This window comes from Castor canadensis, chromosome 7 (assembly GCF_047511655.1).
Source record: "Castor canadensis chromosome 7, mCasCan1.hap1v2, whole genome shotgun sequence".
NCBI lineage: Eukaryota > Metazoa > Chordata > Mammalia > Rodentia > Castoridae > Castor > Castor canadensis.
Window position 1 is genome coordinate 81744563 of NC_133392.1, and position 72089 is coordinate 81816651.

General features: G+C 37.3%; 1 long non-coding RNA gene and 1 pseudogene across 2 annotated transcripts; both read left to right on the top strand.

The window, feature by feature from the left end:
- Positions 1 to 722: 722 nt before the first annotated feature.
- LOC141424646 (uncharacterized) lies at positions 723 to 59221 on the top strand. Of its 2 annotated transcripts, none has more exons than XR_012449517.1 (3): positions 723 to 839; positions 1931 to 2108; positions 59183 to 59221. It is a non-coding gene; the product is annotated as an uncharacterized lncRNA (long non-coding RNA). The 2 variants fall into 2 exon arrangements; XR_012449518.1 differs by lacking the exon at positions 723 to 839 and adding an exon at positions 1332 to 1704.
- Positions 43484 to 43834, top strand: LOC141424645 (small ribosomal subunit protein uS10 pseudogene; annotated as a pseudogene).
- Positions 59222 to 72089: the final 12868 nt, after the last annotated feature.

Here is a 72089-nt window from a genome sequence, read left to right on the forward strand (position 1 = left end):
ATGAGGTCTAGGGTTAAAGAGAGTCAGACTTGAGAGGGGATTCAGCTGTACTTGCAATGTGTGAATTTGCTAATGACACATTACTTGATAATTTCAAATAAATGAACTGAATATATAAAATGGTTAACAATATAAAGAAATAGCGATTAAATCCATACAGGTCAAAAATTACCTGTGCAAAAAATTCTCTTTTGCTAGTTGAATTTGTAGTATTCCACCCTTCCATTTCATTTAAAAATATTAAATAAAAATATTAGAAAATATTTTTGCAGCACACACGTTTTCTAAATATTTAGTAGCTGTAATCACAGCTACTAAGAAAGGGACAGCAAGAATTACTGTGGCTTATTGCTCAAGCAGGAAATCACGTTGCTTTGGAGAAGGATGATGACTTTGGAGGACTTGCAGACAGACCAGTGAGGTGGAATCCTCAAGGGTTTAGCTCCTGGGTTCCTGGAGATGTGGCCATGGTGCAAGGCTTGGGCCAGCTGAGGGTCCACGCTCTCCTCCTCCTGCATGCGCGATACTGGGCGCTGGGGGTGAGCAGGCCCCCAGTCCTGGAGTCTCAAGCTGCTACCAGCATCCTGGGCTCCCGATAGGGGCATAAAGTGCACTAGAGAACCGAATGAGTACACTCAACTTTGTTCACTCCAAAGCAACTGCAGCATGTCTGCTGGCAGGGTGCAGGCAGGGGGCGCCCTGGAGCAGCGCTTATGCCAGAAGCTCCAGAAGAGCGGGGGTCTCAGCATGGACTCCATGCCCATTGTCAGGACTTGGTAGTGCTGTGTAGCTCCACCGCCACACAGCGCTCGCCCCAAAAGCCGGTGCTGACTGAGAAGGTGGGGAAGGTGGTCAGCGTTGGGCGGCGGTCTTCCGAAGCGGGGCTTGGCAGCATTAGATCCCTCCTCCTATCGGAGGCGCGTCCTCCTGGCCGGGGCTTTGAGGGAGGGGGGGCGGCAGGACATTGAGTCAGGTCGCGGGGGTCACGGGAGAGGTGCATTGGCTGCGGGCAGCTGCTGTTAGGCATGCGGTGTGGCGGGTTGGGGGGGCGGGGTCAGTGGATGGCGGGTTGGGCGGCGGGGGTCAGGCATGCGGTGCGTTGGGTTTAGGGCTGTGGGGGTCAGTGGATGGTGCTTGGGATTGCTGAGGTTAGCGGGCGATGCTTCGGGAGGCGGGGAGTCAGGCGTGCGGTGCGTCAGGCTGCCAGCGGCGGGGATCAGTGGGCGGTGCGTCTGGCAGCGGTGGTCAGGCTGTGGTGTGTCCAGTTGCGGGGTCAGGCGTGTGGTGCGTTGGGTTGTGGGCGGCGGGGGTCAGTCGTGCAGTGAGTGGGGTCACAGGGTCGGGGTAGCTGTGGTCAGGCCCCAGGCCCTGGAGGAAGCACAGCATGGATGACGTTGCAGCATTACACTCAGAGAGCTGGTGTTCCTGGTGCAGAGGAAGCTGCAGAGCTCCGCCTTGAAGCTTATGAACTCTGTGCTACTGGGCAGGAACAGGTGAAAGGCGTCGCCCCAGGCCTTGGTGCCCTTGGCGGGTGACATGGGGACAGTGAGGCACATGTTCTTCTCCTGAAGCTGCTGCCTCTTTCCACTGAGCTGGTCTGAGGCTCCATGTGCCCTGGCTTGGCTCCCAGTGCACTGCTGTCCTGGAGAGCAGCTCTGCAACCAGGGCTACTGTGGGCGCCTCTAGATGATGTTTTGAGACCAGGTTTGTCGCTGTGTTGCCCAGGGCTACAAATACAGTACTGTGATTTGGGTGGTTTTGATTGAAAGTCGAAATTGTGGTGTAAGTCACATTGGTTTTCAGAAAATTCTTAGGTTGAATGTGAAGAGATCATGAGGAACAAAATGAGAATGTTTTCAGAAAAATTGTTTATTATCTTAAATAATTGTTAGTAGTTGGAATAACTGTTTCTAATACTTGCTTTTTTAAGGACTCATTTCAGAAAATCTGCAGATAATATTCTGTGGGATGGATTCTTCTGAAGAACTGAGAAGTCAGCGTGGACATTTAAAACCAGAACTGTCATTTCTAAGTATGCTGACTGCCTTCAATGCGAGAAATTCCTTCAGGAAGACAAGGACTACCGAGCTCTGAGAGGACAGAGAAGGGTGAGCATTATTTCAGTCTAGAAGAAGTTTTGAAGCTCACCTTATTATGCACAGGAACTAGGTTGTCAAATGTTGATTTAGGATTCTGCAAGTTCACTGTCATGGTGTACTTGTAAACAAAGGCATCTTTTGCACATCACATTTGCTCAATACTTTTTTTATGGCACGAGGGTGTGAATTCGGACTTTTCGTCTGCTAGGGAGGCTCTCTAACTCTGAAGCCACATTCCAGCTTCAACACTTTTAAAAGTTGCCTAAGGTTAATATTAACAACACAGTGTCCTTAAGAACCTTTCTAGTCAAGTAAGTGATATGGGATTTTTGTTTTTTAACACACCTTTATTTATTCTTTTAAGTATTGGGAATTGAATCTAGGGCTTCATGCATGCTAGGCAAGTGGTCTACTTCAGCCACACAACCAGCTTATTTTTGGTTTTTTGAGACATGATCTTGCTATGTAGCCCAGGCTGGCCTCCTACCTCAGCTGCCCAATTATAGTGCTGACATTATAGGTATGCACCATTAAATCAGGTTTTAATTAATAAATCTTGCAATTTGTTGCTCACTCACATGAAAGCTGCCTCACTGTAATGCACTACTTCTAACTATCATTGCCTACAGTCAATAAATGTTCAGCCACTGAAGCTTTTACCAGAAGGAAGATATCTGGTCTTAAAGAGTAAGTTTTATTGCCAAAGATCTATGGTGCTCTGACAGATAAGAGGAAGCTAATTTAACCTTGCAACTGGATAGCTGAATATAAGGAACTTTGGTTGGACAAGAATTACAATCTTTGAGCAGAAATCATTTTTGGAAGTGGTTTCTGGTTTTTCTACTGAAATAACTCTTAGGAGAGGGAGAGACAGCTCAGAGGGTCTTAGGCAGCTCGCTGCAGGGGTATTTTGAATTATTTATAGAAATGGAGTGATGGAATTTAGAGAGCTTAATTACTTGAAAGGAAGAGATGGGTACTGAAAGGACAGAGAGTATATGCTTGTGGAGTTGCTAAAGCAGTTAGAGTGTCTGACTACCATGCATGAGGCCCTGAGTTCAAATTTCATTACCACTGCAAAAAGAAATAGAGTAAGGCTAGCCAGATGTAAAACTTCAGGGTCTTAAAAAAACTCCTGTAGCTAGAAAGGAGATTTTAGACAAAGATAGTAAAAGAGATGAAATACTTTTCTTGTCTCTGAATAATTTGTACTTATTTTAGCAAACTTGGAAAAGAATAAAAATTATAATAAAGAATATATATACACACTCACATACATTTTCCCCTCTGCTCTGAGGCTTAAACCCAGGACCTTTGCACATACTGGTCCATTGCTTTACAACTGAGCTACATCTCTGACCCAAGAAGTAATATTTTAAAGCCATCCATCAAAGTACTTGTGGGAGTGATTAGTGATATAATTTGGCAAGAGGAATGGTAGTGGAAGATAAGCATTTTTGAACAGTAAACGAATACAGTCTGATGCAAGTACACAAGTGGAATCTATATGTGAATAAACAATGTGATTATACAGTGATTTGTATTACTGCTTTTCAGATTTTCTTTTCTTTTTTCACAAAAAAGAGCCTGCACTTTAAAAATACTTAGATGATATTACAAAAAGCAGAACAGCTGATGAGCTTCACAGCATAAAAATGCCTGAGAACCCTGACATTGAAGATTATATTTACATGGGTTATGCTTTGTTACAAAACAGAAACAAAGATTGACAGGTAAAAGTGACTGTTCCTGAAGGCCAAGTGATACAGCATTGTTCAAAATGGTATTTATAATTCTTTTTTTTGACAGCTTTTTGATATACTGAGTAAATTGACAGCCTAAAAGCTTGATCTGGATTTGAGGTCATCACATGTTTACTTACTCAACAAATTTGTACTGTGTCTGCCTGAGTCACTGGGTCAGGTGCTCTTGGAAAAACAAGAAGTCATGTCTTTGAATTGACATAATTGTGCTGTTACTGTTCCTCTGGATTATTAATGAATATATTAGAAGCCAGTCAATCAATTAGTGGTATTTGAAGAATGTATCATTTGAGGCAGTTATGTTTTTATTTCTCCAAACATTGTTAGAATTCTTTTGGAATTTCCTTTACTGCAAATGATGATCGTTTTGAATATCCTCAGTTTTGTTTCCTTATGAGGTGGTTTACAAAATAATGAATTTGAAGTTCAAAATTAAGTGTGCCTGCAAGTATTAAGAATGTAAGAATAGTTTTTCATTTAATTTTTTTTTCCAGTGCTGGGAATTGAACCCAGTTTCTTGACTATGCTAGGCAAACAATGCATTCTCGGATTCTGTTCTTACCTTTTTTAAAACATTTGATAATAGTGGGGATTGAAGTCAGGGTCTCTTACTTGCTTGGTAGGTGCTCTACCACTTGAGCCACACTCCTTTTCCTTTTTTCTTTTAGTTATTTTTCAGATATGGTCTTTTGAATTTTTTACCCAGGGTGGGCCCTTAGACCTTGGTGCTCCTCCCTATGCCACATCACACAGATGGGATTATTTTTGGGATGGTGGGACTGGGGACACAGATAAGAATACAGGCACAGAATAACATGCTTAGCTTACTGGTTGAGATGGGATCTTGCTAACTTTTGGGATTTTATTTTTTGGTAATGGAGTTTGGATCTCAGGGCCTCGTAATTGTTAGGCAGGCAGTCTACCATTTGAGCCATATCACCAGGCCCCAGGTCTCACTAACTTTTTGCCTTCACTGGGTTAGAACTGTGATCCTCCTGATTTCTGCCTACCAAGTAGCTGGTATTGCTACAAGCATGAACCACTCTGCCCATCCTCTGTTCTTAACTTTTTTTTTCATGATTTCTCAGCACTGTACTAATGAGGATTGTTCTTAACCATTTTATGAGTTCTAAAATTTTGTTGTGAAGCATGAATATGTGGGCTTCATATTTGATTATATTGAAGGATTAATCTGGTGTTCATTAATTTTCTTAAAAATATACTCAAGGCTTAAATTCTTTTTCTAAATTTCCTTAAGACTATCGATTTTTGTAGCCTTTTTGCTTTTGGTGGGACTGTTGGGACTGGTCAGACTGGTGTTTTAACTCAGGGCTTTTCACTTGCAAAGCAGTTGCTCTACCCCTTTAGCAACACCTTCAGTCCAAGTCTATAGATCTTTAGGATAAAGAAGTACAGTGAACCCCTAAAAGAATAAACAGAGCAAAACCATCCAAAACCAATCACTATACTGTTTAGGAATAGACACATATGTGATAAAAACCAATAGTAATATATTGAAATTTGGGCTGTTTGCCTGTGTATACCTGCATTTCTCTCTACTCAGCAGGTAGAAACAGGAGGATCACAGTTCAAAGCCAGCTCTGGCAAATAATTTCCACAACCCTATATTGAAAATATTCAATGCACAATGGGTCTGGTGGAGTGGTACTTGTTTTTCTTTTTTTAAAATATTTTTTCTTGAGTACTGTTGTACAGGGTATATGTTGTTACATTTACAAAAGTCTTTTACAATATATCATAGTTAAATTCATCCTTTTCATCATTCTCCTTTATTTCCTCTCTCCCTATTCCTGGAATACAGGAGTACATAATATTTCCATCTTATTCACACTCACAACCCTTTACTTATAATCCTCCCTGCTCCCACTGTAACTAACCCCCAGATAGGAACAGTTTTACTTTCTTGTTTTGTGTTTTTTGTTGGTTTATTTCTTTGCTTTAGGTGGGACTGAATCTTTTCTCTTTTTTTGAAAAAAAAAAGATATTTTTTGGTTAAGATAGCTCTATAGGGAGTTTCACCATCACATTTCCATGTACATATGTATTATAACCCAAATTGTTTGATCCCTTCCTTTTGTCCTTTCTACTTTATTCCCCTTCTATATTCATTATTGTATAGAAAATACACCAACCATATTCATATTCTTAACTTCATTCTTTAAATGTTCTCTCTCCCATTAGTGACTTCCCCTTAGTTTGAATTGTTTTTCATAATATTCTTTGTATTTTCATTGGGCCTATATTCTATATCTGAGAGAAAACATGCAGTGTTTGGCTTTTAGAACCTGGCTGATTTCACTTGATATAATCTCCAGTTCCATCCACTTCCCTGCAAAGGATAAAATCTCATTCTTTCTTTTTTTTTTGGATGAATAAAATTTCATTGGAAATTCTTGTTTTTCTAATTTACAGATATAAAGAAAATTGTACAGTGACAGAGATTGTCAGGAAATTACCACATGGTTACTTTTAAACTTGAATTTCAGATTCTATAAATTCAGATGAGTTAAGGAGCATGTTGTGATAAGAGATCTTTCTTCTATGAGATAAACAATTCTTATGCCCCAGCCTGTAGCAGTGACTGAGTTGAGGATGAGTTCATGAGCCCTGGTTCCTTAGAATGTATGTATCATTTAAGAATTTTTTTGTCAGCACCCCACCAAATGCACTGGTAGAATTTTTGCAGAGGCCATAGATGCTTTATTGCAGGGCAGGTATCAAGATGCTCCTGAGCTCTCAGTGCAAGCCCCTGAGGTTGTGGAGCAGTCTTGGATGCCACCAGTAGTTAGCAGATGTGCCTGTCATCTTCCATCTATTAGTTACCTATATCTGTGTAACAGATTTCTCCAACATTTAGCAAAGTAAACAAGAAAAAAATAATTCACTCATTTTCTTTGGGTCAGGAATTTGAGAATTGCCCAGTTGAGCAAAAGTGACCTAAAATGTTAATAGACTGTTAGGACCCAAACTGACCTTATATGTCATTTAGACCAACCTTCTTATTTTATAGGGAAATCTATGCAGAGAGGTTGAATGATTACCTGTGTTGGTGCAGAAGTTGTCAGAGGTGTTCAGAGCATAGAGCTCTGTTCTTCACTTCTGCTGTTAGGTGAGCTCAGTGCTATAATATTTGTGAGGAGGTACAAGGTCCTCAGAACTAACATTCATAGTAAGTCACATGGGTGTTAGTATGTAAGAAAACTGGCCAATTAAGTATGGTTCTATAATTTCTCTCTCTGAAGCTCAGTGAAATGAACACAATGATTAAAAAAACTTTTTTACATTACTGAGTTTAAAAAAGTTATTGTAAGGGTATACATTGTGACATTTACAAAAGAATGGAATTGGAGGGGCCAGGATCCTGGAGAGGGTCCCTACAGGGTCTACCTGAGAGTACAGGAGCCGGGTAAGGACATGGAAAGGAAAAGACATATTGTGGTTATGATTGAAAGGTTGCAGACAGCAGACAGGAATAAAGATGATTCTTTTTCTTCTTCTCTTTTTGGCAGTACTTGTGTTTGAACTCAAGTATACACCTTGAGCCCCTTCATCACTCCTTTTTTGTATTGGGTTTTTTTGAGATAGGTTCTCACCAGCTGTTTGCCCAGGCTGGCTTTGAACCGTGATCCTCCTGATCACTGCCTCCTGAGTAGCTATGATTACAGGCCTGAGTTACCAGCACTCAGCTGTTTTTCTTTTTGTTTTGAAGGTCTGGGGTTGGAGCACAGGGCCTTGCACATGCTAGACAAGAACCTACCATTGAGCTGTACACCTGCCCTTTGATTGAGGTCTTTTTTTTATTTTTTATTTTTTTTCCTTTTTTTTATTATTCATATCTGCATACAAGGCTTGGGTCATTTCTCCCCCCTGCCCCACCCCCTCCCTTACCACCCACTCCGCCCCCACCCCTCAATACCCAGCAGAAACTATTTTGCCCTTATTTGTAATTTTGTTGAAGAGAGAGTATAAGCAATAATAGGAAGGAACAAGGGTTTTTGCTGGTTGAGATAAGGATAGCTACACAGGGCATTGACTCACATTGATTTCCTGTGTGTGTGTGTTACCTTCTAGGTTAATTCCTTTTGATCTACCCTTTTCTCTAGTTCCTGGTCCCCTTTTCCTATTGGCCTCAGTTGCTTTTAAGGTATCTGCTTTAGTTTCTCTGCATTAAGAGCAACAAATGCTACCTAGTTTATTAGGTGTCTTACCTATCCTCACCCCTCCCTTGTGTGCTCTCGCTTTTATCATGTGCTCAAAGTCCAATCCCATTTTTGTGTTTGCCCTTGATCTAATGTCCACATATGAGGGAGAACATACGATTTTTGGTCTTTTGGGCCAGGCTAACCTCACTCAGAAAGATGTCCTCCAATTCCATCCACTTACCAGCGAATGATAACATTTCATTCTTCTTCATGGCTGCATAAAATTCCATTGTGTATAGATACCACATTTTCAGTGCTGGGGCATCTTGGCTGTTTGCATAACTTGGCTATTGTGAATAGTGCCACAATAAACATGGGTGTGCAGGTGCCTCTGGAGTAACCTGTGTCACGGTCTTTTGGGTATATCCCCAAGAGTGGTATTGCTGGATCAAATGGTAGATCAATGTTTAGCTTTTTAAGTAGCCTCCAAATTTTTTTCCAGAGTGGTTGTACTAGTTTACATTCCCACCAACAGTGTATGAGGGTTCCTTTTTCCCCACATCCTTGCCAACACCTGTCTTTGGTGGTGTTGCTGATGATGGCTATTCTAAAAGGGGTGAGGAGGAATCTTAGGGTGGTTTTAATTTGCATTTCCTTTATTGCTAGAGATGGTGAGCATTTTTTCATGTGGTTTTTGGCCATTTGAATTTCTTCTTTTCAGAAAGTTCTGTTTAGTTCACTTGCCCATTTCTTTATTGGTTCATTAGTTTTGGGAGAATTTAGTTTTTTAAGTTCCCTATATATTCTGGCTATCAGTCCTTTGTCTGATGTATAGTTGGCAAATATTTTCTCCCACTCTGTGGGTATTCTCTTCAGTGTAGAGACTATTTCTTTTGATGAACAGAAGCTTTTTAGCTTTATGAGGTCCCATTTATCTATGATATCTCTTAGTTGCTGTGCTGCTGGGGTTTCATTGAGAAAGTGCTTACCTATACCTACTAACTCCAGAGTATTTCCTACTCTTTCCTGTATCAACTTAAGAGTTTGGGGTCTGATATTAAGATCCTTGATCGATTTTGAGTTAATCTTGGTATAGGGTGATATACATGGATCTAGTTTCAGTTTTTTGCATACTGCTAACCAGTTTTCCCAGCTTTTGTTGAAGAGGCTGCTATTTCTCCATCATATATTTTTAGCTCTTTTGTCAAAGACAAGTTGATTATATTTGTGTGGCTTCATATCTGCGTCCTCTGTTCTGTTCCACTGTTCTTCATGTCTGTTTTTGTGCCAGTACCATGCTGTTTTTATTGTTATTGCTTTGTAATATAGTTTGAAGTCAGGTATTGTGATACCTCCTGCATTGTTCTTTTGACTGAGTATTGCCATGGCTATTCATGGCCTCTTGGGTTTCCATATAAATTTAACAGTATATTTTTCAATCTCTTTAATGAATGTCCTTGGAATTTTGAAGGGAATTGCATTAAACATGAAGATTACTTTTGGGAGTATCGACATTTTTACTATGTTGATTCTACCAATCCATGAGCATGGGAGATCTCTCCACTTTTTACAGTTTTCCTTAATCTCTTTCTTCAGAAGTGTATAGTTTTCCTTGTAGAGGTCTTTCACATCTTTTGTTAGGTTTACACCTAGGTATTTGATTTTGTTTGAGGCTATTGTAAATGGAATTGTTCTCATACATTCTTTTTCAGTTTGCTCATTGTTAGTGTATAGAAATGCTAATGATTTTTCTATGTTGATTTTATATCCTGCTACCTTGCTATAGGTATTGATTATGTTTAGAAGCTTCTGATAGAGTTTTTTTGGTCTTTAAGGTATAGGATCATGTCGTCTGCAAATAGGGATATTTTGACAGTTTCTTTACCTATTTGTATTCCTTTTATTCCTTCTTCTTGCCTAATTGCTCAGGCTAGGAATTCCAGTACTATGTTGAATAGGAGTGGAGATAGTGGGCATCCTTGTCTGGTTCCTGATTTTAGAGGGAATGATTTCAGTTTTTCTCTGTTAAGTATAATGCTGGCTGTAGGTTTGTCATATATAGCTTTTATAATGTTGAGGTACTTTCCTTCTATTCCTAGTTTTCTTAGATCTTTTATCATGAAATGATGTTGGATCTTTTCAAAGGCTTTTTCTGCATCTAGTGAGATGATCAAGTGGTTTTTGTCTTTGCTTCTGTTAATGTGGTTTATTACATTTATTGATTTTCGTATGTTGAACCACCCCTGCATACCTGGGATGAAGCCTACTTGGTCTTGGTGAATAATCTTTTTGATGTGTTGTTGAATCGGTTTGCCATTATTTTGTTGAGGATTTTTGCGTCAATGTTCATTAAGGAGATTGGCCTCTAGTTCTCCTTTTTGGAGGTGTCTTTGCCTGGTTTTGGGATAAGTGTAATACTGGCTTCATAAAATGTGTTTGGCAGTTTTCCTTCCCTTTCTATTTCATGGAACAGTTTAAGGAGGGTTGGTATCAGTTCTTCTTTAAAGGTCTGATAGAATTCAGCAGAGAATCCATCAGGTCCTGGACTTTTCTTTTTGGGGAGACTCTTGATTGCTGCTTTAATTTCATTTTGTGTTATAGGTCTATTCAGGTGATTAATTTCCTCTTGGTTCAGTTTTGGATGATCTTATGTATCTAGAAATCTGTCCATTTCTTTAAAATTTTCAAATTTATTTGAATATAGGTTCTCAAAGTAGTCTCTGATGATTTCCTGAACTTCCATGGCGTTTGTTGTTATCTCCCCTTTTGCATTCCTAATTCTACTAATTTGGGTTTTTTCTCTCCTCATTTTAGTCAGGTTTGCCAGGGGTCTATCGATCTTGTTTATTTTTTCAGAGAACCAACTTTTTGTTTCATTAATTGTTCGTATGGTTTTTTTGGTTTCTATTTCATTGATTTCAGCTTTTATTTTTATTATTTCTCTCCTATTTTAGGATTTGCTTGTTCTTGTTTTCCTAGTAGTTTGAGGTGTATCATTAGATCATTGATTTTGGATCTTTCAGTCTTTTTAATATATGCACTCATGGCTATAAACTTTCCTCTCAGGACTGCCTTAGCTGTGTCCCATAGGTTCCGGTAGGTTGTGAATTCATTTTCATTGACTTCCAGGAACTTTTAAATTTCCTCTTTTATTTCATCAATGATCCATTGTTCATTAAGTAATGAGTTATTTAGTTTCCAGCTGTTTGCATGGTTTTTGTCTTTACTTTTGTTGTTGAGTTCTACTTTTAGTGAATTGTGATCAGATAGTATGCACAGTCTAATTTCTATTTTCTTATATTTGCTGAGGCTTGCTTTGTGCCCTAGGATATGATCTATTTTGGAGAAGGTTCCATGGTCTGCTGAGATGAATGTATATTGTGTAGTGGTTGGATGAAATGTTCTGTAGACTTTAACTAGGTCCATTTGATCTATTGCGTATTTTATATCTTGAATTTCTTTATTGATTTTTTGTTTGGATGACCTATCTATTGATGATAATGGAGTGTTAAAGTCTCCCATAACCACTGTGTTGGTGTTTATATATGCTTTTAGGTCTTTCAGGGTATGTTTGATGAAATTGTGTGCGTTGACATTGGGTGCATACAGATTGATGATTATTATTTCCTTTTGGTCTATTTCCCTTTTTATTAGTATGGAATGTCCTTCTTTATCTCATTTGATCAATGTAGGTTTGAAGTCTACTTTGTCAGAGATAAGTATTGCTACTCCTGCCTGTTTTCGGGGACCATTGGCTTGATAAATCTTCTTCCAGCCTTCATCCTAAGCCTATCCTTATTTCCGTCGCTGAGATGGGCCTCCTGTAAGCAACAAATTGTTGGATCTTCCTTTTTAATCCATTTCATGAAACGGTGTCTTTTGATGGGTGAATTAAGTCCATTAACATTAAGCATTAGTACTGATAGGTATGTGGTGATTCCTGTCATTTGGTTGTCTTAGTTGTTTGAAGGCTTGATTGTGTGTACCTAAGTTGTGGTTACTCTCTACTGTCTTGCTTTTTCTTTTCCTGTGGTTTGGTGCTGCCTGTCTTTTCATGGTTAAGTTGGGTTTCACTTCCTGTGTTCAGAATCCCTTGAAGAATCTTTTGTAGTGGTGGCTTTGTGGTCACATATTGTTTTAGTTTCTGCTTATCATGGAAGACTTTTATTGCTCCATCTATTTTGAATGATACTTTTGCTGGGTAGAGTATCCTGGGGTTAAAGTTATTTTCATTCAGTGCCTGGAAGATCTCACCCCACGCTCTTCTGGCTTTTAATGTTTCTGTTGAGAAGTCTGCTGTGGTTTTGATGGGTTTACCTTTGTATGTTACTTGTTCTTTCTCTTGCAGCCTTCAATATTCTTTCCTTAGTTTCTGAACTTGTTGTTTTAATGATAATATGTCATGTAGTAGTTCTATTTTGATCTGGTCTGTTTAGTGTCCTGGAGGCCTCTTGCATCTGAATGGGAATATCTCTCTCTAGATTTGGGAAATTTTCCGTTATTATTTTGTTGAATAGATTACACATTCCCTTCACTTGCACCTCTTCTCCTTCTTCGATGCCCATGATTCTCAAGTTTGGTCTTTTGATGGAGTCAGTGAGTTCTTGCATTTTCTTTTCACAGTTCTTGAGTTGTTTAATTAATAGTTCTTCAGTTTTTCCTTTAATTACCATTTCATCTTCAAGTTCTGAGATTCTGTCTTCTGTTTGTTCTATTCTGCTGTATTGGCCTTCTGTTTTGTTTTGCAGTTCTGTTTGTTATTTTTTCTGAGATTTTCCATATCCTTGCTGTTTTCCTCTTTAATGTTGTCTATTTTTGTCCTGAGTTCATTTATCCGTTTATTCATCGTGTTCTCTCTTTCACTGTGGTGTTTATACAGTGCTTCTATGGTTTCCTTTATTTCTTCTTTTGCTTTTTCAAATTTTCTATTTTTGTTGTCTTGGAATTTCTTGAGTGTCTCCTGTACATTTTGGTTGACCCTATCCAGTATCATCTCTATAAAATTCTTACTGAGTACTTGTAGTATGTCTTCTTTTAAATTATTCTTGTGGGCTTTATTGGGTCCTTTGGCATAGTTTATCTTCATTTTGTTGGAGTCTGGATCTGAGTTTCTGTTTTCTTCATTCCCCTCTGGTTCCTGTACTAATTTTTTGCTGTGGGGAAACTGGTTTCCCTGTTTTTTCTGTCTTCCCATCATTGTCTTTAGTGTTGTTACTGTCCCTGTATTGTGTGCAATTAAGTATTTTCTAGCTTGTAATAATAACAATGGTAATATTTAGAGTGGAAGGGTGAGCTGAGATGGAAAGCAAGAAGTTATAAAAAAGGGGAAAACAAATACATAGACAAGAGGGAGAAAGCAGAATAAGGTTTCAGACAAGAAAGTTTCAATGGTATAAACATGGAGCTTTACTATACTAATTGACAGTAAGCTGAACAGACATTAGAGGGACAGAGGTAGGATTAAAAATCAATAATAAAAAAATTAATATAGGAATAAAAATAAAAATAAGTAAATGAAAGAAATATCTATATATTAAAAATGAATTAAAGTAAAATGGAAAATAGAAAATTAAAAAAAAAACCAAAAAACCCTCTAAGTTCAAATGCAATGAAGTTTCTGTCTTAATAATTTGGTTGTCCGTCTCAGTCTCCAGTCCTGGAGATGGTGCCTCAGATGTTGTTCTGTAGTTGTTTCATCAAAGTGGATGCATAAAGTAGAACAAAACTGCACACACACACACACAAAAAAAACAAAAACAAAACAAAACAAACAAACAATAAAACCCACCAAGTGTCCCAAGTTCAAATGCAATACAGTTTCAGTATGTTTTTCCGATTGCAGCTGTTATTTTTTGTTTTCTCATCAAAGGTAGGGAGAAAAAAAAAAAAGAGTCTGGAGACAGTTCTGAGAATGGTATCTGCAACTGTGGCTTGCCTGCCCGCTGCTGTCAGCCTGCTGTTTCTGGAGGCGTTGTTTATGCAGACCTCTGTGGTGAGCTTAGCACTCACCTGGCCCCGCAATCTTTGTTTGTTCAGAGTTCTCCTGTGCGGGAGCCTCTGCTACAGGCTTTCCCTTTTCCAAGCACTGGGAAAGGTGACACTGCACCCGCGTTGTCAGGCCTGCGTGTTTCTTTACAGTTCATGTGGGAGGTGGGTCTTCCCCCCCCTCCTGTGAAGTTTTCCTCTCACTGCCACTTTCACAAGCTTTCCTGCTCCTGATTACTGGGTGGTGCTGCTGCTCCTGCCAGCCGCCATGTTTGCTTACAGTTCACGTGGGAAGTGAGTCTTCCATCCTCTCCTGTGGAGTTTTCCTCCCTCCACCACTCTCACAAGGTTCCCCGTTCTTGGTTGCTGGGCGCGCGCCCCGCTCCCGCTCCCGCCAGAGGCTCTTTGGCCTGCCCAGCTTATTTACAGTCCCGGGAAGGGTTCTCTTCTCCCAATCTTCAGTGCTCAGGGCGCCCCACCCTCTTTCCTGCATGTCTTTATTGCTCTCATTGCTTATTAATCAGTTTCTCTTTTTTCCCTGGGTGGAGGTCAGTCTGTCCAGGGGGCTATGCTGCTCTGGCCCAGGCTTGTCTGTGGGAGAACCGCGTTACCACAAAGCTCACCTGGTCTGCATCTTCCCAAGCTGTCTGGGCACCGGTGACTGGCGGCCCAGGGGCCCTCCTTGTTTCTCCATTTAACATGAAGTGGAGATTCTCTGCGCTGGCTGGAGGTGTGGAGGGGTCAAAGTTATGCCTTTTCTCAGTGATTATGCCTGCAAAGTGTGTCTCTGGCATCTCTCCAAGATTTCACTATAGGAGGCTCGCTTTCTGCTTCCTCCCTCTAGCCGCCATCTTAGAATCCTCTGATTAAGGTCTTAATCTGCATTTCCTCAATGGATAATGGTGATAAACATGTTTTCAGGTGCATACTCCTTATCTATGAATCTTCTTCAGGGAAATGGCTCCTCATAACTTTTGCTTGTGTGTGCTTTTTTACTCTTGAGTTTTGAGTGGACTTTATATATTCATGTAATAGTTCTTTATTGATTATATGACTTGCATATAGGTTCTCCCTCTCCTAACATACAGTCTTGGTTTTAAGTTATGACAAATTCCAATTGCATTTACTTTTCCCTATATGGATTTTTGGTTTTGGTATCAAGTCTTAATCACTCTAAGGCTGGAGAGAAGATCAGTCCTAGACCACTTGCTTGTTTAGCATGCGCAATGTCCTTGTTTCAATCAGCAACACAGAAAAACAAAAACTGTATCTAGCTAGTCCCAGATTATGAAGATATTTTCTTAATAGTGAAAGAAGACTTTTCAGAAGTTTTTATTTGTTTCTTTTGGATTTTGTTGTTTCTTTTGTTTTGCAGTACTAGGATTAAATGCAGTACTTAGTCTGGGAGGAAAGGGAGCAGGGCTACAGTGAGTGCCACATAAAAGGATGAGGTACCAGTAGGCTCCTTTGTCTTTATCTTCAGTGGTCATGTGTTCAACATACATATGTAACAGGGGCTTAAAATCACCCTTAGTGGGTGGGGTCATGAATTAACTAAAGGCAGAAATAGTTAGATGATCCCAAAGGCTCTCTTCCATAGAAATGAAAGGAATAAATTGACAGTGGTGAAAATGTCACTGGACTCCAAAAGGGAAAAACAAATTTTTTGGTGGCACTGGGATCTCAGACTTGCTAGACAGACTTTCTAGCACTTAAGACACTTCACCAGCCCTGTTTTCTGTTGAGATCTGTTGAGAACTATTTACCTGGAATGGTTTCAAACTGTGATCCTCCTGATCTCTGCCTCCTGAGTAGCTAGGATTACAGACATGAGCAACCATTGCCCAGCTCAAGGGAAAGTCAGAACTTTGAGACACAACATTTAGAGGGTGACTCTCCCTGTCCTCCTCTTTCTCTGATGAATAATAAACCTCATATCCTGGTCACCTTATTTTTGAATTGGCATTGAGGCCAGGGAACCAGCTTTCTGGAAACACATCCATTAATTCACTACATCCATCCCTATCTACATACTTCTGTATATGGGTGCTCAAGCTCTGATTCCCCGATGGGCCCCTGTACCTTCACCTAGATTCTCTGGCTAACGCTTCCAGCAGGCCATATCCACTCTACAAATTTCCAGTCCTGTACAGTTCAACAAGGCAAAGATTCTTTTCAAAATAAATAAAATATAAATACTGCCACCTTCTTGTGGGCCACAAGAGGGTACTATTCCTCCACTCTAGTCTCTGGTTTCCTACAGAATCCCAGCTGGGACTACAAACTGGAATTCTCCAACTTCAGTCTGAGAAAGGGAAAAGGAAACAAGTGCCCAGATTGTCTAAACTCAGTTAATCTGATTTTTATGACAGTGTTCTCACCTTCAGCTCACACTTTCTCCCTTAGAGCCCTGGTTCTGGGGCTATCTTCAGTGAAGTGACCCCAAAATTAGCCCCACTACTCAGTACACTTATACCCCTTTGTGTCCAGCCCCAAGAAAACGGGACAAGAGAGGTTAGTGGCGTCCTCTTTCTGGCCTACTGCTGGGAAGAGTGTCTTCTCTTACTAGAAGATGCTGGCTCACTGTCAATAACCCTAGCAGCAGCTGCTCTTCCTAATGATCAGCCCTGCAGAGAATGGCCTCACTCCTCTGTGTGTGGTCTCCAAATTTCCAGAATATTTGCAGAAGCAGGTCTGCTGTCAGCACATATAACTAAGCAAGGGGCATCTCTCATGTACTGTTCCTGATGATGAACAACACAGCCAATTCTCATTTTCCCATCTCTCTCTCTCTCTCTTTCTCTTGCTCTCTCCTTCCTTCTTCTCCTTCTCACTATTCTCGATTTATGAGTATTATACCCTTGTGATCAAATACTCCTGCAATCCATAGAATACAGAGGAAAACACCAGAGCCCTCTCAACCCCATCTATCTCTCACCAGGTGTAATCATAGTTAACAAGTATATTTGCTTCTGGTTTTTGTCCATACATCCATCTCTCTATATCTGTATGTATGTGTACATATAAGTTCCCTTTATTTTATTTAACTTGAATTGTATTGTATGCATGGTTCCCATTCTTGTTCTTTTACTAAGTGGAGGTGGAGGTCTTTTCAGGCCAATACATATAAACCTACCTCATTCACTCTATGAAGTATAATGCATCTGTCTTAACTTATGTGAGGACTTTTGTGTAAATGGATACTCAGTGATGATTGAGTTATGTGTCAACTTGAGTTATGTTCTCCATTTTTTAAAATCTGAACTGGTGTTTACAAAAGAATAGCTGTTGCTGTTAAGATATTTTTTAGAAATGATGAACACTCAGTGATGGCTAAAAAGTTAACCTGGAGTCTCATCCTGGAAGTGACCCAACTACAACACAAATGTGGCAACACAGGTCAGGGCCTTGGACGGAACCTAATTAGGAAACTGATGACAATGACATCAAGGGATGAAGTAAGTGTACCCACTTCATGGAATGGATAAAAAGCATAAAAGAATTTGTATCCCATACAAATGTCCACAAAAGTGTGTCCATCCCAGTGTGAAGGATTTTAACAATCAAGTAGATGTGATGATCATTTGTGGGAATACCAATCAGTCTCTTTTACCAGGACCATGGTGGCAGGGATGGATCAGCAGCATGGACTTTCATTCACCAAGGTCAACATGCCTATAGTCACTGTCTGAGTGTCCAAATTGACAGGATGGGAGACCAGCATTGAACCCTTGATAAAGCACCATTCCTTAGACTGATCTGAGAGCTGCTTGGTGGCAAGTTGTCAATGAAGTGACAGTGATTAGTTCTTACTGAAATAGACACTTCCTATGCATACAAATTTGCCTTCCCTATAGACACTGTGTAATTCCTGTCATCTGTGGAATTACACAGTCCCTTATCTATCCTCCTGGCAAAGCTTCTGGTTGAGGACCTCCCTTCCCTGTTAATGAATGTGGCAATGGCCCATGCTCATGGATTCACCATCTTACATACCATCTCTCTTTTTGAACTAGTTTTTATTTTTTTAACTGTCATCTTATTTATTTGTTTTAATTTTATTTTATCATTTTTAAATTTACTTACATGTGTATACTTTCTTTGGGCAACCACCCTCCACCCCACTCCTCACCATCTTCAATACTGGAATTGTCTTTTGAAAATTTAGAGACAGCTGGGCACCAGTAGCTCATGCCTGTAATCCTAGCTACTCAGGAGGCAGAGATCAGGAGGTTCACATTTCAAAGAATGCCTAGATTCAAGGGAGTGAAATGGAAACTCTACCACTTGCTATTACCCTTGGTGATCCATGGGCAAAATTTGTGCTTCTTATTCCCTTAGCCTTGTGCACTGCTGGTCTAGAGGTCTTAGGGTTTTTTGTTTGTTTGTTTTAATGCTCTTTGCTTTTTTGGCCATATTAGAGATTAAACTTCAGATCTCTACAACTTGAGCCAGGTTCTGGGTTCTTTTTTGGATTCGTTTCTCAGAGAAGGTCTCATGTTTTTGGTCTGGCCAGATGTTATCTTCTGCCTCCTGAGTAGCTGGGACCACAGGCATGTGCCACCCACATTCAGCTTGTTGATTTTGAACTTTAGTTTGGGGTTCTTGCTTGCTAAGCAGGTGCTCTACCTCCAGCCTTTTTTGCTCTGGTTATTTTTGAGATATGGTCACATATTTTTCCTCAGGCCAGCCTGAACCAACATCCTTCTCTTTGAAGGTTCCTTCCATTCCTGGGGTGACAAGCACATGTTACCATGTCCTGCTTTTTTCATTGAGTTAAGGACTAGCAAACTTTTATGTCCAGGCTGGCCTGGGACTGCAGTTCTCCTAATCTCAACCTCTCAAGTAGTTAGGATTACAGGTATAAGTCACTAGCACCTGGCTTCCAGCTTGGATTAAGAAATAGTCTCACTAATATTGCCCAGGCAGACCTCAAATCACAATCCTCCTATTTCCACCTCCTGAAGCTGCCCCAAAAGGTCTTATTTTATGGGTTTTTGATGCTAGTGGAGGTTGAATTCAGGTCTTGCACTTGCTTTGCAGGTATTCTACTATGTGAGACACACCAGTTCTTTATGCTTAGTTAGGTATTTGTTAGTTTGTTTTTTTTTTTAGTTTTGATTGGTGGTACCATAATTTGAACCTGATTGGTGCTGTGGCACTTTCTAGGCAGGTGCTCTATGATTTCAGCCAAGCCTCCAGCTTGAACTCAGGGACTACACCTTGAGCCAGTCCACCAATATTTTTCTGATGTTTTTTTTTCACAATAGCATCTCAAGAACTATTTGCCTGGGCTGACTTTGAACTGTGATTGTACTGATCTCTGCCTTTTGAGTAGCTAGGATTATAGATGTGAGCCACTAGTGCCAGGCTTCAGCCTTCTTTAGTATTTGAGATAGGTTCTCACTTTTTCCTTTTTGCCCAGGTCAGTCTGGAGCTCTGTCCTCCTATTTGTGTTCCCAGTGTAGCTGGAGAGGACAGATGCATGCCACTGTGCCCAGCCATTGGTTGAAATGGGGTCTTAGTGAATTAACCTCTTGGGAGATACACTACTTCTTTTAGAAAAACCATGTCTCAATCATGACAGTAGCAGAGAGGCTAACGTTGTGGTTTCAGAACATTATGAAATATGAAAGTATGAAGTATGGCAGGCTGCAGATCTCTGTGAGCTCTATGGGTGATGTTGGTATGCCAGAGACATAGTGGCTGGGAAAGAAAGAAAAAATGAAGGGCAGAGAAAAGGGGAGAGAAAGACAGAAGGAGAAGTACAAGAGAAACACTTAAAAGCAAAAAGAATTTCATTCATTCATGAACGTTCATCAGCACTATGTAACAGGCTCTGGTACATTGTGGAGATATGAAGAACAAGGGGGACAATGACCTTTGCAGTGCATACCTGTCTCATACCTGTAATCCTAGCTACCTGGAGCCTTGTGGAGTGGCTCAAGCATAAGAATACCTGCCTGAAAAGCATGAGGCCATGAGTTTGAACCTCAGCACCATCAGAAAACAAACAAACAAACAAACAAACAAACAAAAAACACACTCAGACATAGCTACTTGGGAAGCAGAGATCAGGAGGATCATGACTGTAGCTCACCCTAGGAAAATAGTTTTTGAGACCCACCCCCACCTACAAAATAACCAGAGCAAATAGACTAGAGGTGTGACTCAAGCAGTAAAGCACCTGCTTTTCAAGTGCAAAGCCCTAAATTAAAACCCCAGAAATGCCAAAAGCAAACAAACAAACAAAAAAGACAGCTAATTTTGTTTTTATTATTACAAGTGCTCCAAAAAATGAAGTGTACAGCATACTGATATCCAAAGTCAGGATGTCAGGGCTCTCAAATGGGACTGGGCATTTGATGAACTAATAACAGATGTGCTCTGTCTATGCAAGGACTCTGAGGTTTCTACCCTTGTTGGAGAACTTGAGTGCTGTATAAGAAGACCCATCTGTTTTCCCTGGTCATTCTGTCCAGACTTTGAGAGGAGTATGTAAGAGGAGGGGACAGCCTGGTTGCCTCCAGCCTCAAGCAGGAGCTTTGGAGAACTTTGACCAGCTGTTGGGAGGTCAGTGTGAGACTGTGGTTAGAGACAATGGCTAGCAGAAAAGCCAAAGAAATCTAGACAGTCACAGTTGGTGAGATTCATCTCTGCAGCAACCAAATATAAATGGAGCTGGATGAATGTTAGCTTATCACAGATGGTTTTCTGGGGGCCTTGGACCAGCCAAATTCTCTCTCTCTTCTCATTTGTAGTTGTGAAAATATAGCTGTGAAATCTACTGAGAATGCAATATCCTGAGATAGGGAGGGACTGGCCTAATTCCCAGGCTCTGATCTAGTCCCTATAGAGGAGATGTCCTTGGATGCTTTGGCTCAGTGTGTTATGCCCCAGAGGAGTGAGGTTGAGTGTAAAACCCAGGGCAGTTTGCTTTCCAGACTCCCTCAGCTGGCAAGTAGGTGGGCAGTGCACAGCTGAAACTCCATCTGTCCTGGGCATTTTTCTGAGCTCTGAGATACTGGGTCATGATGAATTCTAGGATTCTGATATTATAAGGCTTCAGAAGGCAAGAAGTTTACCCTCTGAAAAATTAAGATAGGTTCCCAAACTTCCCTGGTTTGTGGTGTCTCCACTGTCTCAACACACGTAAGCTAAAGATGTTAAGAAGTTAGGTGCGACCAGGTGCAGGTGGCCCACACCTATACACCTAGCTTTTTCAGAGACTTAGATGGAGAAGGGATTTGAGGTCAGCCCCAAAAGTTTGAGAGACCCCATCTCCAAAATAACCAGAGCAAAATGGATTGGAGGTGTGGCTCAAGTGGCAAGCCCTGAGTTCAAATCCCTAACATGTGCAAGACCCTGAGTTCCATAGCCATCACCAGCAGGACAATCCATCCAACCAAACAATCCCCCCAAAGGAAATCTGACACTTTTCTAAGGTGAAAAAAATATTTTGCATTTTCCTAATGTGATAAACAATGGCAGAACCTTGTGAAAAATAAAGGAGTGCCACTCACTGTAATTTCTCTTCAACTTTTTATTCATGTTTTTTTCATGATAAAATGTTGGAATTTTAATTGAACTCTATATATAAGATCTGTGTTGTGTTCTGCTAATGATATCTAAGAGAGAGAGAGACAGAGAGAAAACTTGGGCCTAGTTTGGGGGTGGGCAAAAAGGTAGCAAAAGGAAAAGCATCCTATGGGATCATAGGTATGGTTGTCCTGAGTAGGAAATCTGTTTTTATATGGTCTGTGCCTGGGTATTAGGAGTAGGACTAATGATGGTGCAAGCAGCTGTGGAGGACAGCACTGACTTCTTCAACAAGGCCTTAGGATGGCCTCCCTCTCCCTACCCTGAGAAGCTGAGTCCCCAAACCCACCAATATCCCACACTGACAGCACTACAGTGCAAGCAGAAGACTTGAAATAAGGACTCACCTGACTTCAGCCTCTGCATCCCCTATGGCACCCCTCCACCCACCCCCTCAGTGTAGCACCAATCCCATTTTCTCTGCTCCTTGCCCACCCACCTGTCTCGCCCTGCCCTGTTTTAAGAAAATTAGCCATTTCATCCTTATAAAAATGAATGGCTAATATTTCTCCAATCTCACCAAATGGAAAAGAGAACATTTTATATCAATGACATAGTTTGCTTGTTGAAAACCTAGATCACTGTTTGTTTTTGTGTATCAAGAATATGTCTGCCGTCACTTTTAAATTTCAAAGTTCACTTATTCCCTAACATTGAAGTACATATTTCAAATTATAGGCACAGACTATTTTTCTTCTGTGGATTTTTGGATTTTTATACATATATCAAATATAGTTCTGGACAGACATCCCAGTAGAAGCACTTCTGTGACTGCACTGTTTTTAGGTTTTCATTTACACTTAGCTTCACTGTTGCAACAAATAGCCCCAAATCTCATAACATCACAATACTAAGTATTTGCTTGTGTTACTGGAGGGACGTGGGTGCTGGAGTATGTGGACTGTGCATAGCTAAGCTGACTTCTGATAAGCTCCAAATAATCTAATGCTGATCTAATGTCAAAGATAAGAAGGGGAAATGTAAGAATATGTCTGGAGGGTGGGTACCAGTGGGAAAGAGGAGGACAGAATGAGAGGGGTCCAGAGAGTGAATATGGTGGGAATATTCTGTACACATGTATGTAAGTAGAAAAATGATACCTGTTGAAACTGTTCCAAGGGGGGTGGGATAAAGGAGAAAGATGGAGGGGGCTAATTAAACTATGAAATATTGTATGAAATTTTGTTAATGTCACAATGGATGCCCAGTACAATAATAACAAAAATAATGTATAAAAAAGAATATTTCAGACATCTATATTATTAGAAGATTTGTTGAAAATATGCAATGCATGCAGGATGGTAGGTAGACCCAAATTTTACCTAATCACAAATGATAGTATGATCTGAGTCCATATACAAGTTTTATATTCATTAAAAAACTAAGCAGCACCACAACAAAATCCTTCAGAATCCTAGCAACAATATAGGATGGAGGAAGTTAAATTGTGGAAATGAATCTGGAAGAGGAAAAATTAGTAATGTCATTAGATTAACATATCGTTAATCATTAGTATTCACTTGCTCTCTCTTATCTTTTTTTCCCCTATATTCTGATTTAAACTACTTACTAGTTAAAGCCTATGTTAACTTTCAGGTACTATTTACAAATTAAGTATTATTATTTCTGCAATTTTTATTTGCCACAGGCAATGGAGTCCTCAAAGACCTTAAGTGAGTTCTGAAATGATGTGTATGTACTTTAAATCATGTATTCAAATGAATAATTTGTTGGTTCAACTAGTGAATATTTTGTTTTACTAAATAGTCACATTGAAGAACTAGCATTCTTTGGATAATCTCACAATTTAGTACAAAATTTAAAATTAGCAAAAAGGGCATGAGTAGTTTAAATAGACATTCCACTTAATATTAAATGATAATCTGATGGAACAGTGTTGCTTCTCAATATCTTCTGTCTAGTGCCCTCAGCAAAACGTCCCCTAAGATGCATCTAGTTACATGTAATCAGCTTCAAAATCACAACCTCAGAGTTTATTTTATTTATTTAATATACATCAGAATATCTCAGGACATACATCCTCTCCTACTTCTTCACCTAATTATCTGAGCAAAAAATCTTGATGTCTTAGATGGGCTACTTCATAATGATTTTGTAAATAAGACCCTACCTGGATTGGAAGAAGTCAAAAATCAAAATGAAACAAAACAAAAAACAAATAAACAGTAGCAAACTGAAAGAATATGCTTTGCATACAGAACATGGATTTATGCTTGTGACTGAATATTGTTGAGGAAATTACTTACCTTTGTGTTTAAAATTTTACTCATAAAAATCATAATATTTGTATAAGGCTGGCTGTTTCAGAAAGGGATAAGGGACTAAATATCCACTGAATTTTATACATGTAACTTTTGATTCCTTAATAAAAAGTACTTCTAAAAGGCTGTAAGAATTCACCAAGCTTCAAATTTACTAGGATTATTAACTATTCATGGAAAAATAACACTTGACCTCACTTTGCATATGTCACTTTTGTTTAATTTTCTTTTATCACTTAAATGTCAATTAAAAATTAAGATTTTGTATTAAATAAATATTTATACTGATTCTTAGAGGCCTTAGTAACACAAAATTTGGAAAATTTGTTGTTGTTCAGGTCTCCACTCTGACACATTACTGCATGTCAAAGCAACCACTACAATATGAAAGCTGTGGTTTTGGTTTTTATGATATTTGGAGTTTGCTCATCTATTGCATGTTGCTTAAACATAACCTACCAGTAGTTATTTCTTTAGGATTCACTGTGAAGTAAACAAAACAGGGTCAACCAACACTAAATTTCTTTCAGCACATTTCCTCATGTGTAAGCAAATCAATTTGAAAAATGTTAGTGACAGAATCAGGATAACATTAACAGAAAGTGTTTAACAAAGAAATGAGTGCTTACTCTTCATGGTAGCAGTGCTTCAAGACTCTTAATGATGGTGCCTTTAAACTGTGAGATCTTTTAAAACAAGACCAGTGTGATTTTGTGTGCTAACAATTATATACATATATACTGATACATTACCTTCTTATAAGACTGTTTATAAGTTGTACATATGATTTAATAACCTCTAGCAACTCTTCTATTAATAAATTTAAGGCTACAGAAACACATGTATATACACATACATATATATGTGCAAATGTATGCAAGTTTGTAGCACATTGATTAGATCCTCAACATATCATTGACATTGAATATATTATTTTGTGATATCAAGAAAATAAAAATAATTTTGAACAATTGAATACAAACTGAAATGCTTCAGCTTTTTAGCAATAAATGAGAGATATTTCTTAAATATAATTTTAGAAATGTTATTTGCATTAATTATGGGAGCCTAGATAGCATCGTAATGATTGAGGACATTTAACTCATATAATTTATGTGGAAAATGCAGATTTTTTCTATAAATGATACATATTTCATGTTGTATGTTATTGAAATATATGACATATGTATCATTTAATATTAATATAACAATATATGCCATATTGGTTTAATATAGTAACAACACATTAACATGTTAAACATTTGTATATTGTTTACTATAAATTATTATACATTTGAGAATAATATATTTCACTAAATTCATCTTGTGGTTTCATGGTGTTCTTCCATTTTTACTTTCTTCAAAATTTGCCTCCTGATTTTAAGGAAAGACAACTAGGGGTGTCTCTAACTCATGCTCATATGATTCCCTAATCTCTGCAATTTCTTTAATGATCAATTGCCATACCAGTCTAATGATTCACGGTTGTGGGGCAAGTGCTGCTAGTCACTGTTGGTTTCTGTTTTTATGGAGCTCTGCTATGACCAGTGTCACCATTTACATTGAATAAGCTCTGGCTCTATTCACTGAGCTGACATTAAATCTTCCTAGGTATTGTGATACCCACTACAGCTATCATATTCATCACTATCACTAACAGTCTTGATGCTCTACTTGTATCACAACCTAGGGGTGCAACTTTGGCCCAATTATTTCTGTTGAATTACAAACTAATTGGGTTACTATCTTGACTCTGCTATCACCAGTCTTGTACCATCTACTTGCTTATTGACAGCAAATTTTCTGCTACTTAGAAAAATTATTTTTAATTGACACATATTAGTTGTAACATCCTTAGTTGGTACAGTAAGATGATTTGATACATGTACACAATATATTATGATCAAATCAGAATCATTAGCATTTACTACTCTTCAAACATTTATCATTACTATTTGTTTGAAAAACTTGTATATTTTCTTCCAATGATTTTGAAATATACTATAAATTGTTATAGACTATATTAATTTTACTGTTTTGAAGCATTAGAACTAATTCCTCCTACCTGACCATATTTTTGGACTCATTATTTAACCTCTTTCTATCACCTCATCTTGTCTTTCCTAGTCTATAGTCGACACTGTTCTACTCTTTTTTTTCCATGAGTTTGACTTTTTTGTAGTACTGGTGATTTAACTTAGGGTCTCACACTTGGTAAGCAAACACTTTACCACTAGAGCACTCCCCTACCACATATGAGTTTAACACTTTAAACTTCTGTATTAGTGAGAACATTCATGATTCATCTTTCTGTGCCTGGTGTGGGTCATTTAATATGATTTCCTACAGTTCTATTCACATTGCCAATAGTATAAGATTTCATTTTTCTTATGGTTGAAAATATTATAGGTATATATCTGTATCCCATTTTCCTTATCTTCTTATCCATTTATAGACACATTGGTTGATTCCTTGTATTGGCTTTTTTCAACAGTGCTCCAATAACAATGCTAGTGCACATATCTCTTTAACATAGTGAATTTCATTGGGATTGCTGTATTTTATGATAGTTCTAGTGATAGATTTTTGATAAAGGCACATACATTTTTTTCTATAGTGGTTGTATTAATTAATACTCTGGTAAATAGTGCATGTTAATTTCCCTTCCTCCATATCCTCAACAGCTCTTTCTAGTTTTGTTTTTGATAATAGATATTCTAATGTGGTAAGACAATATCTCTTCGTAGTTTTAGGTTGTTTTTCCTTGATGATTAAGGGATGTTCAACATATTTTCACATACTTATTGGTCATTTGTATGGTTTCTCCTAGGATATGTCTATTTACATGATTTGCCTATTTCTAATTGATAGTTTTCGTACCTTTTTTTCTTTTTGTTATTTTTGGCTGTCTATTTGGTTGATTATATAGTTTGAATATTAACCCTTTGATGGATGAATCAATTGCAAAGAACTTGCCCCATTTTGTATGGTGTGTCTTAAGTGTTGTGTTCCTTACTGTGCAGATTATTATTAGGCATAATCTTATTTGCCCCATTTTGCTTTTTTTGCCTGTACTTTGGGGTTTTATGTAAAATCATTCCCCACATCAATATATTGAAATGTTTCCCCTATGTTTACTTCAAGTAGTTTTATGGCTTCAGTTCTCACTTTTAAGTGTTTGACCCATTTTGCATTGATATTTTGTATTTTGGGAAAAGTAGGAATCTGGTTTTATTCTCTCACCTATTATATATCCAGCTTTTCCATCAGAGTTTATTGAAGAGATGGATCCTTCCCAAGTGTGTTTTCTTGATGGCCTTTTGAAAATTTGTTGTATTTTTTCAGACTAATTTCTGGGTTTTTCCTAAACCTTCCCATCTGTCACTTGAGCTCTTTTCTCAGCACATAGGTTTTTAATCTTCTTTTTGTCATAATAAACTTTCAAATCCAGATCAATCTTTATTACTTATTTTATTTATTTTTTCCTTTATTGTGCTGGGTGAGAATACATTGTAGCATTTACAAGGGTTCTTACAATTTATCAAATATATCCACTTGAATTTATTTCTTTTTATATCTTTCATTTGTCAATAAGCTCTGTGGGAGGAAAATATATATGTAGATGTTTTCCAGTTGCTATTCTATTCTTTCGTGTCATTTGAACTCTCATTTGCATCACAAGGAGTAAACAACTTTTATTTTTCTTGGAATACCTCATCATGATACTTTATCCTTTGATTTCATTTTGTTTTCCCTAGCTTCCTTTCTTCAATGACTTTGTTAACTTCATCTCTTCTTGTTGTTTCCTAAAACTTGGAAGCACCAGATTTCACTATCTGCTAGTGACTTGAGCTATTTCTTCACCCTCTTCTATTGTTCTCCTCCACTATAGGTATGGGTTCCTGCCCTAATTTTCAACTGTTCTTTTGAAAATGACATGCTCAGTTATACTTTAAGGGTTTTGTAGTGTATTTTCTCTAACTGGTTGATGTGTTCCCTTTCTCTTTGAATGTGTACTCTTTTTTGATCTTCTAGGATTTTGCTTAAATGCTCTCATCTCATTATGGCATTTTCTCCCCACCTGCAAATAGAGTAGGAACTTATGTTACTTACTGCTGTATGTTCTTATGATGATTTTTGTATATTTTTACAACAGTTTGGTTTGATGTGTTACTCATTTTCTTTCTGTTTGTGGTCTGCCTTACTACAGTAAAAGTACTAGACAACCAGTGCTTTCTAGAAGCAGGGATCTTTTCTATTATACTTACTCCTTTTTATCTGGAGTATAAAGGGAAAAGCATTTCAGCTTTCCTGTACATTTGTGTTGAATGAATTGATGAATAAAGAAACAAGTGAATAGAAATGTATTTTTCATTTTAGTTGAACTATCAATATTATTTCTACTCTTTCACAATGTCATAATTTCTTCAGGAAAAATAACTAATGTTTTTGTAAAGTTATGGGTTTAGAGTACAATTCAGGTGTTCATGAATAACTATTTAAGAATTACTGTTGAACTAAATTTAAATTATGTCTTTTGAATTCTCATTTCAATATGGAGTAGAACTAAATATCTGTTTCTCTCTCCCTTCAAGTTTCCATGTTGTCTTTAAGTTGTAGGCAATTTTATGCAAGGCAATGGAAAGATATGGTATTTTCTTTTACTATTCAATTCTCTATTCATAGCCTATCCTTTTCAACACCTGCTGGGAAATCTGTGTTTCTATCTCAATGAAGGTCATGAGTGCAAATACTGACCTGGTATGTAAACCATGTACTGGATGCTTAAAAAATTGACTATAGATATTTGCAAGTGATACTGTTTTGCAATTTTTCTAAGGAATTCAGAAAATACTCAGACACAGATTAAATCCCAAATAATTAGCATAGGCAATATCAGTATTCTTCATTTTGATCTATTAGTTTACTGTTGAAGCACTAACTGCCCAGCATATTAGTCTGTTCTCTTATACTGGATCAGTGTCACTGTAGTCACTTTCTTTAATCAGTTAGACTAATTGTTCTTTTCATTGCTAAATGATAAATATTTTTTTAAAAAGTTTGTGTGGTTTATGGACAACATATATCATATGTTTGCATATTCTCCTCAAAAAGAAAATTTTACTTCATTTAATTCATATTCAATTCATTACACATGGAATTTTATTATTATTAGAATTGCTTCTGATAATTATTTTCATAGCTTTATGACTATGGAGAATGGCTATTTATTTGCTTGGTTTATCTGTGTTTATGGTCTGACTTACCCCTGTAAATGTACTATAAGTATAGGGAGATTTTCTATTTTGTTCACCAACTTTTACACAGAATATGAGACAAGCTGCTAATTAACTCACATGAATTAGAAATTCTGTATACTCAAAGTGTTCATAGACAAATTGCATTAAATGTTACTTTTCTGAAGAGTTTTACATGCATTGAGATGTACAGAAAAAATTCAAAAACAGATACTTGCAAAAAAAATGTAAATTTTTTGCCATACTGGGACCTGAATTCAGGGTCTACAACTTGAGCCATAACACCAGCCCTTTTTAATGTAGGTTGGGTTTTTTTTGAGATAGGGTCTCACGAGCTACTTGTCCTGGGCTGGCATCATGCTATGATTCTCCTGATCTCTGCTACTTGAGTCGCTAGAATTACACATGTAAGCCACCGATGCCTGGCTTGGAGAGTATAATTTTTTTGCAATAATGAACACAAAACTACTACTGATTGACTCCTATCTTATGGCTAGCAATAATCCAACTTTAGAAAAGTGTCTTTGTGTAAACAGTGTGAGATAACAAATAACCTAAGCTTTTTCACTAATTTACTAGCTTAATATATTGTTTTAATTAAAAGAAAATAAGAATTTAGGTAAATTAAGGAGCCATACATGGGAATGCATATTGTAATCCTAGCATGAATGCTGGAGTCCTAGGCCAACTTGGGCAATAAAGAGACTCTGTCTCACTCTCTTCCCTTCCCCCCAAAAATTAACAATGCTTTTATATAATAATTACTACCTAAAATTTTACTTAAAAATAATTTTTTTCTTAAGTATATTTATTTAAGAATCAAATAAATTGGGTTGTTAAATGAACTCATATTTCCTTCTGCTGAACATGGAAAAACAATTTTTATGTACTTCATAATTATTCACCTCTGGAAGTCAATGTGATCAATAATTAACAGTAGGTAGAAAGAGAGAAGACTTTGCCAGACCAGATATGGCAATACTGCAAAAGCTTTCCCAGAAATAAACATTCCTTTCCTGATGAAGAAGTAACTCAGTATTAAATATGCTTGAAATCTGGGGGAAATTTAAAAGAGTTATTTGTCACTGTTGGCCATAGGACCAAAGTAAAACAATATGCTAGAATTCCCAAAGGAATGTGAAAAGCAAAATGAATAGAGATGTACACATAATTTAATTTTCAAAATTAGATATTAAATAATCTCATAGTATTGGGCACTGTGTACTTTGATTTGTCAATGAATAATAAAAGTCATGCCTCATGAGGTATTTTATTCCTCAAATAAACATGATGAAGTTATTAAACATATTATAAAGAATAAAATAGTTAGAAAGTGAAATATTGCAAAGTGAAAAACACATAGGAAAAAGATTTTCAAAAGGAAAGAAAAGCTAAGGAAAATTAGGAATGCCAACATCTGTGACACATTCTCCATTCCCATTTGGCCTCTTGGCCTGTTTAGAAGGACGAGGAATAAATTTGAAACACCTCACTGTCCAAAGTGAGTTTGGGGAATTAAAAATGTAAAATAATCCAGGTGTCAGTGGGTCATGTATAAAATCCTATCTACTTGGGAAGCTGAGATCAGGAGGATCACAATTGAGATTATCACCAGCAAAATTTACCAAGACTCCATCTCAATCAACAACTGAGCACAGTGGCACATGCCTGTCACCCCAAGTTCCACAGGTGTCTCACATTGGGAAGATTACACTTCCTTGCCAATCTGGGATAGGGATACCATGACAATCCATCTCAGTGGAGAAAAGTTGAGCATCATGGGATGTGCCTGTAATCCCAGATATGGTGAGAAGCATAAATAGAAGGATTGCAGTCCCGGATGGCCCCATTAAAAAGCGAGATCCTATATCCATACTGTCTAAGAAGTGTGAAGACCTGAGTTCAAATACCACTGCTGCCTCCCAAAAGAGTACAAAATAATTTTCAATAAGAAGCAACAAAACAATTGTATCAATCAAAAGAACATCAAGGAGGTAAGGAACATTCAAAGATTGATGTAACCTATGTATTAAGTTTAATGTTTATTCTGGGTCAGAATAGTTGTAACCAAGGAGTTAGAAACATAAAATAGATTCTAGACTTGTGCACTTATACTGATCTGATAGAAAGTCCTATCAATGAAATTGAAATCATGAAAAACCTACAGTTATTGAAAATGGCAAGATCGAAATTCTGACCAAAAAATGCTTTAGTCATAAAAATTAAAGCAACCAGCAAATCTTCTGAAACAAAAGATAATAAATATGGGTAAGATCCTAATCATTGTAAAGTTACCCATTTTTAATTGTTTATTGGGGATGAGGATTGAACACATTTCAAATGATATCTAAGAGTGCAAGCTGGTTATCTAGCTATTTATTTGTAATTTGAAATCATTCTCTGAGATAACTTCAATGTAGTCACTCAGCACATCTGTCACGTAAGCAACACCTCAATTTCATAGACAAGGGCAAGAAGGTTCAAATAAATGAAGCGATTTGGCAGTTGGTGGAAATGAGAGGAAATAGACTTACATTTCTGTCTGTAAATCGAGTATTGTTTGACAAACACCTTCCTGATAAAACAGTTGGTCACATCTCTACTGTACTGTGACAAGTTGAGCTATTACAGGGAATGTTAAATTTCAATATTCAATTACATATTTCCTTAAGACAGCAATGTAATATAGTTTGCATTATTTTATATGTGAACATTTGATTTATGTAATTTACTGAGAAAGTATGGAAAGTACACAAAAGCATTAGGATGCTACGAACTTGGAGATCTACATGATGTATCATTTTTTGTTTTTTTCCTCTTTACTATTTTCTTTCATGACTCACAAATATGATGAAATTGGCCTTAAGTAATCAGTTATATATATTTTTAATCTCACAGCAAGCAAGCACAAATAATATTGATGTTTGTTTCTCTAAGATAAACAAAACTATCTAACTTCATTTAATCCCATAACATGCCTGGTACATAACAAATAATTTTGCAGGTTCTTTAAGGATAAAGCTGGATAGTTTATTGAGTTAGACAAGTGTAAAGTGAGAGGGTAGAGCCCCCAGTGTTGAGGAGCAATCCCAAAAGTGGGTGCCCCTCATTTTGCATTTTTAATGTGGTGAAGTACTTGTGTCAACCCTTGTTCTTGACATGGACTAAACAGAATAAAACTCTTTGTATTTCCTAGCATATGGTGAGTTTAAATTTATAGGGATTAAGGTCAATATTAGAAATATCCATTTATTTTTTTTCATTTTTCTTTTATTATTCATATGTGCATACAAGGCTTTGTTCATTTCTCCCCCCTGCTCCCACCCCCTCCCTTACCACCCACTCCACCCCCTCCCGCTCCCCCCCCAATACCCAGCAGAAACTATTTTGCCCTTATCTCTAATTTTGTTGTAGAGAGAGTATAAGCAATAATAGGAAGGAACAAAGGGTTTTGCTGGTTGAGATAAGGATAGCTATACAGGGCATTGACTCACATTGATTTCCTGTGAGTGTGTGTTACCTTCTAGGTTAATTCTTTTTGATCTAACCTTTTCTCTAGTTCCTGGTCTCCTTTTCCTATTGGCCTCAGTTGCTTTTAAGGTATCTGCTTTAGTTTCTCTGCATTAAGGGCAACAAATGCTAGCTAGTTTTTTAGGTGTCTTACCTATCCTCACCCCTCCCTTGTGTGCTCTCGCTTTTATCATGTGCTCATAGTCCAATCCCCTTGTTGTGTTTGCCCTTGATCTAATGTCCACATATGAGGGAGAACATACGATTTTTGGTCTTATGGGCCAGGCTAACCTCACTCAGAATGATGTTCTCCAGTTCCATCCATTTACCAGCGAATGATAACATTTCGTTCTTCTTCATGGCTGCATAGAATTCCATTGTGTATAGATACCACATTTTCTTAATCCATTCGTCAGTGGTGGGGCATCTTGGCTGTTTCCATAACTTGGCTATTGTGAATAGTGCCGCAATAAACATGGATGTGCAGGTGCCTCTGGAGTAACAGTCTTTTGGGTATATCCCCAAGAGTGGTATTGCTGGATCAAATGGTAGATCGATGTCCAGCTTTTTAAGTAGCCTCCAAATTTTTTTCCAGAGTGGTTGTACTAGTCTACATTCCCACCAACAGTGTAAGAGGGTTCCTTTTTCCCCACATCCTCGCCAACACCTGTTGTTGGTGGTGTTGCTGATGATGGCTATTCTAACAGGGGTGAGGTGGAATCTTAGCGTGGTTTTAATTTGCATTTCCTTTATTGCTAGAGATGGTGAGCATTTTTTCATGTGTTTTCTGGCCATTTGAATTTCTTCTTTTGAGAAAGTTCTGTTTAGTTCACATGCCCATTTCTTTATTGGTTCATTAGTTTTGGGAGAATTTAGTTTTTTAAGTTCCCTATATATTCTGGTTATCAGTCCTTTGTCTGATGTATAATTGGCAAATATTTTCTCCCACTCTGTGGGTGTTCTCTTCAGTTTAGAGACCATTTCTTTTGATGAACAGAAGCTTTTTAGTTTTATGAGGTCCCATTTATCTATGCTATCTCTTAGTTGCTGTGCTGCTGGGGTTTCATTGAGAAAGTTCTTACCTATACCTACCAACTCCATAGTATTTCCTACTCTTTCTTGTATCAACTTAAGAGTTTGGGGTCTGATATTAAGATCCTTGATCCATTTTGAGTTAATCTTGGTATAGGGTGATATACATGGATCTAGTTTCAGTTTTTTGCAGACTGCTAACCAGTTTTCCCAGCAGTTTTTGTTGAAGAGGCTGCTATTTCTCCATCGTATATTTTTAGCTCCTTTGTCAAAGATAAGTTGCTCATAGTTGTGTGGCTTCATATCTGGATCCTCTATTCTGTTCCACTGGTCTTCATGTCTGTTTTTGTGCCAGTACCATGCTGTTTTTATTGTTATTGCTTTGTAATATAGTTTGAAGTCAGGTATTGTGATACCTCCTGCATTGTTCTTTTGACTGAGTATTGCCTTGGCTATTCGTGGCCTCTTGTGTTTCCATATAAATTTCACAGTAGATTTTTCAATCTCTTTAATGAATGTCATTGGAATTTTTATGGGAATTGCATTAAACATGTAGATTACTTTGGGGAGTATCGACATTTTTACTATGTTGATTCTACCAATCCATGAGCATGGGAGATCTCTCCACTTTCTATAGTCTTCCTCAATCTCTTTCTTCAGAAGTGTATAGTTTTCCTTGTAGAGGTCATTCACATCTTTTGTTAGGTTTACACCTAGGTATTTGATTTTGTTTGAGGCTATTGTAAATGGAATTGTTTTCATACATTCTTTTTCCGTTTGCTCATTGTTAGTGTATAGAAATGCTAATGATTTTTCTATGTTGATTTTATATCCTGCTACCTTGCTATAGCTATGGATGATGTCTAGAAGCTTCTGAGTAGAGTTTTTTTGGTCTTTAAGGTATAGGATCATGTCATCTGCAAATAGGGATATTTTGACAGTTTCTTTACCTATTTGTATTCCTTTTATTCCTTCTTCTTGCCTAATTGCTCTGGCTAGGAATTCCAGTACTATGTTGAATAGGAGTGGAGATAGTGGGCATCCTTGTTTGGTTCCTGATTTTAGAGGGAATGGTTTTAATTTTTCTCCGTTAAGTATAATGCTGGCTGTAGGTTTGTCATATATAGCTTTTATAATGTTGAGGAACTTTCCTTCTATTCCTAGTTTTCTTAGAGCTTTTATCATGAAATGATGTTGGATCTTATCAAAGGCTTTTTCTGCATCTATTGAGATGATCAAGTGGTTTTTGTCTTTGCTTCTGTTAATGTGGTTTATTACGTTTATTGATTTTCGTATGTTGAACCACCCCTGCATCCCTGGGATGAAGCCTACCTGGTCGTGGTGAATAATCTTTTTGATGTGTTGCTGAATTCGATTTGCCATTATTTTGTTGAGGATTTTTGCATCAATGTTCATTAAGGAGATTGGTCTCTAGTTCTCCTTTTTGGAGGTGTCTTTGCCTGGTTTTGGGATAAGTGTAATACTGGCTTCATAAAATATGTTTGGCACTTTTCCTTCCCTTTCTATTTCATGGAACAGTTTAAGGAGGGTTGGTATCAGTTCTTCTTTAAAGGTCTGATAGAATTCAGCAGAGAATCCATCAGGTCCTGGACTTTTCTTTTTGGGGAGACTCTTGATTGCTGCTTCAATTTCATTTTGTGTTATAGGTCTATTCAGGTGATTAATTTCCTCTTGGTTCAGTTTTGGATGATCATATGTATATAGAAATCTGGCCATTTCTTTTCAATTTTCAAATTTATTTGAATATAGGTTCTCAAAGTAGTATCTGATGATTTCCTGGACTTCCATGGTGTTTGTTGTTATCTCCCCTTTTGCATTCCTAATTCTACTAATTTGGGTTTTTTCTCTCCTCATTTTAGTCAGGTTTGCCAGGGGTCTATCGATCTTGTTTATTTTTCAAAGAACCAACTTTTTGTTTCATTAATTCTTTGTATGGTTTTTTTGGTTTCTATTTCATTGATTTCAGCTCTTATTTTTATTATTTCTCTCCTTCTATTTGTTTTGGGATTTGCTTGTTCTTGTTTTTCTAGGAGTTTGAGATGTATCATTAGGTCATTGATTTGGGATCTTTCAATCTTTTTAATATATGCACTCATTGCTATAAACTTTCCTCTCAGGACTGCCTTAGCTGTGTCCCATAGGTTCCGGTAGGTTGTGTTTTCATTTTCATTGACTTCTAGGAACTTTTTAATTTCCTCTTTTATTGCATCGATGATCCATTCTTCATTAAGTAATGAGTTATTTAGTTTCCAGCTGTTTGCATGTTTTTTGTCTTTACTTTTGTTGTTGAGTTCTACTTTTAGTGCATTGTGGTCAGATAGTATGCATGGTATTATTTCTATTTTCTTATATTTGCTGAGGCTTGCTTTGTGCCCTAGGATATGATCTATTTTGGAGAAGGTTCCATGGGCTGCTGAGAAGAATGTATATTGTGTAGAGGTTGGATGAAATGTTCTGTAGACATCTACTAGGTCCACTTGATCTATTGCATATTTTAGATCTTGGATTTCTTTATTGAGTTTTTGTTTGGATGACCTATCTATTGATGATAATGGGGTGTTAAAGTCTCCCACAACCACTGTGTTGGCGTTTATATATGCTTTTAGGTCTTTCAGGGTATGTTTGATGAAATTGGGTGCATTGACATTGGGTGCGTACAGATTGATGATTATTATTTCCTTTTGGTCTATTTCCCCTTTTATTAGTATGGAATGTCCTTCTCTATCTCGTTTGATCAATGTAGGTTTGAAGTCTACTTTGTCAGAGATAAGTATTGCTACTCCTGCTTGTTTTCGGGGGCCATTGGCTTGGTAAATCTTCTTCCAGCCTTTCATCCTAAGCCTATGCTTATTTCTGTCGGTGAGATGAGTCTTCTGTAAGCAACAAATTGTTGGATCTTCTTTTTTAATCCATTTTGTCAAACGGTGTCTTTTGATGGGTGAATTAAGTCCATTAACATTAAGTGTTAGTACTGATAGGTATGTGGTGATTCCTGCCATTTAGTTATCTTAGTTGTTTGAAGGTTTGATTGTGTGTACCTAACTTGATGCTATTCTCTACTGTCTTGCTTTTTCTTATCCTGTGGTTTGGTGCTGCCTGCCTTTTCATGGTTAAGTTGGGTGTCACTTTGTGTGTGCAGGATCCCTTGCAGAATCTTTTGTAATGGTGGCTTTGTGGTCACATATTGTTTTAGTTTCTGCTTATCATGGAAGACTTTTATTGCTCCATCTATTTTGAATGATAGCTTTGCTGGGTAGAGTATCCTGGGGTTGAAGTTATTTTCATTCAGTGCCCGGAAGATCTCACCCCACGCTCTTCTTGCTTTTAATGTTTCTGTTGAGAAGTCTGCTGTGATTTTGATGGGTTTACCTTTGTACGTTACTTGTTTTTTCTCTCTTACAGCCTTCAATATTCTTTCCTTAGTTTCTGAACTTGTTGTTTTAATGATGATATGTTGTGGAGTAGTTCTATTTTGATCTGGTCTGTTTGGTGTCCTGGAGGCCTCTTGCATTTGTATGGGAATATCTTTCTCTAGATTTGGGAAATTTTCCGTTATTATTTTGTTGAATATATTACGCATTCCGTTCGCTTGCACCTCTTCTCCTTCTTCGATGCCCATGATTCTCAAGTTTGGTCTTTTGATGGAGTCAGTGAGTTCTTGCATTTTCTTTTCACAGGTCTTGAGTTGTTTAATTAATAGTTCTTCAGTTTTTCCTTTAATTACCATTTCATCTTCAAGTTCTGAGATTCTGTCTTCTGTTTGTTCTATTATGCTGGATTGGCCTTCCATTTTGTTTTGCAGTTCTGTCTCGTTCTTTTTTCTGAGGTTTTCCATATCCTGGCTGTTTTCTTCTTTATTGTTGTCTATTTTTGTCCTGAGTTCATTTATCCATTTATTCATTGTGTTCTCTCTTTCAGTTTGGTGTTTATACAGTGCTTCTATGGTTTCCTTTATTTCTTCTTTTGCTTTTTCAAATTCTCTATTTTTATTGTCTTGGAATTTCTTGAGTGTCTCCTGTACATTTTGATTGACCCTATCCAGTATCATCTCTATAAAATTCTCATTGAGTACTTGTAGTATGTCTTCTTTTAAATTATTCTTGTGGGCTTCATTGGGTCCTTTGGCATAGTTTATCTTCATTTTGTTGGAGTCTGGATCTGAGTTTCTGTTCTCTTCATTCCCCTCTGGTTCCTGTACTAATTTTTTGCTGTGGGGAAACTGGTTTCCTTGTTTTTTCTGTCTTCCTGTCATTGTCCTTGGTGTTGTTACTGTCCCTGTACTGTGTGTAATTAAGTATTTTCTAGCTTGTAATAATAACAATGGTAATATTGAGAATGGAAGAGTGAGCTGAGATGGAAAGCAAGAAGTTAAAGAAAAGGGGAAAACAAATATACAGACAAGAGGGAGAAAGCAGAACAAGGTATCAGACAAGAGAGTTTGAAAGGTATAAACAGGGAGTGTTAGTGTACTAATCGACAGTAAGCTGAACAGACAATAGAGAGACAGAGAGAGGATTGAAAATCAAAGATAAAAAAATAAAAAATAAGTATATGAAAGTAATATCTATTTATAAAAATGAATTAAAATAAAATGGAAAATAGAAAATTAAAAAAAAAAAAACCAAAAAACTTCCAAGTTTATATGCATTGCAATTTCAGTCTTAATAATTTGGATGTCCGTCTCAATCTCCAGTCCTGGAGTTGGTGCCTCAGATGTTGTTCTGTAGTTGTCTCATCAAAGGGGATGCATAAAGTAGAACAAAACTATACTCACACACACACAGAATAAAAAAAAAAAAAAGTCCCACCAAGTGTCCCCAGCTCAAATGCAATACAGTTTCAGTAAGTTTTTCGGCTTGCAGGTGTAATTCGGTTGTTCTCTCATCAAAGGTAGGGAGAAAAAGAAAAAAAAGCCTCTGGAGGCAGTTCTGAGAGTGGTATCTGCAACTGTGGCTTGCCTGCCTGCTGCTCTCAGCCTGTAGCTGGCTGTGTTATTTATGCAGATCTCTGGGGTGAGCTAGCACTCACCTGGTCCCACAAGCTTTGTTTGCTCAGAGTTCTCCTGTGCGGGGGGGGGGGGCCTCTGCTACAGCCTTTCCCCTTTCCAAGCACTGGAAAAGGTGACACTGCCCCGCGTTGTCAGGCCTGCGTGTTTATTTACAGTTCACGTGGGAAGTGGGTCTTCCCTCCTCTCACAAGCGTCCCCGCTCCTGGTTGCTGGGTGCACCCCGCTCCCGCCAGAGCCTCTCTGGCCCGCCCGGCTCGTTTATTTACAGTCCCGGGAAGGATTCCCTTCCCCCAATCTTCAGCGCTCAGGGCGCCCCACCCTCTTTCTAGCGTGTCTTAACTGTTCTTATTGCTTATTACTCAGTTTCTCTTTTTTTCCCGGGTGGAGGTCAGTCTGTCCAGGGGGCTATACTGCTCTGGCCCAGGCTTGTCTGTGGGGCTACCGCGGTACCGCAAAGCTCACCTGGTCCACGTCTTCCCAAACCGTATGGGCGCCGGCCACTGGCGGACCCGGGGGCCCTCCTCGGTTCTCCATTTAACGTGAAGTGGAGATTCTCTGCGCCGGCAGCGCCAGTTACCCCTATCTTCCTGCAGGTCCTCCAAGACCAGAGTATTCACAGCCCTTGATTTTCACCTATTCCAGACACCCTCCCCTTTCGGACACACACCAGTCCTTAACTTTCTGATTAGATGCTGTGTATTCCTAGAAGAAAAATATGTTAGCATGATAATGTCTGTTTGGCCTCACATATAGAACAATCACTGACACGTGTGTTTAAGTGGCCATCTCTATTATGAAAGTTAAAAACTTACTTTAGACTTTACCTCTTTCATTAATTTAAATATTGCATACATTCCACATTGGTTTTTGTAAAATACTGAGCAGATACTATGGTGGTAAACAAGGCATAGGAATCTCCTGTTTCAATACATACTATATTCATTTGGGGAAATTAGAAAATAAACGTGAAGATTCTTGATTTCAACTTTGGACAAGGTGTGGTGGAGGTCTTTATCAGACATCTAAGTGAAAAGGGCAAACAGATGACTTGATATATGAACCTAATCCTGTTTTCCTAGTCTATTATTACTAAGGTGGAATACAGCTAAAGTTAAACTTAACTAGTTGACAGAATCTTTTCCCAATCTGATTCCCTTTACTTGCAATCTTTGAGACTACCACCCTTCTTGATTCTGTCAAATGAGAATCAAGCATGGGCATTATTTCTAGGTCATGTACTTCCTCTATGCTAACTCCAATTAGTTATCTACTCCTGACAGAGGGAGAGAACAGAAATGTGTCCAGCAAAAACAAAATTAACTTTGCAGCAAAAACAAAATTAACTTTGCATAAAAAACCTACACTAAGAGACATCTTCAGGAAAAACCTGCTCACTAAGAAAGTCACCCCATAAAACTAGCAGAGATTACTCATCCAGCATATGAGCAAATTTCAAGATAAGACCACATGGATTATGAAAACCAGATAATATGCCTCCAAAAGCATGAAAACTTGAACATATTCAGGTATTATTTTCTGCTCTCCCTGCCGAATTCATCCATAACCTGGAATGTTTTGATAGATGGCAAACTGATCTTTCTTGTTACATTATGAGGTCTTCAAAAGGGTCTTCCTCCAGTACAGATTTAGGCAGACAACAAGCCTTTATGAAATGTGAATAATCTCAAAACAACTTCTGTTAACTGGACTAAAATCCCTTGCACAGTGTTACTCCTAGCTTTATTTCTATTCACATCTCCCACATCTTTTTATCTAGAATTTCATGCTTCAGCCATTATAATAATTTTAATTCCCTGTCACTGAATGTTATATAAATTCTCATAAGCTGCTTTCTTTGCCTTGCATAACCTTTCTATAGTGTCCCTCTCTCCTTTATCTCAAGAATTACTCCATCATTTATTTCTTTCCTTTCACTTAGTGATCATATTATCAGTTGTGAATATACTATCTTTACAACATGTATGTTTCAATTTCCTTCAAGTAATTGTGACTAATGGTTTTATTAAATTGTATAACATAAATAAGGGAGAGACAGCTCTTATGCATATTCCATAATGTGATCCATGGCATGTTCTTATGAAAAATAATAGAGCATTTATTTTTGTCTTTAGAGAAACTGGATCAACTACACAGCCAGACTCCATGATTTTCCACTCTCTTGTGGTCTGCCAGACTCAGATTTATTCTGCATGTCTCTTTCTTTGTATAAATCTGCTCACTTACATTTTGTGCCTTACTTCCTACCACTTTCCCCACACAGTGATAAAAGAAAAATGATTAGAAGATATAAAACAATCACCAAATAAATAGGAGAAATTCAAGAGCTACACTTCATGGTTACTGGGAAAATTTTACTAACATGGTAAAATAAGGGCACAATTTTTTTTTAATTTATAGCAACAGAGATTTAAAGAATGCTCCTTTGATGATGCAGCAAAATAAATACTTGCTTTAGCAAGTATATGCCTTAACTTAAAATGGGGATGATGCAATGGATTCACTAAGGGAAGGAGAATAGTAAATGATTTTCTCCCTACTACAGGTGTTTTCATATTACAAGAAGGTCTTTAAGAGAGAATAGGAGCTTTAAGCACTCACATTTATGTGGAATTATGCATATGACTCTGGGAATCCTTACTGAGTTAAAATATTCGAATCTGTGTTATAAAATGTGAGTGCATTGATTTAAAAATGTTTAACTCATACTTAGATTCTACAAGAGATATTGAAATACATGTTAAATTACCAAGTTACAAGGCTTTGAAAATAATCACCCTAAAATTCATCAGCATAAAAATCCTAATATCAAAAGCAACAGGCATTAAATACATGTTTGTTGAATGTTTGTGGAAACTAAGACCTGAAAAGTTTATGCTTTTTTAAATAAATAAATCTTGGTAGAACAGATAAGAGTAGCTGGAACACAAACAGAATCATAAAAATTTGTAGCGTAAAAGAAAACTAGCTCTGAAACCAGAGAGAAATGAAAAGAAGGGAAAGTTAGGGCAAAGATAAAGAGTAAGTCTTTGCTAAATTGACAATAATCAGACATGGACTATATGACTATTCATTATTCTCTCAGTAATCAAATAAAAACTATCATTAAATGTGCTTGCAGGCTGAAATGTGTTTTGGAATACTAAAGAGCATGAACATTATTTCAGGAATTGGCAGTAGAATAATGAAAAATCATGTGAAATGAGAAAAGATCAGGAGACTTTCCTTAGAATTTGGGAGTGGGGTTTTCCATGGAAGATGTAGCAAGACAAGAACGGGTCATAGGAAAAGAATAATGCGTCACTGGACAGTCTGTATAGACAACTTTATTTCACTTACTCTGATACTTTAATTTTGTTCTTTTTGGAATTCTTAGTCATTAAACCTGCAATGATTTTCCAAAAGGGGCTTAGAAACATGCCCGTATCTTTAAATGTCCCTCTATAATTTATCATTCAGTCTAAAGCCTCAGTAAAATATTGTTTAATTCTTCCAAAAATATTTGCGTTGTATTTCTGTTTCTGAGACCTTGAGCTAGGGGTGTGTGTGTGTGCGTGTGTGTGTGTGTGTGTGTGTGTGTGTGTGAAGAGACAAGAGAGGCTACCCTTTCTGCCATAGAATTTTGAAATAAATAGCAGAGACATTTACTAATCAAATAATTACAGAGATATATGAAATTGTAACTGCAGATTTACTGTAAAGTAAATGTATATGGTACATTGAAATCAAATATTAGGAAAATCCAAACTCATCAGAATGGCTGTTGGAATGCTTTGTTGAGAATGTGACATTTGGTGTATATTCAGCAGGTAGATGAGTATGAATTAGATAAGAAAATGTAGATAGAGGACAAAACTCCTGGTAAAGTGAAGTGTATCTGTCTAATGGGAAGATACAGAATATTGAACAAAAGTTAATATAAGGAATTCTTGACTCTAATAAGGATCAGACTTGTGAGTGACTGGTTAGTAAGAAGTAAATAAAACTTAAACAATTCGTGAATGGAAGTTAAAATTGGCAGACGCTATCCTGGTAGCAGAGGTGGGTACCCAAGTAATGTCCCACTTCTCTCCAAGTGCAAAAGTGAGGACTTGTCAGAGAAGACACAGCTTTTTGTTGTTGTTCCAATGGGAATGTGCTAAAATTCTTTTTCCCAGAGTGTCAAGGAAAGTTGTTCCCTAGAATGTGTTTCTTAGGAAGAATTTCTCTACAAAATAAGCTTTGGAGCTTATCTGTTAGTCCTGAGATGCTCATTTCTACAAACTGCAAGATTATTGTTCTATGGAAGCCATGTGTACTGCAGTGCCTGGCACTGGAGAAGACATCCATGCTGCAGAGGCTGGTATATCTACAGCACCCTGCCTGGAGGAATGTGTCAGAACACAAAGAAAAGGTCTTTCTTTCTGCAAAGTCTTTTACTATCCTCTACTGATAAAACTTACAAGTATGCCAGATGGCTAAGGAAAAATAGTGCCTACCTCCAATCCTGACATGGTCAATGATGTATAGATTTGGTTTTGGCAGACAATAAATTAATAACTGTCCAAGAAACTGATTGTGTAGAAGGAGGGTCTTGGCTGGTAAAACAAAACAGATTTGAGGAAATCACTCAAGAATTATAAGAACTTTTTGAGGGAGATGTGGTTGTGGGTGCAGCAGAGCTTTGTTCTATTCACCCCTTCTCCTGAATCACCGCTGTTTGCTCCCATCAAGAAACAAGTCATTCAGGAAACTGCACTTTAGCCATGGCTTTCAAAGATACTGGAAAAAACCCTGTGGAGCCAGAGGTGGCAATTTACCAAATTTCAAATCACCCTCACCAGCCGCAATGTGAAGTTTCTGGAGAAGGTGGGTGCTGACTTGAACAGAGGAAAAGAACCTCAAAGTGACAGGACCGGTCCGCATGCTGACCAAGACTTTGAGAATCAATACAAGTAAAACACCTTGTGGTGAAGGTTCTAAATGTGGGATCGGTTCCAGATGAGAATCCACAGCAACTCATTGACTTGCACAGCCCTTCTGAGATTGTTAAACAGATTACTTCCATCAGTACTGAGCCAGGAGTGGAGGTTGAAGTCACTACTGCAGATGCCTGAGTCAATAATTTTACTTAATTTAATAAACTGGCGTATAAATTGTTAAAAAGAAAAAAAGAGTTAGTAGAAGTTATTCTCCTCATGGATTTTAGTTTAAATATAATTTAATGTTTCTGTAATATAGAAAGGTGTTCACATATTAAAACAGAAATACACAAGACTCAGAGTAGTGGGTATATGGCCTGGGTTGTACCTAACAAATCTCTCTGAACTTCAGACTCTTTATAAAATGAGGTATCTGAAGTTAAATTAATAGTAACAAGTATGTGCTAATATATTTTCAATAATATTTATTACAACCCTCAATATGCTGTATTTCCCTACTGTCTTTGAAGAAGGAGTGCAGTCTTGGGAGTTTCCACAGCCCCCTCAGCAGGTCTTAGAGACAGACATCTCCCCATAGACAAGACTGATGATACCCTCACCAATGCACACCAGATAACAGAGTGTGACAAGTATTTTAAATGACTGTTACTGAATGCAAAGCAATAAATTAAGATGAGAAGGACCCAAAGTTGCAGAGAGTGTATTAGAATATTCAACTCAACATAAAGAGGATAATTTAACCCAAAGTATTATCTCAAAAGAGCTGAAGTCAGAGAAGTATTTATTATAGTGTGAAAGGGAAATCCATTACGTTCCTTTGACTTCATGATTTTCAAACAATGGCACCTGCCAATACCGTGTAATATGGAGATGAAAATTAGCATTAAAAATATTGTCAGTTTGTAAACTTACCTTAATGATATTTTTAATACATCTAATTAACAAGGGGATGATGAATCTAAACAATAGTTTAATGTTGTTTTCCTGAAATACTGCTTCACATGCATACACTGAAAGGGAGGGAGAAATTTAGTTAAATGTAAAGGTGATCCCTTATGCAAGTCATGAATTTTTTTAAAAAGCCCTGTTCAATACAGCTCTTTGTAATTCCAGATTTTTCCCTCAAATCTTGTTATTTTTGTGTTTTTAAATGTCTTAGGAAGATGGTGCCAAGTCACCAATATAAGCACCATTTTCCATGAATTTCTGGTTCATAAAGTATAGTTTGGACAACATATCAATAATCATTTTCAATAGATTTTATGTCTAGATTGGCCAAATACAAGATGTGAATCCTTGTGTATTTGTTGTATCTTTTAGGGAGACAAAAGTGAAAGGAGGATTTTCTGTATAACAGTACCTTGTGTTTAATGCCAACTGTTTTCCAGGTAGCTGCTTGTGTTTTCCATTTAATTAATTTAAAGTTGTCCTTTCCTCTGTTGCTTTGGTAAATGGTAACATTACAAGTGACCTACATTTTTGACTTACATCATATGGTTTTTGGAGTACATTGTTTCAAATTAATGCAAAGAATTGAGCAATTTCTTGAGAAGATTTTTGTAGTAACTTTTATTTCATACCTTACTTTGACAATATCTTTTTTGATATCCCTCATCCTTATTCCATGATCAATCCAATTTAGATAACCATACAAAAATAAAAAATAATTTCCATTATTTTCCAATAATTGCATAAATAGTCTACTGTGTCTGCAGATGCATCTTTTGTTCTCTTCTTTGATATGGCTGACAAATGTTTTCTTAGGGACATGTTAGATTTTCAGTCATCACTCCATTAAATTCTATGGAGAAAATATATCTAGAATAAACAGAACATAAATGAAGAGAGGAGTTTTAGCAAACAGAGCATCACTCAGTGATTACCAATACTACAGTAGAGCTCCAACTAAAGGGAAGCTAGCAAAGATCATCACGGCATTAACCACCAAAATCAGAAGTTTGTGTACTTCCACCTGATGCACTTGTCAGAGTTTCAAAGGAAAACACCACAGTCAAGGATTAGATGCAAGAATAATTTTATTCAAATATAGAACAAAGAAATCAATGCCATTTCTACCACTATGCATAGGTCCCCTACAGCTAGTGTTCCCATTTCCATTCTAATCTGGGGGATTGGTACCAGTGTGAAAGGGGAGGATATATGGAAAGGGTGTAGGAAGGTGAATATGGTACAAATATCAAATAAACAGCTTCAGCAGTGTAGCAGGATACAAAAACCAACTTACAAATATCAGTAGCCTTTTTATACACCAATGATGAAAAAATTGAGAAAGAATATAGGAAAGCAATTTCATTTACAATAGCCTCCAAAAAACTCAAATACCTAGGAACAAACTTAACAAAGATAAAATGGCCTCTACAAGGAGAACTACAAACCACTGAAGAAAGAGATCTAGGAATTCTACAAAAGATGGAAAGATCTCCCATGCTCATGGACTGGCAATAAACATAGTAAAAGTGGCTATAATACCAAAATAAATGGAGAAATACATACACATATGTATGGATTTACACATATGTATGGATTTAGACACATGTATGCATATTATGGATGCATAAATAAATACATACATGGATTTATTCACATATATATGTATTTATTGATAGTTCTATGTATGTATTTATGTTTTTCTTCATTTATATATTAATTTATGCATTCTTTCATTTATTTTGTTATGTGTTTAGCTATTCAGTTATTTATAAATCCATTCATTTATGTATTTTCTCATTTGCATATTTGTGTATTATTGATGTGTGTATGTATTTATTTTTATTTTTTCTTTATGTATGTGAGTGTATGTGTTTGTGAGTGAGTGTGTGAGTGTGTATATCTGTGTGTAAGAGTGTGTATATGTGTGAATGTGTGCATGTGTGTGAGTGTATGTGTGTTAGTGTGTATGTGTGTTGGAGTATGTGGGTGTATGTTTGTGTGGGTATATATGTGTGGGGGTGAGTGGGTGAGTGGGAAAGTGGGTGTGTATATGTGAGTTGTATGTTTGTGAGATTTTGTGGGAGTGTATGTGTATGAGTGTATATGTGTGTGTATCAGTGTGTGTGTGTGAGTGTATTTGTGTATGTATTTATGTATGTGAGTTTGTGTATGTCTGCATGTTAGGTGTATCTGTGTGTATGCATGTGTGAGTGTGGGGGGTGTCTGTATGAGAGAGTGTGTGTGTGTGAGTTTAGCACTTGCCAGTTTTTGCCCATGTATTATAGGCAGAGCAATGCCCCTGATCTCTGCCATGATTCTCTAGGTAAGCAGGTGTGAGCCTCTAGAGTCCAGCTGGAAGAAAGAAAAGGAAAATAAGAAAACCTGCTTCAAGGTGTACTCAGAACTCAAACTCAGGACCTTCCACTTCTAGGACAGTGCACTATGGAATTAGCTACCTCACTAGCTGCTTCCTACTGGAGGTTTTGCCCCTCTATATTCCTTTTATCCCCAAGGCCTGCCAGGGAGAAGAAATCAGGGATGAAGCAAGCTGGCCAGTGCAATTCCTAACTTTTTTAAGGATTCTGGGCCATCAAAAAATAGAAATACATATATGAATCAATAAATACATAAGTTAATACATAAGTACATAAATGAATAAATAAATAAATGACTGAATAAATGAATACAGAAATAAACACCTACATCCATCACTAACACCAAAGGCTAGAACTGCACTGGACAGTTTGCTTCATCCCCTCCTTTCTTTTCATTAGAGGGCCTGCACCTGCTCCTGAGGCTGAACCAGAACTCCATATGTCCTGAGCACCACCTGTTAGTCCTGAGCATCCCTCCAGGGAGGTTTGGGTTAGGGCTCACACTGATGTCCCTGCAATGTGTCTTCAAGAGTAATACATGGCTGTACACTCATCTCTCTAGCTGCTTATTTGCAGATAAAGCATGTTCTTGTCATTGTCTCTGGAGATGGTGAAAAGATACATTATATTCTGTGGGGTGACTATTAGTTTTGTTTCTAATGCATGCAACCCACTCCAGCCCCTACCCTGGAGCCCATCGAGCCCACTTCATGAGGTAATTGCTGAAGATGGAGCCAGAGGCTGCACAGGAGAGACTCAGTGACCCATCAGGCTGCACCAAGCCTCCCCCAGAATCCACCAGCTGTACTTCACATTGGACACTTGCAATGACAGAGACTTCTGGTCAGGAAACTGTCACACATACCAAATGTTCCTCTCACTCATGTCTATACACATACACTTAGTATCCCTTTTCCACACAAATAACCTTTTAAAATAGTCAAAAGGAAAACCCAGCTCAGCCCCAAGTCTAGGCGGGGTGGTCTGTATTCAGTGCTGATCACTGAATGGGATCAACTGGGAATCTAGAGCTGGGCTTCTTTCCCTCAAGTGCAGGATCAGGGCTGGGCTGGTTTTATGAGTGGAGAGAGAATTGATTTGCTGGTCCTCCTGCTATATATTAGTCTCAGTGTAGAATCTCAAACAGGTCAAGAACCAGAGCAGATGTGAGAGTGCTGGGGCAGTTTGACATTAATGATAGCATAGAAAAAATATGATATACCTGCCACCTGTGCTGATGTTCAACTCTAATTCTAGTTAATAGCATAGTAAGGTACTTGGCTCATTTTTGAGGCCACCCTGGGATATACTGTCAAAAAATATGATTTCTCATCATGTTTTTATACCTTATTGGGTATTTTGCATATCTCAATAGTTTATCAATCCTTCATTGTATTTACATTTGTGAATGTTCGCAAGAATCAGTGCAGTTTTATGTCACAGTCTTTATACTTTTGTGGAAGTTCATGACAATTTTTTGTACATTTACAAGAATTTTGATCTTAAAAATCCATCCCCTGTACCTGGCCTACTCTCCTCAAGACTAGATCCAGTAGATCTCTGATGTGGCTCCTGGAGGAACTTGGTTGATGATGTTTGCAGAACACCCTACTATGATGAGAGTGTGACAAGTGCAGGGAACAAACTTAGGGTGTCTTAGTCCATTTCTCACTACGATATTGCTGCTATTATAAAATACCCCAGACTGAGCAACTTACAAATAATGCGCATTTGCTTCTCCTATATCTAGAGGCAGAGGTGTCCAAGAACAAGGCAATGGTCAATGTGTTGTCTGGTCAGGGTGGGGTCCCTGTTCCCAACATTGTCTGATTTCCACATCTTGCCATTGCAAAAGAGATGCTAACTGGGTTCTTTAATTGCAGGATGGTGACCAGAGATCTAATCACTTTGTGAAGCCTAGATAGAGGGACACTAATTACACCTATGTGACCACATGTCTCTTGGACTAATTTCCTGCAGGAGGCACCATATCTTAATATTATCACTTCAGCAATCAAGTTCCCACACATGGATGGTGAGGGGGACATGTATTTGAATCATACATCTCTCCATGAAAATCATGTCCACCTTGAATACTAAAAGTGTACCCCATCATAAAAGCCTCCAAGACTTTAACTATCCCAGCATCAATTTTAAAGTGCAAGTCCAAAGTCTACTGCAAACATAATCTGAATCAGATACCTGTGTGAGACTCCAGGTATGAGGAACATGTGAAAGCAAAATAATTAAGTACTTCCAAATTACAGTAGTAGGACTGACAAAGAGAAGACATTCACACTGAAAATGAGAATGTCAAAAAGGAGAAATTGGTAAAAAAAAAAAGTCACAAGAAAATCCCCAAACCACAGTGCTCAGTCACCCAGTCTTAGGGTTGATGAGTAATCCTCTGTGACTTGATGTCCTGCATCTACACAGACTGCAGAGATGGTTGGGCCCACAAGGCCTCAGAAGCCCCATCTCACTGCTTTCCTGGATACAGTCTGCACAAGAGAACTCATGTATGTGAGTTGGGTAATTCCAGCAATCTCAAGTGGCTTTGCATGCTGATGGCTCTAAATACCTGAAGTATAAGGAACAGAACCACCCCAAGAATCAATTAAACATTGCTTCAGTGTGTGCTCTGTTCTGTGTCTCCTCTTCTTTGTTTCTCTGCATCCCTGATGCTCTGTGGACATCCTTTGAAAGCTAGGTGGGGGCTGCCATAACCATACAGCTCTTGGAACCAGAGTGAGAGTCCTGGGAGCAAAAACAGCAATGAGGATGAGTCAGGGAGAGTCAAACCAAGAGGAGCAGAGCAGGAGGATGTAAGACATAGATGCCATGAAATGAGTATGATGTGGTGGATGGAGCCTCAGGTCTGCTTTCCTTATTCAGCAACTTTGCCATGAATATTGACTTAGACATGGGCACCTTGAAAACTCCTTCAGTAAGAAGGAATACACCATTAACTCAGAGAGTGTGTGAATACTCCCTCATTTTTCTGAGACTGGTTTTTAGTGCATTGCCCAGTCAGGCTTCAATCTTTTGATCCTCCTACCTTGGCTTCTCCATTAGCTTGGACTCAGGTGCATGCATGGTTAATGGATAAAATGACTAATGCCTGATGATGAAATGAGAGGGGAAACAATTCTGAAATTTTCAAGAAATTGAAATATATTAAATATGTAATCAATTATCACATCTTTAATTCTTACATACACTAATGATAAGCTTAAAACTGTGGATAATAATGATTGCTCAATCTGGATTAAAATATACATGTCAGGTTTATATTTTATATGCATTTTATTAGTTTGTATTAGTTATCCAAAAGATCACACCATAGCATTTCAAAAGGCATGAACTGTACATTGATCATATTAACCCCACTATTGCTCTTTACATTTCTGCATAAAATTTCTTCAAATATAAATTGAAAAAGTTAAGAAAAGAAGGAAAATATATTCCATGATGAGAGAGGCTACTGTGGCCATACTGATTTCAGGCAAAAAAGTATCAAAATGGAGACTGTTAGAAATTAAGTATATACTTGAGTTGGAGATGTTAGCTCACCAAAGTTCATAGGTGAAGAAGAGTAGAGAAATATAAGTAAAAAATAGTTGACCTGAAGTCAACCATCAGGCTCAGTGCTTGCTATCTGCAGACTACTTACCTGGAAGTCAATAGGATACACAGGATTCACCACCCACAGAGGTGCAGCAAGGCCAAGACCTAATGTAACATCGTGTCCTGAGACCACCTTGGAGCCAGGATGGGGTGTTAATTGAGAACTGGTGAGCTTGTGATAAAGTCGGCAGTTTAGTATACAGACATATACTAATCAAACTGTGAATGCACCTTGTCCCATCTTCATGTAATAAGAAGTTACCATGAAAGGCAATGTGGGGATGGATGTTTGGAAAACAGATGGAAAATATAAAGGGATGGATAACAATGAACAGTATTGAAGAAGCAGATTTATGACTGAAAAGGTGATTGCTACAAAAATTTAAAGAAGAGTAAAGTCTAATTCCAAAACTTTCAAAAATTGAAAACAAAGGAAACAGCATGCTCATTAGATAAGGCAAGATTGTCCTGACACGAAAACCAAGAAAGAATACACATGACAACAGGACACTAATATTACAATAAAACACTAAATCAATGATTGCATAACCACACTAAAGTTTTACCTGTTATGCTGATATGGGATTGATCCCATTTATGCATGATTAGCTCATCATATACAAGTCAATAATTACAATACATCACAACAGAAGGAAGAGAAAAACTCATATGGCCATTTCCATAGATTTAGGACAGTCATTCAATGAGATTTAACAGTTTTATGAAGATAGCTCTCAACAAATTAGTTAGAGTAAGGATATAGGTCTGCTCTCCATGATTGCAACCAATTATGTGACCCAGGCTCCTTATGGAGAACTTTGTGTTCCTCAGAGTTTGGGAGGTTCAAACACCAAACAGAATAGCAATCCCTTCTGCCTTTGTGCTTAGTGGACCTGAATTTCCATAGTCACTTCCTTAGAAGCAAGTTGTGTGTCACACATGGCAATGTTCCATACTGTGGAAGATAAAGACTTCACATATTTGTAAGTAAGATTTTAGAGTAGTTAGGCCTCTTATATTTTGTCAGAGATAAATTTTACAAAGAATAAATTTTATGTTATTATAAATTATAAATTTTACTGCTATTAAAACAAAATTAATATTTACAGGATGCTAGGAAAAGAAAAAAACATAGATTAAGTGTGCACATCTGTGTCACTTCTATTTCCTGTGAAATTATCTTGATCCAAAACCCTTCCTACAGTATTATATTAAGTTCCATTTCAAGTATAACTTATGTGTAAATTATCTAAATACTCAGTGTCTGTGTGTCTGTTCATAGAAGTCCCTTCAAAACAATCATTATATAGGTTCCACAAAAGGTGATGTGATTAAGCAGAAACAGCCTATACCCTCTGACCACCATGCTCAGTACAACCATCCCCTCCAAGTCCCCTGACACTGGAGGTATCTCACTCCAAATATCTCTCCTCAGAGGAGGAGGAGATATGGAAATCCTTATAGAGAACACTCAGTGGGAGATGAGAGCAGTGACCCACAGGCATCTCTGTTTTGGAAGGGCTGACCTTTATTTTGCATAGGTAAAAGAAGGTAAATTCTGTCCTTTAATGGGAGACACCTTAGGGTAAATGGATCCCATTTCAGATATGTTGATGGTTTGTTGACTTGTTTCAACAATGTATAGGACAGATCTGTTCCTGTTTTTATAGTAGAGTATTTGCTTATTTGGTTGCTAAAGATAGGAAAGCTAAGCATCACAGTGATTCATTGGTATTTGCTCAACATAATATTTCATGAAAATCCAGCAAATAAGACATAGCAGTCATAACATTAATATTAATAGTGAAACAACTGAAAGATGTCATATTAAATGTAGAATTAGCAGAGTGTGCACACATCTAGGCACCTGTACGTAGGACACTGAGGAGTGGTGATAAGGAGTTACAATCACCCTGTCAAATTACAATATACTTTATACCATAATGAAGAAGGTAATAATTGTATGTTCACTATCATTCTGTTGAATAAAGGGCATTTTCTTATACCCTTCTTGGGAGCTAATTGAATAATGGTAATTTAAGGCTAGGAAGATGGCTAATGACATTTTATCACTTTAAAATTTATATTCTTACATGTAAGTTTCTAAGATTTATACACATAAGAAGAAATCATGTAACATTTCCTTACTTGCACATTATTGAAGATGTAGAAGTAATTATTTTAAAAAAGGAAAATAAAGAAAAGGGAAGTGTGGCACATGCTAAGTACACAAACTGGCCTCCTCTTAGCCACAGGGGGACTTTGAACAAATCATTCATTCACAGGGGAAATGCAAGACAACAAACAGAAGACAAGATGTGAGGGACACCAGGGGTAGACTCCCCCTCAAATAGTCACAGGACTCTGTTACTTTAATCCAATTGTGCCCCTAACTCCTGTTGTTAATTCTGGGAAATTTCTGGACTAGAGCTTTCCTCAGCTTCTCCTCTTGCCAGAGGAAGAAACAATGTTTAAGTGGCTATACCCAGATTAACCACCACATGGAGACAAATGTGTCTGGGTCCCAGGACGTTTGAGCATTTCTTCTAATTCATGCAATGCATTCTGAATACCTGCACTGAAACTGCTCCTTCCCTCATGTCACAGTCTCTCCATAATGTCTTACTGTTCATAAATTTCCAAATTAAGGTTCACATCATCTCTGTTCTTTTGTGCCATAAGTTGTTAGGTTCCTAGATGTTTCTTGACCCCTGCCATTTACAGCTTGAATGTAGTCCTGTCTCTGTGGCACTGGAGGATAGGAAAAACTGGTCTATTTTTTTAACATTCCCTTTGATCTAATTGCCTGGACAGGTCTTTACAAATGTTGGAGATATGGATAGAAACCATCTCCTTAGCTTTAGTACCTGAGGTTTAGTTTTCACCTTCCCCATTTCTCACCTCTGTTCCTGTTCTTTTCTCTATCAGTCTGGTGAAAGGTCCTTGGGTTCTGATAATCCCGGGGGGAGGTTGTTCTGTGGTTCCTTATTGTCTTTCTGTTTCTTTGTGTTTAGAGGCTTAAGACCATGACACCAGCCCAGCATTTGATGGGACACCTCCTACTTCTTGCAGTGTGCTCAAAGGCTCTGCAGTCCTTGCACCCATGGGTGAAAAAGAAGAGATATTAATGGATCACAAAAAAACCCAGAAAACTCTCAAATGTTAATAAAAAAGAGATTTTTAAATATTACTTTCATATTCTACTTAGGCAAGATCCAGTCATGTTTGGAAAATTTACTGCTAGATTATTAAATGATAATATGTTCTTCTAATGACCTTGCTGGAAAAGAGGTTTGCAGGATAAAAATGCAATATTGAGCTAGAGTTCACAAACAGGACAAAATGATCCTTAAATAAGATCCTTCATAGCAGGGGAGTTTGCTCCTCAGAGTCTTGATATGTTTCTGTCTTCTTGTGAGGAGGTTCCAAGAAAGGACTTCAGAGATGAGAAGGAAGAGTTGATTACAGAGTTAATCATCTATGACCTAACCTAGGCTCCATTTCATGGAGCACCCTATTTCCAGCTATACCCAAGCCTCCATTTACTCTCAGATCTTCCTCTTCTGGTGGAGGAACCCTAGGCTTGGCAGGTTTCCTCTTCTGCTTCTTCTCATTCATAGCTGTAGAGAATTTGTGGGGCTCATCTTATCTTAAAGACCTGCTATCAGCTTTGTCTACTGATAGTCACCTCAGTCTTCCTAATTTGTGATTTGTGATTTTCTGAAGTTACAAGAAAAAATATGTGTTCAACAAATGAAATGAACACAACAAATAATCTTATTCCAATAAGATTGGATCTCATAATCTCTCAGAGGGAACACTGTGTGACTGGTTGCTTACCATTTTTAACCATTTGAAGAGATTTAAGTGTGCTTCTAATCCTTACTAATATGAAGTTAGCAAGAAAAAAGGAAACAAAACTGAAAGCAAAAGTAACATTTAATAATGGGTCAATAAAAAACAAAAACCCCAAAGCAATATGGGTTTCCTTGTTATTTGATTTTGATGGTACTGGGGTTTGAACTCATGGCCTTGTGTTGCTACCATATTTCTAGTCAATCAACCATATTCTCTCACTTTAATCTCCTTTGTGGTCCATATCTCTCTCACAAGTACCCCATTCTGTGTGCAGAGATTGTTGATATCTCCATGTGTCTAATAGGATTATTAGAGCTTATGTGTTTCTAGATGCAACACTGCCTCTTTTACTCCATATCTGTGTGATCGATTTTGTGTTTTAATTGTTGCTGCTTTGGGACACCTGAAATGAGATGATTGGAAAAATGTGATTTGAATTATATTTTAAAAAGTAGAGACAGAGTGAAAAGGTAATAATTCATATGTTAATTTTTCTTTGAGAAAATATCAGCTGGGGATATGTCTCAAGTTATCAAGTGACTTAATAATGAACAAACTGAGAAAGAATTTATGAAAACAATTCCATTTACAATAGCCTCAAAAAATCAAATACCTAGGTGTAAACTTAATAAAGGATGTGAATGACCTCTATAAGGAAAACTATAAACTTCTGAAGAAAGAGATTGAGGAAGACTATAGAAAGTGGAGAGATCTCCCATGCTCATGGATTGGTAGTATCAACATAGCAAAAATGGCTATACTCCCAAAAGCGGTTTAGATGTTTAATGCAATTCCCATCAAAATCCCGATGACATTCATCAAAGAGATTGAAAAATCAACCATTAAATTTGTTTGGAAACACAAGAGGCCACGAATAGCCAAGGCAATACTCAGTAAAAAGAACAATGCTGGAGGTATCACATTACCCAATTTCAAACTATATTACAAAGCAATAGTAATAAAAACAGCATGGTACAGGCAAAAAAAAACAGACATGAAGACCAGTGGGACAGAATAGAGGACCCAGATTGGAAGCCACACAAGTATAACCAACTTACATTTAACAAAGCCACTAAAAATATACCATGGAGAAAAGACAGCCTCTTCAACAAAAACTGCTTAGAAAACAGGTTAGCAGTCTGCAAAAAACTGAAACTAGGTTCAAGTATATCATCATATACCAATATTAACTCAAAATGGATTAAGGATCTTAATATCAGACCCAAAACTCTAAAGTCAGTACAGGAAAGACCAGGAAACACTTTGGAAATAATAGGTATAGGAAGGACTTCAATGGAACCCCAGCAGCTCAGCAACTAAGAGATAGCATAGATAAATTGGACTTCATAAAACTAAAAAGCTTCTGCTCAACAAAATAAATGGTCTCTCAACTGAAGAGACAACCCACAGAATGGGAGAAAATATTTGCCAGCTACACATCAGACAAAGGACTGATAACCAGAATATACAAGGAACTCAAAAAACTAAATTCTCCCCAAATTAATGAACCAATAAAGAAATGGGCAAGTGAACTAGACAGAACTTTCTCAAAAGAAGAAATTCAAATGGCCAAAAAACACATGAAAAAATGGTCACCATATCTAGCCATAAAAGAAATGCAAATTAAAACCACACTAAGATTCCACCTCACCCCTGTTAGAATAGCCATCATTAGCAACACACTAACAACAGGTGTTGGTGAAAATGTGGGGAAAAATGAACCCTTCTACACTTCTGGTGGGAATGCAAACTAGTACCACTACTCTGGAAAAAATTTGGAGTCTTCTTAAAAATCTAAACATAGATCTACCATATGACCCAGCAACACCACTCTTGGGGATATATCCAAAGGAATGTAACTCAGGTTACTCCAGAGGCACCTGCACATCCATGTTCATTGCAGCACTATTCACAATGGCCAAGTTATTGAAACAGCCAAGATGTCCCACTACTGACGAATGGATTAAAAAAATGTGGTATTTATACACAATGGAATTTTATGCTGCCATGAAGAAGAATGAAATCTTATCATTCGCAGGTAAATGGATGGAACTGGAGAACATCATTCCAAGCAAGGTTAGCCTAGCACAAAAGACCAAAAATCATATGTTCTCCCTCATATGCAAACATTAGATCAAGGGTAAACACAACAAGGGGATTGGACTTTGATCACATGATAAAGTGAGAGCACACAAGGGAGGCATGAAGAGAGGTAAGACACCCAAAAAACTAGATAGCATTTGTTGCCTTCAATGCAGAGAAACTAATGCAGATACTTTAAAGTGACAGAGGCCAAAAGGAGAAGGGGACCAGGAAAGGTTAGTTTGAGAAGAATTAATTTAGAAGGTAACACACATGTACAGGAAAGCAATACGAGTCAACTCCCTGTATAGATATCCTTATCTCAACTACCAAAACCCTTGGTCCTTCCTATTATTGCTTATACTTCAACAAAATTAGAGATAAGGGCAAAATAATTTCTGCCTGGAAGTGATCGAGTGGAGGGGAGAGAGAGGGGGTGGAGTGGTTAAGGGAGGCGGTGGGGAAAGGGGGGGAGAAATTACCCAATCCTTGTATGTACATATGAATAAAATTTTAAAAAGGAAAAAAAGTAGAAAGCAATAGCAAATGAAACTACAGTAAGTATTCACACAATTGGAGGTCTAACAATAGTTTCTCGCTGATAGTGAGGGAGTAAGGGGGGGAGAGGAAGGGGGGTAGGTAAGGGAGGTGGCAGGGGGAAGGGTGGAGAAATGACTTAAATATTGTATGCACATATGAATAAAAGAAACTATTTAAAAAATTTTTAAAAAGTTGTTGAGTGACTGCCTCCCAAGCACAAGACCCTAAATTCAAACCGGAGTACCATCAAAAAAGAAGTAAATTGACATTATTTTATCTGTTTTTCTTTGATGCATATTTAAATGCTTTGTTTATATTTTTTCTATTGTTCTTTTTTTCTTACTAAACCCATATTAATAAAGATTGGATGTAGATTTAAATTTGTTCAAGTAAAACTAGTAAACAACCAGTCACACAACATTCCATCTGAAAGACTATGAGATCCAACATGACTGAATTAAAATGATTGGATTAGGTAATGTGTGGAGTCATGTGACTCTGATAGGACTGCATAAAAGAGGTTTAGGTGACACCTTTCCTCATTTCCCTTTCCACCACCATAAATCAAATCTGGGACTGTTTTCTAGAATTCCTCTGCTCAAAACTTGCTGACAGAAAGAAAGGCAAGTGAATTTAAGTTTGAGCACTTTTCCAATTTATTGTTCAGAACACTGCTCAGACAGAAATACAGTAGGAGGAGTATGGTGGTATGCAGGTTTATGTGCTGGATGGAAGATTATTTTATTTTACACAGGCATGAGGGTACAAGGCTGAAATCCCAGGTCTCCACAGGTGTATGTGGAGTTTAACTCTTAGTGGGCTACATAGAGAAAACAATAAAACCTTGGAGTACATACTTACACCCTATTATAAGGAAAAAGCAGCAACACTAAAGACCCAAAGTTAGGATATATAGCTCAGATTTGGAGACATTGCATAATATAGACAAAAGCCTGGGTTCTACCCCTATATTTAATAAAGAAATTTGATGATTTAATTGTAATTAATCTATCTACAGAGCTGGAAGAAATCATTCTAAGCCTTACTTATTTTCTTTTAGCTTTTCATTTTTCAGCTCTAGAAGTTATGGTTTGGATTACAAATTATTTTAATATTTCCTTAAAAACATATGTTTTACATTTGCATATGTATTAAAAGCTGTAGAAAAATGGTGTTGGATTAAGGAGTTAGGGAGAGTAATAGATGGTGTTGAACTGATCAAAGTAAGTATTAAAAAAGCAGGATACAGGGAGAACCTGTTTGAAAAAAGATTTATAAATTAATAATAAATTATAGGATGTAAAATAGATACAGAATGTTAGAAGAAGTATTTGTGGAAGAAGGAATGGTGAAGAAAGAGATTTAAGTTTGGGAATATGGTTGTTGGACTTCATACACTTTTAAGAAAGAGAGCAAGGAAACCATTTGCAATTGCTTCAAGTGGAGCAGGAAAGGGTCCAGGTGGACAGAACATGGGGAAATCTATACAATGTAAAACATAAGCACATTTGGAACTGTCACGATGAAGCCCCCATGTACAACAAATATCTCCTAATTTTAAATAGCAGACAAACAGCAATATAAATAACTTAATACTCTGAGAGGGAAGTGAAATGATCATATGCATGTATCATTATTTTATGTAAAGAAAAATCTAGGGCTGGGAACATAATAGAGGCCCTTCCTAGCAAGCACAAGGCCCTGAGTTCCAACCCCAGTACCATCAAAAACAAGAAAGAAAGCAAATATACATTAATTTATGTGTTTTGTGTTTATCATTGATCCACTTTTAAATTGTTTATATTTTTCTATTGTTCTTTCTTCTTACTAAATACATACTAATAAAGATTAGAAGTAGATTTAAATCTCTTCAAATGGGTAGAAATGGTAAACAACCAGTGTCAAAGTTTTTCCATTTTGAGAGAGTATGAGATACAATGTTGTTGGATTAAAATGATTGGATTAGGTAGCATGTGCAATCATTTGACTGTCATGGGGCCTAAAAAAGTCCACAGGGAGACAACTTTGCTCACTTGCCTTTTCACTAGGATTCTGGATGGAAATTGAAATAATGTTTTCTTTTGTTTAGGTGTTCTGGTGGCACTTCAGACCTCCTCTTTATTAGGTAAGTGATCTAACCTCACTACCATGGTGGGTTTTTGTTTTATTTTTTTTAATCAGGATTTTTTTGTTTTATTTATTTATTTTTATTCATTTATTCACAAGTGCATACATTGTTTGGTGCACATCTTCCCCCTGACCTGCCCTTTCTCTCTCCCTCCCACCCTCCCTCCTTGCAGGCAGAACCTATTCTTCCCTTATCTCTAATTTCATTGAAGAGAAAACATAAGCAATAATAAGAAAGACAAAGCGTTTTTGCAAGTTGAGATAAAGATAGCTATACAGGGTGATTCCTAGCATTGCTTCCATGTACAAATGTGTTACAACCCAAGTTGATTCATATCCCACTGACATTTTCACTAGTTCCTGATTCCCTTCTCATATTGACCTGTGTCACTTTAATGTTTCTGTATTAGTTCCTCTGGGTGTGGACATCAAATGCTTTCATGTTTTGCATTTTCTACCTATCCCCATACCTCCTGTGGGTGCTCTCCCCTTGTGATGTGACCCAAGTCCAACAACATTGCTGTATTTGCCCTCAATCTAAAGTCCAGATATGAAGGAGAACATACAATTTACGGTGTTCTGAGCCTGGCTAACTTCACTCAGAATGAAGTTCTCTAGTACTATCCATGTACTTGCAAACGATAAGATTTCATTCTTCTTCATGGCTGAGTAAAATTCCTTTGTGTATAAATATCACATTTCCTTGTTCCATTCATCAGTACTGGGGCATCTTGGTTGTTTCCATGACTTGGCTGTTGTGAATAGCGCTGCAATAAACATGGGTGTGCAGGTGCCTCTGGAGTAACCTGTGTTACATTCCTTTGGATATATCCCCAAGAGTGGGATTACTGGGTCATATGGCAGATCTATGTTTAGATTACTAAGAAGCCTCCAAATTTTTTTACAGAGAGGTTGCATTAGCTTGCATTCCCACCAGCAGTGTAGGAGGGTCGTTTTATCCTCACATTCTTGCAAATACCTGTTGTTAGTGGTGTCTTAGATGATGACTATTCTAACAGAAGTAAGGTGGAATTTTATTGTAGTTTTGATTTGCATTTCCTTTATGGCTAGAGATGGTGAATATTTTTGCATGTGTTCTTTGGCCAGTTGAATTTCTTCTTTTGAGAAAGTTCTGTTTAGTTCAGTTGCCCATTTCGTAATTGGTTCATTGATTTTGGGAGAGTTTAGTGTCTTAAGTATATCTGATTATCAGTCCTTTGTCTGATGTATAGCTGGCAAATATTTTCTACCACTCTGTGAGTGGTCTCTTCAGTTTAGAGACCATTTCTTTTGTTGAGCAGAAGCGTTTTGTTTTATCAAGTCCCATTTATCCATTCTTTCTCTTTGTTGCTGAGCTGCTGGGGTTCTATTGAGGAAGTCCTTGCCTATTACCTATCACTTCCAAAATGTTTCCTGGTCTTTCCTGTACCAACTTCAGAGTTTCTGCTCTGATATTGAGGTCCTTGATCTATTTTGAATTGACATTAGCACAGGGTAATAAACATGGATCTAGTTTCAGTTTTTTTGCAGATGAATAATCACTTTTCCCAACAACATTTGTTGAAGAGGCTGTCTTTTCTCCATCGTATGTTTTTAGCGCTTTTGTCAAAAATAAGGTGGGCATAGTTGTGTAGATTCATATCTGGGTCCTCTGTTCTGCTCCACTGTCTTCATGTCTGTTTTTGTGCCAGTACCATGCTGTTTTTATTGCCATTGCTTTGTAATATAGTTTGAAGTCAGGTATTGTGATACCTCCAGCATTGTTCTTTTTGCTGAGTATTGCATTAGCTATTCACAGTCTCTTGTGTTTCCAAATGAATTTTATGGTAGATTTTTCAATCTCTTTCTTGAATGTCATTGAGATATGATGGGAAATGCATTTAACATGCAGATTGCTTTTGGTAGTATAGACATTTTTTACTATGTTTATTCTACCAATTCATGAGCATGGCATATCTCTCCACCTTCTTTAGTCTTCCTTAATCTCTTTCTTGAGGGATTTGTAGTTCCCCTTGTAGAGGTCATTCACATCCATTGTTAAGTTTACTCCTAGGTATTTGTACTACTTTGTAATTCTCACTCAGAAGAAACTCTGCATGTGGCACCAGGAACTGCAAATGACCATATAGTTTTCCTTGAGTATCACAAAGATTAGCTTGTAAGTGGGAAGCAGAGGTGGCTAGGGTTCAAGAGAAACCAGAAGGTGGTATGATGGTTGAGATGGATGCTAAGCTGTTGGATCTGAAAAAGCAAAAAAGGACCATGAGTCAGAGATGAATGGAATTCAGATGCTGAATATAGGGTTGCAGCCAATGTATTAATTAATTCCTAAAGAGACAAACAATTCTCAAAGCAGAAGTACAACTGGCCAATAAATACATGAATAAATGGTCAGTGTCCTTAGCTGTAAAGAAAATGCAAAAGAAAACAACATAGAGATCCCATTTCTCTTCAGTCACAATATCTGTCTCAAAAAAAGATGTACAAATGGTGTCAGTTTTGCATAGCAAAGGAATCCCTTATAAACTCTTGGCAGGGATATAATTTAGTGCATCCACTAGGAAACCAGCATGAAGTGTCCCAGAAAGAAAGAAACAAAAAAATACAAGACAACAACAAAGAAAAAACCGACCTCACATATGGATCCTGTAATCAGGCAGGAGAAGTCATACTCATTCCTAATCAAAACAGACTTCAAAACAGGGTTAGTCAAATGAGATAAAGAAGTCCACTTCACACTGATGAAGGGCAAAGTTCATCAAGATGAGATAATAATTACTAGCATAAAACAACAAACCGGGCATACTGAACTTTATTAAACAATACTATGGATTATAAGTATAGATGGAGCTTCAAACCATGACGGGGGGAGAATTTAAGATCTGACTCTCACCAATAGAACATACAGACAAAAAGAAAAAAAGAAAAACAGCAAACAAACAAGAATAAATTGATGCTATAGACAAAACACTTTTACAGACTTCTTCAAAATATTTTATCCACCAGTTACACAATGCATATTATAATCATTATTCCATAGAACATTCTCCAAAAGAATATTTTAGTACATAAAGCAAGTCTTAAACATTAAAATAGGGAAATTTAAGTGTTCCCTGTATTCTATCAGAAAATAATTGCAAATGTAGAAAGCAATAGCAAATGAAACTACAGTAAGTATTCACACAATTGGAGGTCTAACAATATATTGTTGAATGGCCATCATCAAATGGCATCATCAAATAAAGTGGAAGGGGAAATCAATAATTTCCTAGAATATAATGAAAAGAAACACAACTTACAATAACCTTTTGCATACAACAGAGGAAGTTCTAAGAGGAAAGTGTACCTATAAGCACAAACATGAAAAAAAATCAGGGAGATCTAAAATTAGTAATGTAGTGGTGGACAAAAAGTTCTTACAAAAACAAGAGTAAGCTAAACACCAAATTAGTAGGTAGAAAGATGGAGTAACAAATAGGATAGAAAATGATGAAATGGAAATTAAAAAAAGAAAATACAGAGAATGATTGCAACAAAAACTTGGTTCATTGAAAAAAAAATGATAAACAGCCAAAATAACTAAGAGGTGGGAGAAGACTCAAGATTATAAGATTAGAGATAAAAGAGATTTCAAAATAAATGCAAATGAAATACAGGGGATATTTACAGAATGCTTTAAATACTTATATTGTACTAAGATTAAAAGTCAAGAAGAGTGGATAAATTTTAGGATGCATTTAATCTGCCACAATGGAACCTGGAGGATATAAATCCATTAAGTGGATTGATAAAAAGCATTAAGTTTGAAGCTGTAAGAAAAAGTCTCCAAAAAAGAACTCAGGATGTGATAAATTCCCTGCTGAATTCTATCAGATATTTAAAGAACTAACACAATGATCTTCAAACTACTCCATAACATAGAAATGGAATGAAATCTACCAAACACATTCTATGAATACAGCATTATCCCAATAATAAACTCTAGCAAAGACGACAAAAGAAATTCATAGAAAAATTCACTTTATGAGCACAGAAGTAAAAATTCTTAATACAATAATTGAGAATGGAATTCTGTAAAATAGTAAAAAATATCATATACCATTATCAAGGTGTTTCATTCTAGGGATTCAAGGATCATTCAATCAGGCCAAATCAATTAATGTAACACACCACTAAAACAGAAACAAGAAGAAAATTACATGGTCATTCAAATAGATGCTAAAAAAGTCTTTAACAAAATTCAAAATGCTTTCATGATAAGAGCTCTTGGAGAATTCGGAATAGAAAGAATATATATCAATAAATAAAGTCTACATTTGACAAACTTACCATGCTAAATGGGAAAATGGAAATCATTTCCTGTAATGACAGGAACAAGATAAGGGTGTTCTCCCCACAATTATTTAATTTTGTGTCTGAATTCCTGGCCAGATCAATAAAGAAAGAAAAAGAATGGATTGAAATTGGCCAGGGATTCAAATAGGGAAAGAAGGATTCAAAATATCTCTAGTTGAAGATGTTATTATGCTATACTAAAAAGACCTGGAAAAGTTCTAGATCAGATAAACATTTTCAGCAATGTATCAGGATATAAGATAAGCATACAAAATTTAGTAGCATTTCATATGTTAACAGAAAAGGACTTGAAATAAACTCACCAAGGAGGTGTTGGACCTCTACAACTTAAACTGTAAAGCCTTAGAGAATGAAATTGAAGAAGGCAAAAGAAGAAGGAAAGACCTCTCATGTACATGGATTGTCAGAATTTTAATATTGTGAAAATGGCTATTCTACCAAAAGCAAACTACATATTCAATTTAATTCCCATCAAAATCCCAATATCCTTCAGAGATACAGATAAATCAATCCTAAAATTCACATGGCAACATAAAAGACAACAAATATAAAAATAACCCTGAGGAAAAAGAGTAATACTGGAGACATCATCATACCAGAATTAAAATTATATTACAGAGTCCCAGTAACAAAAATATTATGGTACTAACATAAAAGCACACTTGAAGAAAAATTGAACAGAAGACTCATCAATTAACCATACGATACAGCCGTATTATTTTTGACAAAGATGCTAACACATGCATTGGAGAAAAGACACCTCAACAACAAATGGTGCTGGGAAAGCAGTCCAGCTGCATGTAGAAGACTGAAACTAGACTTTTATCTGTCATACTTTACAAAAATCTACTCAAAATTGATGAAAGATCTTACATCAATCAAACACAAATGTGAGATCTGAAACTTTGGTATTGATGTAGGAATATGAAGTGATATCACCTTATGATATTGGCACATGAAAATATTTATTAAATACAAATTCATTGCCCCAGATATAAGGGTAATAGTTTATATAGTTTATATTTGTTCTGTCTTCAGAATGAAGACAGAACCTACATAGTGGTAGAAGATTATTTTGCATTTATTGATTGCGTGATGGAATAATGTATAGAATATATAAAGAACTCAAAAATTTTAATACCAGTGGCACAAATAAATGTAAATGGGAAATGAATTGGAAAATTCTCAGAAGTACAAATGGCCACTACCTACATGAAGAAAATTTAACATCCTTAGCAAAAATTAAATGCAAATCAAAATTGTACTGAGTTTCTACCTGATACCAACCAGAATAGCAATCATCAAAAATAAACAACAAAAACCTTCTTGTGAGGATTGCATCAAAGGGAAGCCCATGCACTGTTGGTGGCAGTGTAAATTACTGCATTCATTGAGTAAATCAATACAAAGATTCATCACATTAGAGGTACCTGATGACCCTAAAATACCACTGTTGGTCAAATATCTGAAGGACTGTAAACCAACGTACAAGAGGGACAGAACAGCACACTCATATTTATAGCAGCATTCTTCACAAGAGCCCAGGCCTGGAAATCAGCCTGTCACCCAACAATCAATGAATAGGTAAAGAAATATGTGATTTATATCTGCAATGGAGCACAATTCAGCCAAAAGAGAATTAAAGGCTGGTGGAGTGGCTCAAGTGGTAGAGCACCTGCCTAGCAAGCCTGAGACCCTGAGTTCAAATCCCCGGTACCACAAAAAAAAATGAAAACAAAAGAGAATTAAATTTTTTGTATGCAGGGAAATGGGTTGAACTAGAGATTATCATATTGAGGGAAATAAGGTAAGCATATAATTACATGGTTTTACTCATACACAGACTCTAAATATAAAATAAGAACAATCATAATGATAATAACAGCAATAATAATTGGATATTAGTGTAAAAAAGCAAGACTGTCTAAGGGTTGAATTAGTGAAAGATGCTATGAAAGGAATGGATACTCGGGGTATTATAATAGAGGGCATGAGCTTTCTCAAAATACACTTTTGCATCTATGAATTTATCAAGACGATATCCCTTTGTACCAATAATGTATGCTACTGAAAAATTGCAAAACTCCAAAATGATGAATGGGGTTGGGGCTTGAGAAAAAGGCCTGTGGGGATTCCTCCCCTTGGGATGCTGGAGGAATCTGGAAGAAAATACAGGTGTGGGGACTCCAGGAGCTCTCTGCTCCTGTCTAGTCCACACCTGTCCTCCAGAATTAGAAAAAATAGAAATACAGATTTAACAGACTGTTGTCTGGGAGTTGTAGGCAATGATTTTCAAGACAGTATTTTTTGGCTGGAACAGAAGACTATAATTCACTCAGTGGTCATGTGGTCTCTTAGTAGTATCAAGTTTCTCTTCTAAGAACAAATATCTTATGAGCACTCATGGCTGAACCTGGAAGTGTAAGGAAGGACACAGCTGGTCAAATGTTTGAAAGTCTGAGAATACAGGAATCTACCCAGGCCACTGTAAATCAGAAAATGCAGCAATTGAGGAGCTGGCTACCGTTCAGGCTATGGAATCTTCTGGAAGGGCTTCCCCACTCTGGATGGATGCACTAGATTCACCTCTGATGTCATTCCAGGAAGAGGAACTCTCATTCCTTAAACACAAAACAAGTCAGTGATGGAGTAGCTCCCAGTGTAGGTGCAGAGCAGGATGGAGAAGGAGGTACTCTTGGCTTCCCATGATGTGCTAGTATGTCATGTCCAAGGCCACCTGTGTGTGTGTTTGTGTGTGTTTGTGTGTGTTTGTGTGTGTATGTGTGTGTGTGTGTGTGTGTGAACATCACCTCAGGTCTGCATTGAGCAAATTATGAAGGGAGTGAAATGTATGGACATTTCTTTCTGCTTTTATCACACTTGATTCATGGAAAACCATAACCACTGTGTGACATTTCTAAGTATAGAAAATAATTTATAATTTGAAAGGAAATTCTAAACCAATAAAGAAAAACAAAGTAATTACAATAAAGTTATTCAATAAAATGAGATATCTTATTGGCAAATAAACAGTGGATATTGTGAAGCTGCTGTGTTTTATCATAGTTATATATTCCATTTACACTGATATCTACATTGAAATCCATGTGGGTGGTCCTGAGAGACAGAGTCTGAGAGAAAGAGACTCAGAAAGTTAATGGCACATAAACATGATAAGGTAGTTAATGTGAAGAACATGTTAATTAGCCTAAAAATCATTAAGCAATGTATGACAATATAAACACATTTTATCTTACCTCATCAATATATATATTGTTCAGCAAGTAAGGATCTTAAAAAATCAAATCATAAACTTAGACAAAACTGTGATGAGAAAATTCACTGCTGATCCTGACTTCCCCTACTTGTGATTGTAATTCAAGATGAAGCATAAATGCAGTTGCCTCCCTTGCAGGCCAGAAATCATATGTGTGCATGAAATTCAAGCCCTCAGGGTGTGAATCACCTACACAGAGTGACCATGGAAGGGTGGACACATGAGATGGATCTTAGGAAATGTTTGGGCATAGTATATTGATGGCCTAATTTACATTGGACCTCCTATTGTACCTGAGGTGAGAGAAAAGGAGGAGGAAGCGAGCAGAGCCCTGGTCCATGGTTCTCATGGTCTGAAGACAGATTTCATTTGAATTCACTTGTTCAAAGGTAAGTCATATGATGGAGGAAAGTTCTTTGGTATACCCAAGAAAGAGAGTAGGAAGCATGCAGGGCTCCAGAAATCCCATTCTCATTTTCCCTCTACCAAAATCAATTCTCAATGTGGAAGCTGAATGACCCATCTAATGACACAGTTCCCAGAGCTTCTTTCAGAGCCTCATCCAGGACATGGCACAGCAGTGATGACAATAATTTATATTTCCATGCTTGTCCTCCTATCTCCTTCATGGGCAACCTCTGAGTTGCATTCTCTGCTTACCTGGTGTCTTCCTTATCCATCCAGGAGCAAATAATAGAGATGGGGAAACCCTTACCATCAAGAACCACAGTGTGCAAGTGGACCAGGATGCTCAACAAACCAGGGAGCCCAGGCACCTGAAGGGCAGAAGTTTGTAGGTCTTATAATGCCCACCTGAGACAGATGTTCTCCTGTCTGAAAAAATTGGACAGGTAGAATTACTATTTTTTTGAGCTGCTCTGGTGTTGAGGGGACATCTTTCCTGATTACATTTAATACCTATCACCCACAGAATTGGACTACACTTCCTGGCTGTCTTAGCAGAATTATTCATTTACATTTCTAGGAGATTGAAGTACAAATTGGTTTACATTGTCACCCAGGCATCTTTATGGAATTTTGAGGGACACATTTTCATCTAAACTATTAATTGAGGAATGATGAGGCCCCTTGTGTTGTTTTTTACATCAAGGAGAAAAAGAAGGTCATCTGGGATTAGGTAAAGAAAATTTTCTAGTGACAGTTCTGAAGGAATCCTTAAATAGAAAAAATTACTTCCTCCTTTTGCCACAGTGATAATGTGAGAGAACAGATGGCAAAATGGAGAAAGAAACATCTCTGATGGAATATGAGATGTTGGAGAGGATAGAAAACCACTGAGTCTAACAGGGATTCCTTGACTGTTCCTGACAGCCCCTCCTTCTGGACTGAAATCCAGAGCTGGGTGAGACTTGATGGCCTTCTGCAGGATATTCATCCTGTCCCCTGCAGAGAGATTTGTGTCAGGGCTCCCACGAAAGTTCCCTCATTGTATATCTCACACAGTAATTCATGGCTTTTACATCCATGGTCACAGAGCTCAACTTCAGGGAGAACTGGTTCTTACACATGTCTCTGGAGATGGAGATGAAGCTCTTGAGGGATGTGCTGTAGTCAGTGCTTCCAGAAGAACATATGTGCCCATCCACTCTAGCCCCTTTGCTAAGTGCTGGCAGATCTGGGTCCAACAGTAATTACTTGCCATATAGACAACACAGGTGGGGGACAGGGTATCTGAATTCTTGACCAGGTTTGGTGCTGACTTCTGCAGCTACAAATGTAACAGGAGACCTAGACACAAAGACCATCACAATCACTCACACACCAGAAAGCCCATGTCCAGGTCTGTCTCCTGGGAACCCTGAGACTCTCATAGTATGGAGCTGCCACCATGGAGAGGAGAATCCTCAGGACTCCTCTGAGGAGGAGACCTGGGCTTCTCAGTCAGGACTGGGCTTTCAACTTGAGCCATTTTATTTGTTTTCTCTTAGAATTCATTCAGGTGTTTATACAGGTCATCTTTAATTTCATTGGTCATTCTCATATATATTCTTTTAAATTTTTTCTGGGATTTAATGCACTTCATCTTCATTTGAGATAATACTTAGAAGTTGTTACTTTTGGGGGGACATATGTAGACAGAGTTTCAAGTCTGCTGTCTTTTACCACATTAGTGCAGCTGTTTTTGAAAACTGTATTGAAGTTTCCTTCAAAATTAAAAACACATCAATCATATGATCCAGCAATCCCATTTGTAAGTAAAAATACAAAAAACGTGTAGTCTGTGTATGAAAGAAACACCTAAAATCACTTGCTTATGCAAGTGATACCCATGGATATATAGACAAAATTGTGTAATGTGTAGACAATGAAACATTATTTAGTCAAAAAGAATGGCACTTTTGTAATGATTATATAATCAAGGGACTAGATCATAGCTGAAATATACCATGTTGATAGAGAAATACCACATGATCTCACTGGTGCATAGAAGATAATATTGGATCTCATTGAAAGAGAGAGAAGGACAGTGGTCACTAGAGACTGGAGAAGTTGGAGGAGGTTGTGGATTGAAGTGAATGTTTACCAAATACAGTTAGGAGGAAACAGTTCCAGTGATCTATATGGGGAAACAATAGTTTAAAACATTATTTTGCATACTTCAAAATAACAGGAGAGGAGTGTAAGCATTCCTCCAACTGAAAATAAATGATAGATGCTTAATTGATGGATGTTACTTTTCACATTTTATCTTTATACTTGCTGTATATCAAATATTATACTCTGTGTGTTGGATATTATGTGCTAATGTTTAAAATATATAAGAAAATGTAGATACAAAGATGTGATGAGCATTCATGGGATTTGTGTTCAAAATCTACAACAAAAATAAAATAAATAGCATTGGGGAATCGCATTTGCCTAGGAAAAGTGAGGGTTTGTGTTCCACATTAAGCGCTACAAAAAATTTAAAAATAAACTGAATTAATTTTAATTAAATAATTTGCAAATTTGTGTGTCTGTTAGAGATATTCCCACATTCTAAGGAACTTTTGTAATCTATGTCCAGTTATTTTTTAAATCTAACCTAACACTACAGAGTGCTATTTATTCAGGTACTGTAAAATATATTCAAAATTCAAATTTTAAAAGTCTAATTTATATGAGAATGTGATTGTATTATAATCACTAGAAGTCCTTAAGTAAGCAAATAACTGTCTGCAAATGAGTAATGACGCATATGATGGCAAACAATTCAAAGCATCCATTGATGATCAGGAATGAGATTAACAGGTCTGCCAGCATAAATTCTGAAGCAATTTTCAGTGATGGAGGGGAAATCAAAAATGATCTTGCAAGGAAACCCTCATTCATTTATATTGTCACTGTTTGCCAATAATAACTCATTATGAGATCTACAAATTTTAATAAGGTTTTTGAAACTTGGGTACATGAAGGAAAGGACAAAGTATTGTTATATATAGCAAGAGGACAGACAAAAATTAAAGTTAAAAGAAAGATGATACCATTTATTATTATAACATCACTTACTAGTGAGACCCAATCTCAAAGCTGGGCATGGTGTTGTGTGCCAGTGGTCTCAGTTCTATTGGAGTTGTAGGTAGGAGGATCACAATGCAAAACCCAAACCCCAGCAGAGAGGAGTGAGGAGAAATAGTTTCCAAACAACACGAGGAGGAAATAATTCTAGTGTTCATGGTGGGCTCACTATGATTACAATAGGTTTCACATTTCACAATAATAGGGGAAGAACTATATGTAGTTTTCCAGAAAAAACTGATAAATGTTTGAAGAAATGGATGTGCTACATTTCTAATTTTATCATTACACATTGTGTGCATGCATAAAATAATGTACACTGTTTATTATTTTGTGTCAATTTTAAAATTTAAATGATGAGGCCATGGGGTTAGCTCACTGGCACAGCACATGAAAAAAAATGAATAGCACTGTGACATAGTGCTTGCCTAACATAAGTGAGATTTTCTGTAAAAAACCATAGTATTAAAAAATTTTTAAATAATGTAAATTAAGGAATTTACTTAAATTGCAGACTTGTGCAACTACATAGATTTTCCCACGTTTTAAGTAATGTGTTAATGTTATCACAATTATGTTTAAAATATAACCAAGTACTCTTAATTCAGGCAATATAAAATATATTCTCTGCTCAAACTTGAAAACCCTAATTTCATTAAGAAAAGACGTTTATTATAATCAAAGAAGCCTCCTGAAGTATTAAAATAAAACTATTTTCAAGTGAATTCTGTCACACTAATGCCAAGTGACTCCGGCATCCATTGATCATCATGAATGAGAGTAACATCTGCTGGCACAAATTCTGAAAATATTTTTAATTTGGCAAAGGAAAAAATTGTCTAGAAAGAAAACTTTCAACCTGGCATTGGTGGCTCATGCCTATAATCCTAGCTATGCAGGAGGATTGCAGTTGGATGCCAGGCTGGGCAAATAGTTCAGACCATATCTTGGAAAATCCCTTCACAAAAAAAAGCTGGTGGACTGGCTCAAGATGTAGGCACTGAAATCAAGCCCCAGAAACACACAAAAAAGAAAGAATACCTTCAATGTTTGTTTTATCACTCTTTATCAATAATGAAGTAATACAGGACCTAGAGTTATTAATAAGAATTTGAAAACCAGGCAGGTAAAACAAGGAGCAAAGTGTTGGTATATATAGTAGGAGGACAAAGAGAAAATAAAATAAACATAAAAGTAAAATGTTACCACTTATAATGATGATATCACACTTCAGCAAACAAGGCAGAAATGATGGCATGCTCCAGTTTTGTAACCTCCACTGGAGGAGTGAGGAGAAGGATCATATTGCAAGACTCACAGATAGCAATAAGATGCGACTGCATCTGAAAAAACATATCTAAAGAAAGAAGATCTAGATGTGTGCAAAGGAAACAAACGGCTCTGAGTTCAAAAAACACTACCACTGGAAAATAAGAGAGAAGAGACAGATTAATGGTTTCTGAGACAGGAGAGATCTCCATGGTATTGTCTGGTAGATGACTGGGTAAGAGCCAGTGCTTCAAGGAGAAAAGTTCATCTGTGAGTCTGTACCTGCCATTGGGACTGATGCTTTGCTAGCTGTGAGTTAAGTGCACCATGCTGGTCCTGAGTGCCCCTGCATGGAGATTTGTGTCAGGAATTACACTGAAGTTCCATAACTGTGTTTCTTGCACAGTAACACACAGCTGTGTCCTCTGTACTCTCAGAGTTCAGCAGC